This window comes from Acipenser ruthenus, chromosome 47, assembly GCF_902713425.1.
Source record: "Acipenser ruthenus chromosome 47, fAciRut3.2 maternal haplotype, whole genome shotgun sequence".
In the NCBI taxonomy this organism is placed as follows: domain Eukaryota; kingdom Metazoa; phylum Chordata; class Actinopteri; order Acipenseriformes; family Acipenseridae; genus Acipenser; species Acipenser ruthenus.
The window spans coordinates 5,508,476-5,563,527 of record NC_081235.1 but is presented as its reverse complement, the minus strand read 5'-3'; the positions used below and the strand labels follow the sequence as shown (position 1 = coordinate 5,563,527).

Below are 55,052 nucleotides of genomic sequence, written 5' to 3'. Positions count from 1 at the left end.
AACTTTTAAACAACTTGTGATGTGTGTTTTTGCAGCAAGGGGAGGTTATAAGTACACCGATTTCTAGAAGTGAAGGGCTTGGGTTCGAGTCTTGCAGAACTGTGCACAGTGGGCTGCTGTTTTCTGCAGGGTCTGTATCTGATATAGACGAATGGGGATGAACGGGCAATCTGTTTAAGGTACAACAGACTTTCTTACTGCTTACTTTGCCCTAATCTGAAATAGGCAGCGTTCGAATTTAGATTTGTTCACTTAAAACACAACGGGGCAGTGGTGGAGGAGCAATAAGCAAGCAGTTAGTCTCTCACTAAACTAAAGAGACCTGGAATTGGCTGTTCGTAGATGCTCTTCAGGATCCCGGCTCTGTACAATCCAATCCAATCCAATTCACATTTCTATAACACCTTTCATCACAAGGATCCCAAAACGCTTCACACACACACGCACGCACGCACGCACGCACGCACGCACGCACGCACGCAAAAACAGTCTAATACAAAATTGAATTAATCAGAACATTAAAAATGGACCCCCCCAAAAAAATGTTTAAAACAAAAATGTAATACAACTGAAATCTATTGCCTGTGCGCAGTAATGGGTGCGCCTCAGCCTCTTCTGTTTTGTTTTTTAGTTGTTATTTTTTTTACATGTTTGACATTTTGTTGGGATGAATTCTGTTTTTCCGCAGACAGACTGCAGAGCTCAGGGGATCCGGCGCTGCTGTTTAGACACTGCATGCCACCAGCTGCAGCTTTGCTCATTTCATTTACATTTTGATCCAAATCGATAGTGTTGGTTGTCTTATAAGTACTTGAAACAAACACTCAGAACTTTGGATAAGGGCGTCTGCTAATTAATAAATAAATAAATAAATAAATAAATAAATAAATATTATTAAAATAATAATAATAATAATAATAATAATAATAATAATAATAATAATAATAATAATAATACATATCTGATTGTTAACCAGCTAAATAACAGCTAACTATTCTCGGATTTGTATACTGCACATCACATGGTCCAGACACACAACATAACCTGAGTTCTGTAGTTTTGCAGAAGTGTGGAGTAGTGGTTAGGGCTCTGGACTCTTGACCAGAGGGTCGTGGGTTCAATCCCAGGTGGGGGACACTGCTGCTCTACTCTTGAGCTTTACCTAGATTGCTTTAGTAAAAACCCAACTGTATAAATGGGTAATTGTATGTAAAAATAATGTGATATCTTGTAACAAGTGTAAGTCGCTCTGGATAAGGGTGTCTGCTAAGACATAAATAATAATAATATGTTTTTTATAAGATACACCTAAAGCAAAATATAACATGACATAACCACATTTCACACACACACAACTCCTATAGTCTTTAATTGACTCCTATTTTGGAAAGGCAAAAAAAAATAGTATTATTCTAAAAAAACAAACTCGTAAGAGACCTTGACTTGTATAACTTGTGTAATTGTTGGGTTCTCAATTTTTTGTAAAAATATATATATTTTTTTTTCTGCAGTCAAGGACTGGAGCGAACATTCGCTATAGTTTTTATTCACCTTGACGCTTCATGTTGCGCATGCGTGTTTTGCTTTTCGTTTCAGATGCAGTTCTCTTGTCACAGGGCTGTGGTTTGGAATAGTTGTGCGTGATATGTCACTGACCAAAACCCTGATCCTCGGAGATGTCTGGAAGCTAAGCATCCATCAACGGTTTCCTCTGCCTGTGGACGGACTGCCGCGCTCTCTATCCCCGGGAATCAGTCTCCATCAGCACCTGGCAAGCCCCTCCGCGACCGCCAGCCAGGACATGTGCTTTCCATTAAAAACACTTGCAACAAATGAAGTGTGTTGTCTTTTGTGCTTCCTTTTAATTCCTTTAAATGCATTTTAATGGCTCAAAAAATAGAATTTTAAAAAACGCACAGAAACCCGCACGCACACCATGAGCTATCATGAAATACTGTATTCCAGTAAAGCAACCACAACATTTAATGAACGTTCGCGGAGTATTGTGTTTATATTAACAAGCGTAATCAGTAATGAGAACAAAGTATGTTCAAACCTAAATCAAACAACTTCATTCAAACTCTCTCTGCTGTCTCTGCTCAGGGCAATAGCACCATTTGGAACAATGCGATGCGGACAGTCATTCTGTCATTGGATTTGAACGAACGCAACATAGATTCCAAAATGGCATTGGTTGAAAACAATAATTCACTCAACACCTTTGAATATGAGCTCTTAATATCTCAGCATGTGTATAATAATCCTTTACAGACTTTGCATTGGCCAGCAATTTTCATTACCACACTCTTAATTGACTCTTTTAATAGCTGCAACTGGGTGATTAGATGGAACAAACGCACAGACTTTTGGAAAAAAAAAAAAGTTGAATTCATCAGACAGTAACTGCACTGTAGAAATGTACTGGATTATTTAAATAAAACTTTCAACACAATTTTAACCTCTTCTGAGAGCCCAATTAACTTTTAGCTGGAAGAAAGCCTTTTTGGGCAATGTAAAAAATATGCAATAAACAAAGTCAATGAGGATCAATATTTATTGTGATTCAATTTATACATAACACATATATATCAATAATGAATCACAATTAAAACAGTCCAATTCTGCTGTGTTTATTACATGGATTTGTATTTGTCCTAGCTAAAAGTTAATTGCATCAGGCCCTTAGTTGCTAACTGTAAATTCTGTATATACACTGACGCCCCCTGCTGGTTCATTCCTGTATTCCTTATCATGCTAATCCGGGCCGTGAGGGATTAAACCTGTGGAGTTTTCCTTTTTTCTGCTGACGGATTTGCAAGCTGACATAAAGCAGAGCAGTGTTACGTGATGGCTTGGCAGCACAGAGGCTCTGTCTGTCCGCCCCATTCCTTGGGCATGAAGAACAAACCGGGAAAAACTGCCCTAAAAAAAAACATAAGACCTTGACGTGGTTGGAAACCTTCTCCTGTCCGGGACACTCTGATCCAGTTTGTGAAAGCTGGCTTTGATGAGGAGAAAACAGTGGGTATTAAAGGGCATGGAGACAGTTTAACTTTAGTAAAAGCATAGCAATGTGTAATAAAGCTTAGGGAAAGCATAAGTAAAGCCCTGAAAGTTATGGCAAAGCATAATGAAAAATGGCAAACCATGGTAATCTATGTATAGATATCTGCAGCGCTGGCCTTTGTCCTCCAGGGGGCAGTACCGACATCCGTTCTCAAGCTCTTGTGTGCTAAGAGGTGCCTGGCTTGGCTGTGGGATCGGAGGACTCATGAGATGTTACGGGGAGGTGCCGTGGTGAGGGAGCACAATGGGACATTTTAAACTGGGCGGAAAACGGTTGTAAAACAAAGAGCAAAGAGCGAGTGCTTTTGGAATAAGAAGCAGCCTGCTGATGTTTTTAACCAGATTCGTCTTGTATCTCTTAAATGCACCCGCGCCACTCTCCAGTAAAAACACTTCTTGCTGTTGATCACCACATCTATTTATTCATTCCTCTTTGTCAATAGAAGATTTTCCCTGGATGAATAATTGTATGCAGCTGTTGGCCTGCCTCTGGGGTGTGGGTGAATGGAGGGAGTAAATCCATTGTGATGTTCAGTCCGGTCTGCATGCCAGCATTGCCTTATGCTTAAGAAATCAGCCTCACAGACTTTCCAGATTCATTAATAATGACATCCAGACACACACACACACACACACACACACACACACACACACACGTACGCACGCACGCACACACACACACACACACACACACACACACACACACACACACACACACACGTACGTACGCACGCACGCACACACACACACACACACACACACACACACACACACACACACACACACACAGGGCCGTGCTTGTTCATCTGAAGGTCTCTAATGGCTGACTGTCCCATTCCGACACATTTGGAGGTTCACACAGCTGTCAGTAAAGCTAACACACTAGCCCAAATTTTTTGGCTGCAAGAGCTGTATTGATGACCAAGGAGTTTTGAAAGAGTCATAAAAAATGAAACAGAATAATAAAAAAATCCATCAAAATGCAACACATGCACGTCTCAGTGATTTACAATCCTTGCCTTTTCTGTGCTGTATTATGCTGTGCTACACTCTGCAATGCTTTTACCATGGTATACCACATACAGGAATATTACGTTTGGAAGCCTGCGTTCATTATCAAGCTTTAACCCAGCAATCCAGTCACTGAAGAACAGTATCAAATAAGAAACAGCAATGAATAGTTTAATGAAAATTGAATAAGCGATATTTAAGACCCAGGCGTTTTACGGTGAGCAATTGAGGTGTTTGCATTAATGTGAAGTAAATTACATGTTGTTCTCGAGATTTATATAACAATTTAAGTGTGACATCCAGAAGAACACACGTACAGACAGACAGACACAGAGAAACACAGACAGATAGTCAGACAGACAGACAGACACAGACAGACAGACAGACAGACAGACACAGACACAGACACAGACAGACAGACAGACAGACTGATAGACAGACAGACTGACAGACAGACAGACAGACAGATAGAGAGACAGACAGAAAGACACACACACACAGACAGACAGACACACAGACAGACAGACAGACAGACAGACAGACAGACAGACAGACACCCCCATATAACCGCAGAAGCTAACACTCTAAATAACCCACGCTCAGTAATGTTAATACTGGAGTGTCGTCCTGATTGGAAAAGCTTGGATGGTTTTACTGATATATGGGAAGGTGTGCCGCAGTGCGGAGGAGATGTGTTCTCTGTGAAAGAGGAGATGAGCTGCGCGCTGGCACGGCGAGGAGGTGATGACAGATCAGGGCTCTGAGGCAGGCTGGATTAAAGGCAAGAGCTCTCCAGGTCTCTGGGAACCGCTGGGGTGTGCAAACTTTCCTGGCTAGCACCCCCCCTCAAATGTATAATAGATCACAGTGTTGGCATGGGCATTGGAAATGAATACACAATTAGAAACTAATGTGCTGTACGACAGAGCTGACATGAAGGTAGCAAGCAGGGATGGCAGTAAGACTCCCATCGCACAGCAGTTGAATCCATTCCTGGTTTTACTATGAGTTTAATAAACCACACCTGAGCTTGTTATACCTGTACACTGGGGCTAATCAAGCTCATAGTAAAATCTGCACTGGGTAAAACTGCTATGCAATAGGAGTCTTATTTCCATCCCTGGCAAGTGTAAAATCTGAAATACGACCAAAAAACACCATGCAAATGAATGGCCCCCCATTCCTTTGGCAGGTATTAGGGTTGTTTAGTGTGGTGCCAAATAGCATGCTTTAAAATGAAAATGCATGTCTGCACAGCAACTGAGATTCAGGGAGTTATTCTATTAGTTACAATTACTACCAAGAAGACTTTCAAATCTATGTTATTACCTCTTAGCAAAGTTAGCATTGATGCCTGTATCACTGTGAAGATTTTTCTTCCCCTAGTTTTTTGTTTTTTTAAAAGATGTTTCTTTCATTTCTTTAATTGCAATTACTCTGCATCTTTAAGCTGTTGGATCATGCATCTGTAAACTGTCCTAATCCCAAACCTTTATAAAGGTTTTCTATAGTAAAATCATAGCAAAGTGTAATAATGGGTTTAGACAACATGCAGTCTTAGGTAATAGCAAATGCAGCAAAACTGATGTCTCAACATTCAACGTTTAATGCAAACCACTGGAGCAGTTTCTGAGTGTAGTTGCTACCCTTATAAAAGTTCCCCACAGTAAAATCCTAGCAAAGTGTAATAAAGCACAGTGCAAGCATGGTAAAGCAGAGGTGAGCATTATAAAGAATAGTAAGGTATGGTAAAGCACATTAATAAACATGGCAAAGCAGGGTAGACTATGGTGAATGCACAGTATAACCATGGGAAAAGCATGGGGGAAAACTGCAAGATTACAGTGCAGAAATACTGTGGTAAACTTTAATAAGCCATCCTTCATCGCTGTACCCCAGCTCTCCACTGTCTCTTTTGAAATGCTCTCTTCTCAGCCAAAAGCTAGATTAACTTCCCTCTCTCAGATTGCTTGGGTTTGATTTTTGAATAAAAGCGTCATGCCTTTCCCAGGGTAATTGCTCCAGATGTTCTCTGTAGGAAAGGAGGTTGGAAGGAAGACCATGAAGAGTCACTTTTACGTTTATAACTTTGGACATTTTGGAGCAATTTGTTTAAAGGTTCTGCAAACAGTTATTCACAACAATAAAATATCAGGTTTCAGGCTTTTATTAAAACTCGTGATGATCCAGTCACCGTCTTTATATATTTCATTACAGACAGAGCATTTGTTTTATTGATCTTGGCTGTGATGAACAGTCCACACATGGAAAGAAGTATGAAAGACAAAACTTGGGACCTAGTCAATTCCCAGCTTCCAAACGCTCAATCAGAAGTCTAAGAAACTAGGTCAAGTAGTCAACGCTTTCACTTATAAATACTGCACTACCCCCCTGTGTTATATTGTCTCATTATCCAGAACAAGAAAACACTCACTAATGCTACATGTAGAAATACTAAAAGAAACGTAATAAATGCAATGAACTTTTTTGACGATGTCTTCAAACAGTCCAGCCCTTGCCTTTCCCTTCCTATCAATGGGCTGAGATGCCGATTCATCACAGTCTGCTGTTGTGTTTTTATCAATTGAATAGATCGTGTTGCCTTTCATTAGCCTATCTGGACCCGTAGAAGCGCTTTTACAAGTCCAAGGCATCTTTTTTTAACAAGCTTATAAAATAATCGATTCTTCACTCTTGCTCCAGACACACGTCCACACAGAAATTGACGCTTTTTTTTTTGTTTTTTTTTCAGTTGGAGAGCTGGTGTGATGAAGACGATGCATTGTGTGCATTCAGCTGCATGTTTCAATCCTCTTCACTGAGAGTAATACGAACACGTACGCCAGTAACACGCATCCACAGCCATGGCTGTGAATTCAAAATTAGCGCTACCAGTATCAGTATGGAGAAAATGTTGACCACCCACGCATATCAACAGTATGCACAGAATAAGTTTTGATGAAAATCGGATAAGTGGCATTCAATACCTATAGATTTCATTAGTTAAGCAAATGAGGTGTTAGTGTCATGGTAACATATTAAGATGTGTTCCCAGGATACATATAGGAATGTAAGTGTGGTGTAGAGGTGGACAGATCCAGACAGAGATACAGCTCTACTTCCAATGCTGCTATTATTATTATTATTATTATTATTATTATTATTATTTTATTTAGTAGACGCCTTTATCCAAGGTGACTTACAGAGACTAGGGTGTGTGAACTATGCATCAGCTGCAGAGTCACTTACAACTACGTCTCACCCGAAAGACGGCGCACAAGGAGGTGAAGTGACTTGCTCAGGGTCACACAATGAGTCAGTGGCTGAGGTGGGATTTGAACCGGGGACCTCCTGGTTACAAGCCCTTTTCTTTAACCACTGGACCACACAGCCTCCATCCTAAACACTGATAATACCAAGCTTCATCCTAATTGAATAAGCGGGTTTCCACATGTATTGAAACATGCAAAGTGGGACACACTTATAATGTCTCCGCTGCAGTGGACTCCCCAGTTGTTGGACTAAAGTCAAATATTTGAATGAGAAGGAGACCCTGAATGCTGGAGACAGACTGGAACGTGTGCTGTTTTGTAATTAGCACTGGAGTCATTTCTACAACATTCTGAGGAATAAAAATGAAGAAAAAGGTTCTGTTTTCTTAAGGTTCTGCCCCCCCCCCCCCCCCCCCCCCCGGCAAGGAAAAAAAGGAGAGAAAACGTCCAACTCGTAAACCCATCGATCACATTTCACGCACAAGGAAGGCGGCTGCCAGTGAGAATACATTTCTCCAGTAGTTATTGGGCTCGCGTCTAGAATAATGTTTACGAGTTCAGTTTCTGGCGCCTTTAAAGTGATTTTTTCTGCCGATTTTGACATTTTTAAACAGCCCGGACCAAACCCACAGCATGCCTGCAATGGGGAACAGCGGCCAAAGCAACCAAACCGCAAAACCTTCTTTTACATTTTATTATTATTATTATTATTTTTTAAAGCAATTTTTTATTTAACGAGCGGAACTTGCCAATCAAGAATAACACTCAAAATCAGGGTTCCATCCAGAGTTGAACCAAGCCAGTGAAATGAATCCTCTTCCTCTTCCTCTATTAGCACACGTCTACTCGACTGGATTTGGCATCGCTATGTATTATACTAATTGGGCTGATTATGGGATGTGACAGGTGAGCTCAGCTTTATAAGCTGCTGGCGCTGTTGAGAAGCTTCAGCTCTGGAGAAAAGCCTCCTATCTCCTAGAATTTTAGGATTGACACATCATTTATATATATATATATATATATATATATATATATATATATATATATATATATATATATATATATATATATATATATATATATATATATATATATATATATATCTTTTATATATATGACTTTTTGCCAGAGCTGTAGCTACATCAAATAAAGACGTCCTTGTTAAGATCGGCAACTCAACACTATGAAGGGGCAGCAGTGTGGAGTAGTGGTTAGGGGCTCTTGACCGGAGGGTCGTGGGTTCAATCCCAGGTGGGGGGACACTGCTGCTGTACCCTTGACCAAGGTATTATTATTATTATTATTATTATTATTATTATTATTATTATTATTATTATTATTATTATTTATTTATTTATTTATTTCTTAGCAGACGCCCTTATCCAGGGCGATTTACAATTGTTACAAGATTATACATTATATCACTTTATACAGATATCACATTATTTTTACATACAATTACCCATTTATACAGTTGGGTTTTTACAGGAGCAATCTAGGTAAAGTACCTTGCTCAAGGGTACAACAGCAGTGTCCCCCACTGGGGACTGAACCCACGACCCTCCGGTCAGGAGTCCAGAGCCCTAACCACTTTAGATTGCCCTAGTAAAAACCAAACTGTATAAATGGGGAATTGTATGTGAAATAATATATAATGTGTATAATGTAATGTATTGTAACAATTGTAAGTCGCCCTGGATAAGGGCATCTGCTAAGAAATTAATAATAAAGAATATGAGGATTCAAACCGGGGAGCTCCTGAGTGCATGAATCCCCCTGAACTCCATACTGCAATGTCTTTACTGAACATGCAGCTGCGGATCCTGTAAAATAGTTAACTTTGAGTGTCATCTAGAGCGAAAAGGGCCAGACTGAAAGAAAAGGGTGAATTGTGCCAGTATTTAGTATGGACACACCACTAACACAAACAAAATACACCGTTGTTTTTACTTTGTGCGCAAAATGTATTTCAAACTGGCACTGCTAGCTTGCTCTCGTAATGATTTCAGCGCCTGTATAACAGCCGCAGTTTATATCTGTGAGGTGAAATCCTTGATCCATATTGCTCCTTGCCTTCTGCGGTGCTTTTGGAAATGGACAGTTTCAGTTAAACCATCGCGTTTGAAAGGCCAGGGCTCTGACGCAGGCACACGAAGGGTAAACAGCACACTGTGTTCCTTGCGGCTGTGTCTGTGAAACGCCGCAGGTCTGTTTTCCTCATCGCTACTTATCCAGTAACGATAAAGGCACCCTGTCTGGATCTCTTCTGCCAATACAGACCAGCTAGAGACACTTTTTTTGTGTTGCTCAGATGTCTGGCAGGACCCCTAAGCTTACACTCCAGCCACAGCAACATACCTAGAATACCATCACCAGATACGATTGCAAAAGATAGGACAGCAAACGCACACTTTCCCACGAATGCTAGGTTCAAAAAGACTTGTATCTCAATCGCGACTTTTAAAGAGCTGCATCAAAGTGGCTTTTTAAGTGATCCAAGGTTAGGGTCCTGATGTCAACTTGCTGAATTTGAAAATGTTTTCTTGCAGCAGTTTCAGAATGAGCCAGAACAGAAGCACGTGGTCAACTGCAAAATATCTTAAAACAGAACTACAGCTGATTGAATAAACTGCAGAAGGCCTTATACAAGTTAACCAGGCAATGTGTACAGCAATGTGTGCCACTTTGCCATGCTTTACCCAGACTTGTACTAGTGCTGTTAGTTTACCATGCTTTAACATACATCTCCATACCACGTGCCTCTGCTTTGACATGATTAGCAAAGCAAGGTTTATACTGTGGGAAACTGGAACAGTCTGTAATGGTTCAGCTTTTTATACAGACCATTAGGAGACAGGAACCTTGCCTGCAGCAAAGCGCAGATAAGGCTCACAATCAGCAAGACTGATCTTCACACTTTGAAAAAGATCAAATCATTAAAGAAAACAAACTCAAAAGAAAAAAAACGTCCTGTAACTTAAAACCGCAGTGTGCAACAGTCATGTTCAATTGTATTAGAAAACGAGATTTCTGGGTAACTGGTGAATGATCGTTTACTAATTGATTTATAAGTAACGTTGATAGTCCTCTAGCGCCACCTTAATCAAAGAGTAACGCGGGTTAACTAGCTGACTAAATAATACAAGTACCTGGCTGTGTGACCTGTTATAGAATGCTAACTGTGGCACAAGGCTATGTATGGTCTGAATCATTTGACTCCTAAAACAGTAACATGCTTACAATGCTGTATGATGAAAAAAAAAATGAACGACCGTGATGTAACTCAACAGCATGTGCAGAAATAACTGTAGAAAAAGTTTCCAGATAGACGTAAAAATGTAAAGCGACACACGGCACAGACAGACATGTACTGACAGACCTGTCTGGAGCGTCTATACTGCTTCCTGGGGGTACACCAAACCAGCCAGCCCCTCGCTACCTCTCTATAGTTCCACAGTGTTTAGTTTCAGTCGTTTCTCGGAGTCTCGCTGAGGAATGTGGAGTATCTGTTTTTTATATTAAACCCACAAAGCGAGCTGGTTTAAAAATAGATGGTATTAAAGCTCTGCGTAGGGTTATTGTTCAGCTCCTGTGAGTGTAACGAGCAAGACAAAATAACTGATTTCATGGACTTAGTTCACAACACGAGAACACAAGAAATTCCAGAACGAGGAAAGGCCATTGGGCCCACCTCTGTTCGCTTGCTTTAGTGCCAGCGTGGTCCGAAAAACAAACAAAAAAAAATCGAACCAGGTTAGTAGGAGAAACGAAATCTCTGGGAATCCGTGGCAAGATGGGCCGCCCTTCCGCTAGGCGGGTCTGAGTTATTAATATCTGTTCTGGAACGTCAGTTAACTTTCTGATTAATTACAGAACACATGAGTCGTGTACACACAGGACTCAAAGCGTGTCTGGGCCGTTCGTTTTGGTGTTTCATGAAAGTCTTGGATTGTAACACCAGAGACTGAAGCCCTCGAGGGGGGGGAGAAGAGAGTGGAGAGACTCATACAGTATACAGAAGACTACAAATCGACATGACTCATAACTAATAACAAAATGTTCTCTGTACCACCCTTTCTCTTAGGAGGTGAGGTGAGGGAGGGAGCAGTTCAGTCTTATTCCAATCTCTCTCTCTCTCTCTCTCTCTCTCTCTCTCTCTCTCTCTCTCTCTCTCTCTCTCTCTCTCTCTCTCTCTCTCTCTCTCTCTCTCTCTCTCTCTCTCTCTCTCTCTCTCTCTCTCTCTCTCTCTCAGGTTATGTAACTGATCCTCTAACACATTCCCAACTGTCTGTCTGTCGCCCCTGGCAACGGCAGACGGTTAAACAAAACAAAACAAAAGGTGGACGGCAGGGGCCTCCGGCCTGGCTCTTTGGCACAGCGGTTACAACGCTAGCTCCCAGCCTCCACCCCTGTTACACCTGAAGATGAGACTTTTTATCTCGTTTAAACTGAATAAATAAATACAGAAATCAATCAATCCTGCTGCTGTCAGGCATGTCGACAGTATCTGGTGTTTATTTTACTATGTGACCTCCTGGGAGGGTAACCAAACAAAGAGCTGGGGCTGGGAAAGCAATCTCACCCATAAAAACCCCTCCTGATCAGCAGCTCTCAGCCCTGACGAGACAGGCAGTAAAGCCAGGGAGCCAGAGTCCAGCTAGCGGCTTGGTCCGTTGACAGGAGCTCAGGAGCAACACCACGTAACACAGCCACTCTTCATAGAGGCTGCATTTATCTTACCTGGCATGCACGTGCATTCACTGTTTATACATATATAGGTATCAAATGTATTAAAGCATAAAGCATGGTAAAGCATAGGTAAGGACTGTAAAGCACAGAGAGGTCTGGTAAATCATTTTAACAAAGAAACAACATGGCAAGCCAGGGTAAATGCAGTGAAAAAAAAAATACTGTGGTCAACTTTTATAAGAGGTGTCACGCGAGGTTGAAGAAACTTCTCAGTTTGCTTGCTTTGCCATCCAGGAAATCTGTGATATTTTGCACTTCCTGGGTAGCCTCAGCAGTGTCTCCGTGGGTCAAACACCATGCTGTCAGTCATTAGACGAAGCAGCAGGTGAAAGGCAGGCTTTCCAACATACTGTCGATTTCTGTCAGCTAGCTCTGGTAGAGGAAGGACAGTTAAAGTAAAGACAGTAAGATATGCACTGAGTGTCTGTGATCAAGCCCGGGGGAGAGCGTCAGGATGGCAACATGCTGTCTAGGTGTTAGAACGGACTTAAGAGGCATGAATGAGACTCAAATGCAGCAAAGCGTTCTGATACGTTGATTTTATTCAGGGTTAAGAAAAAAGAGTTTTTACCAGAGGAAAATAGAGCACTGTTTCCATCCTTCTTTGCATCAGACAGCCTCCACACTGGCGCTGGTATGAACTCTGGCTGGAGCCCAGCTGAAAGCACGGAGAGGCACCAGTAACGTGGCGCTGTGGGGAACGAGGTCTCCGTTGTGGAGTGAGTCAGTTCTGTAAGGCAGTCTGGCAGAACCTCTGTGCGTTCGCTAGCACTTTGCTTTCAATGGCAACAGACCGTGTTGTGATTGTGCACTGCTTATCCAGGACTTACAGTGTCTGAGCCACTTTAAAGGAGCCCAAATTGCTCAAATGAAAATCCAGATTTTCTATGAAGCACGTACTGAGAGGGAACAAAGCAGATATTCATTTATATTTATTATTTTTTTAAATGTGCCCAATTATTCTCTCCCCCATTTACTCGCCAATTTGGAATGTCCAATTATTTTTCCCTGAATGCAGCAATTCCCGTGACAGCTCAGAGGAACTGAAAGTGCTGCGGGCGTCCTCTGATCCCACGACCGAGCCAGCTTCCTCTTCTACACCCAGGAACTCGAGAGCGAATGTCAGCGAGCTACCGCCCTCTGGAGGACAAGCCCTGCAGGTGTCCGCTCTGAGCTCACTAGGAGCCTGGCCAGCAGGGTGCGCTGTAGCGCGATGAGGAGAAAACGACAGGAAGGGTTCTAATTAGTGATTTAACCCTTGTGAAAGCATACCACAGTAATTTTGCAGTTTTATCCCATATTTATACTAACTACTTTACCATAGTTTCCCAAGGTGTCCCTGTGTCTTTAAAGATGCTCTGGGCTTCACAATGCTTACCTATGCATTACCATGCCTTCACTATGCTTTTGTGACACTTTGCTATGCTTTTTCTATGGGAAGCTTTTGAAAGGGAAAGGGTTTAGATCAATTGGATTGACCACAGTATCAGGACCACTATACTGTTTAATGTCTAGCAGTGAATGCTGATGCTTCTGCCTGGGGTCCTTCAGAACAGGATGTCACTTAGATTGCTCTGTATAAGGGTAGCAATTTAACGAGAATGTATTGAAACAAACTCCCCACTGAGGGACTGATAGAAGACACAGCCGGGTGTCATTCTGCTATGACTGTGCAGGGACAAGGTTAGTTCCCCTGTGAAAATCAGGAAGCAGGAGCTCCATATGTTAAACATGTCCAATGAGTGTCTGGAACATTTCTTATATGTATGTGAATGAAACCTGGGAGATGATTGATGTGTGTTCATGCCGATCAGTATACTCTGTGGCCGTGCCTGTGATGTGAGATAGGAATAACAGGCATGGCTCCTTCCCTGAGCCAATAAACCTGACGATCTCGCAATATAAAGAGTCCTGCTGGGAGAACATCTCTGTCTAGTTGATTTTTTTTTTATTATTTTTTAAATAGCGTCTGCTGTTCTCATCACGCTGCTTTGCAAAACCTTATTTTCGCTCTTTTGCTACGATTATTATTTTTCTTTTTAAAACCGCCACTTTGTGTTTAATAAAAAAACAGGGGGCGAGCATGACCTAAAGTATTTTGTGGTCCAGGTACCAAAAAAAAAGGACATAGTTTAGTCTAGACCTGATTTAACAGACTTTGCCTGTGCCGCTGTTGACTTCATGTGTTACCCAGTGTGAGCCAAGAACAGTGTTTTGCTACCATATAATGATTTTCTTATTTATGTATTATTTATTGCGTGAGTCGCTGTTAGCTCACCTGGCTCTGGGGTAGCAACGCATCAAAGATCAGGGTTGAGAGCCGTGCTTTACCAAACCATTCCCTGTATACAGCAGAGGTGCTGAGGCTCTGCACTGGTCCTATACTTACTCACCTGTACTCTGGCTGCATCCTTCCCATGTCCTCACTGGCAATGCAAGAAGCAGCACTGCAATGGCACTGCAATGGTTCTGCTCTAAGTGGCAATGGAAGCACACGAGCAGCTAGGAGGATAGGACGTAATAGTAACATTGGACTGCCATTGCTGGCTATGCTGTTATTGATTCTGCTAGGGAGGTTTACACTGTAATATTATTATTATTATTATTATTATTATTATTATTATTATTATTATTATTATTATTATTATTATTATTATTTATTTCTTAGCAGACGCCCTTATCCAGGGCGACTTACAGTCGTGAACAAAAATACATTTCAAGAATCACAGTACAAGTAATAATACAATTAAGAGCAAGATAAATACACTGGGATTGTGATCTGTTCCCTTAGGATTTGTCATTCTTGCCTGTACGCACTGGCCCATTTTGTAATGGATCACCTCCTAGCGGTTAATAATACTGACTTGAACACAAGACCCGTACTTAGACTTCAGATCTTGCTCTTGATTTTGAATGGTAAGATGTTCATCTTTGGACCATACGGTTGACGGGTCACGTCCAGCCCTTGCTTTCCCATTCAGTTCAAGGGGCTGTGATGCCAATTCATTAGACATTGTATGCAATGGCACTCAGTGGGTATCTTAACCAAATGAGCTGGAATTGGAATCCCACTGCTGACACCATGTCATGTAGAGTCAGCTTGTTTTGCTGGCATTTTTAGCTACCGTAGCCCTGCAACTCAGTGAGTCTCGTGTGTCAAGGTATCAAGGTTGCAGTGTGTATGATGCATAGTCAAAACCGAACCCTGTAACTCTTAATGCAGTCATAATCCACCAGTTTTTTTTTTCTTAGTTTCTAAAAAGCGAGACCTGCAACACTGCCTTCAGTTCCCAGTATGCAATGTGGGGGGCTTTCCTAGAAGGCAGAATCTCTGTTTCTTGCTAATGTTGCTCTGACGTGTGGCAGAGTGATACAATAGTACCAGACTGTGTTCGAGATTCTCACCTGCTCACTTCAGAGGTGTTAACAAATAAATGCAACTCGAGCTGAATTTTAGCAACGCCAAAACAAACCACAAAACCACCAGTTTTGAGAAGAACGGCAGGTGCAAGAACATGCTGAAAAAAATACATAAAACCAAGATAGGAACAATACACTTTAATCCATGTGCCACGTGCCATAGCATTACCAGCAATGGCAGGGCATTGATACCAAGTGCCACGTGCCACGTGCCACGCATCTAAAAAGTCCCGAGCACAGGGAGACCGGGTCTGTTTGATTTCTTTATGTTTTGTTTTATTCACAGACCAATAACCAATTCATGATTTGTTTTTGCAGTGATTATAAAGAGAAATGCCATATGAAATACTACACATAAGAGGAGCCTAGAAATGTATCTCTGTTGATTCGAGAACAAAATGACAAGGGGGAAAAGTCTCTCTCTCTCTCTCTCTCTCTCTCTCTCTCTCTCTCTCTCTCTCTCTCTCTCTCTCTCTCTCTCTCTCTCTCTCTCTCTCTCTCTCTCTCTCTCTCTAACCCATGCAACTGCACAGCTTAACAAATGAGACACCGCAAAGGTCTCATATACACGAAAAGCAGATTCAGAAATTCTATTTCAAGGTCTCCCATTAAAAAAATGCCTCATCGTAAAGGAATTTATTGATTCATAGAGTTCATCTTACATGCACCCGCACTTCAAAGGAATGCCCTAATGGCATGAATACAAAAACATGTATGCATATTTTATATATGTTTCCTCCCCAGCCCTTTTTGGTGAACAAAGGGCTCCTTCTGTGTAACTTTCCAGTGCAAAACTCCTCAGTGCTGCCCTGTTAGTATGAAAAAGACATTAAGAGAGTAAATCTAGCCTTTATATATATTCCATAGTGTATCGAATGTGTAAAAGCTATGGAGAAGCCTTCTCCTCCTCTGAGAACGAGAAAGCACTGAAGATTTTCAGCTCAGATGTAGATTCTCAATCAGTGTTGCTACATATTCTGCAATTCAGTGTGTTATAGTTCTTGATGGGAAAGTAAAACTTCACAGAAAAATAAGGCACACCCGATGGGATTCTTACAATTCAGAATATGCCAGTAGAGGCTGACTGAACCACTGCTTCACCCCAGAACCATGGACAGGGTACAGCTCTGGCCAAAAGTTTAGCATCACCTACAATTTTAGGATTGAGACATCATTAAAAAAAAAAAAACTGTATGAACATAATTTAGATCTTTTATTTAAAGTGATGTAATCAAAGAAACTACAAAATGATATCGCAAAAGTCTACCAGAAGCTTCAATAGTAGTACAGTATTGTTAGATTTGGACATGTCACATTTTTCAATTTATGTCAGTTTTTCTGTTAAGTATGCAGAAAACTACAAAGCGGTATGCAAGTCAATACGGTGATGTAACATCATGCCGCAGGGTTCATTCAACTTTATGAAGCGTTAATTCTATATGTTGATGCAAAACTTATGGCCATAGCTGTATATGCCTGGATATGATCTGTGTGTTTTTTTTCATCACAGTCAGAGACTCCTGTGGGTTTTCATAGTAACTTTTTCACACTTTGCTGTGGCCAGGAAACACTCAAAACTGAGAAGTTCCTGTATTAGTGTCCCATATATAGCTTCAAGAGAAGCACACAGCGCTTTCCCCTCGAGTCTCCTGAAGACACCATGGCTCCTCTTCACCTTCTCTCCACTCTCCTGCTGTTGCCGACCCTGACCAGCGCTGGTAATGTTATGAAAAACTGTCAACAATTGAAAAATGGGACATTTCAAAATCTAACATGAAATACTACTGTACTACTATTGTGGCTTCCGGTAGACTTTTGCGATATCATTTTGTAGTTTCTTTGATTACATGATGTTAAATAAAAGATATCTTTTTTTTTTTTTAATTATGTCTCAATCCTAAACTTCTAGGTGATGCAAAACTTTTGTCCTCAGCTGCGCTGTAAATAGCAACGTTATCTTTGTGAAATGATCGCTGATTTAATGATGGTTTGAGGCTGATACTGTGGGTTGGCTGTGGAGCTAGTTTTGCATGCTATCTCTCAATGGTAGACAGATCATTGCATAGATTTTCTGTAGTTTGATTCACATGAAATGAATTGCAACTTACATTAAAAGGTTATCGATGTCGCAGTCTTGTCCAATGCAATGGTCTGCCTGCTTTCTTAATATAACTATCATAGCCTATGGCTCTTGCAGTTTTTCTCTTCCCCTTCTTTGTAACTGATGCGATACAGGAGGATATGAATCAGCTCTCACTTGAATTGCTCTGTCAAGCTCTTGCTATCTCATCTTGTGTTGCAGCCTCAGGCACAGAATTACAGCTTCATTCAGTTTTCTCAGGTTTCAGAAAGTCTTATCAAGTACTGACGGTTTCCTTTTAAGAGACCCCTTGGGTGCACGTTGAGATCTGTTCTTCGCACTGACGATTCAGTTTGAACGCATTGAAACTGTATTTTCCCAGCATGTTGCGATTTCGTTTTTTTGTTGGTTTTCTGGCGCAGGCGTGCTTCGGGATGGGATCATCGGAGGACATGATGCCAAGCCCCACAGCAGACCCTACATGGCTTACTTGATGTTCCACGGGGAAGCTGCCATGTCCTACTGCAGTGGCTTCCTGGTGCGAGAGGACTTTGTCATGACGGCTGCACACTGCCAAGCCCGGTAAGGGTCAGTCTGACAGTCGTTCGGATTGTTTAGCGCTGTGTTCAGTGATCAGTATTGATGCAACAGAACTAAGTCCTAATAGATAACCATAACTTGGCTAGACAACCCCCAATGGTAAATGCAATGCTAGTTATAATAAACTTGGCACTGCCCAGTATTTGCTCGTACAGTAGCTATCTGGTAGTATCTTTATAGAGCAGGAGGGTCCAATCACAGTCCTGGAGGGGCAATTGGTTCCATTAAAGAATTTGGACCTGGTTGGATCAAAGAGAGGAAGTGCCACCTCTGGTGCAGAGGGTAGTGGAGCTCCAGGCTTAGAGACCAGTGCTAACAGAAATGCCTCTTTGTTACTCTGCTTCTACAGGGGGTTCATTAAAGACTCAAGGTGGAGCTGCAGGGTTCAGGTTTAGAAAAGGAAATGTCTTCTTTCAAGGTGCTGTAATTGTGTCCTTTTGGTTTATTCATAGACAGCTCCATGTTTTACTTGGAGCCCACGACCTGACTCAAAACGAGCCGACACAGGAGCTGGTGGATGTGAAGGAGAGCTTCCCTCACCCAGATTATTTTTCTGACAACCTGGCCCATGACATCATGCTGCTGAAGGTGAACCTACACACCCAAGTTACTCTGTGCACGCTGTCTTGAGTAGAGTGACGTAGCACGTAAATTGCTTAGGAGGTAAATTTGCTTTCGCTCTCTTGTGCGTTACAGCTGAAAAGAAAGGTGAAGCTCAGTGACAGTATTGCAGTGCTTCCATTGCCAGACAGTGAGGCAGACCTGAAGGGCAAAACTGAGTGTCTCTTGAGTGGCTGGGGCAACACGGCTCGCAATGGCACAAACCACCCCAGCAAGCTGCAGGAGGTGAACGTCACCGTGCTGGACAGAGACAAGTGCAACCAAAACTGGGGGGACAAGATCACAAAGGAAATGATCTGCACCGCGTCTCGCAAGGGGGGCTGCAAGGTATGGCCACGCTATTCCCATTAAAGGTGGCACACCTTTTTTTTTGTTACCAATATTAAACACTGACCGGCGCTTTGTCCTTTCCCAGGGAGACTCTGGGAGCCCACTGGTGTGCGGAGGAGTCGCTCACGGCGTGGTGTCCTTCGGGGTGCAGCCCTGTGGACTCCACGGCTTCCCCCACGTCTACACCCGCATTGCAGAGTACCTGCCCTGGATCAGCAAAGTCCTGAACTCACCGTGCAGAATCCCTGGAGCTCACTAGATCTAGACCCGGAGCTTGGGTCCTGCAGACCCTGCTGCCTGCCCTGCTGACACCCTGATAAGGAGCATCATTTTACAGTCTGAAATGTATCTGTGATATGTGTTTCCCATTCCATATTGTTGTTTACCTAGCTTGCTGTTGCTTTACTATGCAGTATTCAAAGTTATAGACAGCTACTTTTAGTGAACCCCTCCTTGCCATATTCAATGCCTGTTTATTCAAATCCACGCATTGTAATTGATACTTAATAAAACCTTAAAAACTATCACGGTGTGTGTGTGTGTTCCCCCCCCCCCCCCCACCCCCCACCCCCCACCCCCCTTGGTTTTCTTCTTCAACATTTAACATGTTAATGTACATCTTAAACACTTTCTAGTTTTAAATTCCGGTCTACAAATAAAAATACATACCATTTTCAACGAAGGATATATAGCAATTGAAGAATAAATATACTGGGATAATAAACAGATAAACATGTATATAATGCAAATTCAGAGGATCTAACCTGTTTCTTTTAATTGACTTGTATCTAATAAGGACAGTAGGTCTGTCTGAAAACAGTAATAGTATGAACGGGTGTGTGGCTCACCTGGTTAAAGCACAGCCTTGTGGTGTGCAGGGGGAGTCACTGGTCTTGGGACCTTCTAAACTGGGGAGAAAATTGCAGGTAAAATTATTGGGCACTCTAAATTTAGAAGAAAAAAAAACAGTAATGCTATGAAAAGTAAAGTACAAAACAGTATTATTATTTATTTCTTAGCAGACGCCCTTATCCAGGGCGACTTACAATTGTTACAAGATATCAAATTATTTTTACATACAACTACATTGTTTTTACATACAATTACCCATTTATACAGCTGGGTTTTTACTGGAGCAATCTAAGTAAAGTACCTTGCTCAAGGGTACAGCAGCAGTGTCCCCCACCTGGGATTGAACCCACGACCCTCCGGTCAAGAGTCCAGAGCCCTAACAGTTCAGACACAGTTCTTAGTGTTGTAGTTATGATAGGGCTGTTACATGTGGTTGACTCATCTGTTACCTTATAAAACTGCCCTAGTAAAAGCATAGCAAAGTGTATCCTGAAATATACTCAAGAATAATGAAAGCATAGTTAAGCACTGTAAACCCCAGAGAGGTACAATAAAGCTTATTAAAAAGCATGAGGAAACGGCGTTTGCATTCTGTGTAACTTCACTATGGTACACTTTTATAAGGGGTTTGTGTGATCAGGTGCTCACTAGTTTGAATCCTGTTCACGCTGAGTAGTTTCCTTGGCTTGGGGAGTTCTGCAGGTTCACCATCATCAACCTCTGCTGACCAAACGCATGGCAGATTTCTTAGCCAGGAAGGGCTTTGCCTTCAGGGTTCGGTATCTTGGGAACATGTTAAATTCTGCTGGTGATGAGAAGCGATTGATTTAACAGCAGGAAGTGAGATCGTGGGCCGGCAGTGTGGTGGGGAGATGGGAGTTCTTATCTTGTTGAAAGAGTTTGGTTTTGATTCCGACACATTGAAGTCATCACAGATAAGGTCTCGTGAAAGAAGCAGCTCATTCTTTTGAATTATATTATACATAGATATATTTTTAACGTAACCCTTTTCTGCTACTTATTTCTCTCTATTTTGCAATGATGAAACAGGTCAGTTGCATCCGAATGAGTCTTTCACCAGTGTTGTAAAAAAATCTGAGCCCTATTTCATTAACTCAAAGAAAACATCAGTCCTTTCGTACCATTTCCACTCCTCGCTTTTATATGAAAAAATAATACTACATAATACTGCATTGTAATGCAATTTAACTGATTGCTCAGTCTTTCTTTCTAAATTGCCAACCACTATAGAAACAAGGCATGCTGGAGTGCAGCACAGAGATGGACTTAGCTTTTGCACAAAGTAAAATATTTTTAAACACTTAGATGCAGGCAAGATTCATTTGATCACGTTTGAAATTTAGGGCTGGGGCAGGGAGGTAAACCAGATTTCAATCCTTGTAAAAGTTGACCACAGTATTTTTGCAGTTTTCCACCCCATTCTTTTCCCATGGTTATAGTATGCGTTTACCATCGTTCACCCTGGTTTGCCAGGTTTTTTGAATATGCTTCACCACACCTCTCTGTGCTTTATTACACTTTGCCATGCTGTCTCTGTGCTTTGTTAGTTCTGCCATGCTTTGACTCAGCATTGTATAGAATAATCAGCACAGGTTCATACACTGTGTAGCTTCCAGGGAGCTCCAGTAGGAGCATGGCATGGCAGAAATCCTCACTCACTAGGGTCTTGGCTCAGCGTTCCCAGTTTGCATGTTGTTAATGACTCCTCTCTTGTTGTTTTCAGTTCTTCCCAGGTTTTTTATTTTTTGGTGTGTGTTCGCAGTCAGGTGCTCAGGATTGAGCATTTGTTAAATTTCCTTGACATAATGCCTCACTTTCTGTCTGAACTTTTCCACTTGCACTCTCCTACTCTCCTTGCACTACAGAATGCCAAACACACTTTTGCATTCATTACAGCAGAGCTCTGAAAAGGTTCGACTTGATATTTTTTTAACACAATTTGTATTTAAAATGAAGTCATTTAAAAAGCGGTTCGTCCTTAAATAAACAGATAATAAAGTAACTGCCACCTATATATTTTGAATATCGAGGTGATGCTGATTAAACAGAAATCAAGATGTAAGTTGCCTAATCGCGGTTACTGCTTGCTTGATTAATGAGACTTTGGCAGTAAACAGGAATTGCTATTAATCTCTCACAATCATCTCAAGAGCATTGAAATGAAAAAGCCTGAAAACAGAAGCAGGTTTGCAGCGACTTGCAAACCAGTCAGATCACAAAGAGATAACGGTGCTTGTTGAAATCATGACACAGAACATGATCACACTGTGCTGTTTGCCGTGACCTAGATGGTGCGTGTGCTGCGTCTCACAGTGCTTTACCGTACAGAAATATACATCATTTTTCCATGCCGTCACTTTGCTTTTGCACAGGGTGACCAGACGTCCCGGGAAAAGTGGGACAGTCCCAGTTTTCAGCCTTCGTTTTTTGTCCCGGTCAGACACAGTACGATTGGAATAAGCACATTATTGCGATTCTATTAACTTAGTGCTCCCTGCAGCCCAGGGCAGGTTTTAGGCATAGAGAATAAACTCCTCCCTGTTAATGGAATCTGCCCTTTTAATAATATTATTAAAACGTTGTCTATTAGATTTTTCAGCATTATTATTTTTTTTTTTTTTAGAAGTGTCACACCTGATTACTGGAGAAGGAAGTTAAGGAATGTCTCAGTATATTTAGCTGTAGCGTGGAAAGATAATTGATCATCTTCTAGTTCCTGGGTTGACCTGGGCAAATTTGCAGAATAATTTTTCAGCTTTAGCAAGTACAGTAATAACAAGAGCATGGTATTTTAGATAACTGACACTGAGACACACCGACTTCATTAAGCTGGAAACTTCCTTTGAAACCACCGAATCTAATTAGGTGCTTTGTTAAAAGATGGAAAGCGAGGCAAAGCATTATTGTATATTTAAGTAAAAAAAAAAAAAAAGATAAATTGCATTATGTTGTTGAATTCATTGGTGGGCGTTTGAACGAGGGTTCTTGAAATGTTTGTTACGCGATGTGTTTGTTGATGTATTTGTTATTTCAAAAGAAAATAAAATAGATAATAAAAAAATCAATAAAACAGCAAAATAAATAAACGAAATAAACGGCTAAGCCTCGATGGTTAGCCATCGTGCAGCATCACTCAGCTCATGACAAGTGATAACGAGAACTTGGGTTGGCATGGAAACAGGGGGGGGCATGGCAGTCCTGAGAAGAGAAACAGACTGGGAGAGGGGAGAGGACAGAAAGCGACCAGGAGCCAATTTGTGGATTTCTGTAAAAACTGCCCAAGCCGTCCAGCTCCATGAACAATCATCCTAAACGAGGCGCTCGCTGCTGTCTCATGACGAACGCCCGGGGAAGTGAAGTGTTCTGAGGGCGCGACCGAGGGCACGACACAGGGAAGTAAGGCTGAGGCGCGGGCAGCATTTAGATTGCCTCGCTGTCACAAAGAATTGACGGCTGCCTCAAGCAATACGGGGTTTTTTTGTTGGTTTTTTTTTGTGCATCTCTTGATCTACCCATCTTACTATTCACTGGACTTGCCTGACCTCAGCACCACGTCACTGGATTCTCAGCTAATGCACCATCCTTGCACTATTGCACAACTGCGTCATTACGTGCTGTAATCCTAACTTGTTGCATCCTAGTTCATATTGTACTTTAGTATAATTATTTGCACTTACTGTAAACTGCACTGTATTGAAATATTAAATATGAATATTGTATTGTAACCCTGCACTGCCCTGTAACACCTGTAAGTCGCTTGGATAAAGACGTCTCATTAATTAATTAATTAATTAATTAATAATCCCCACAGTCACTGTGTGCACATTGTACCATGTTCAATTTCCTATCTAAGTATCTATTTTATAATGTATGTATGTTTTTATTTTTCTTTTATTAAATTTATGGCAGGCCAACTTCTCGACTCCATAGAGTCACACAATCTGTTTTAAAATGTGAAATAAATAAATAAATAAATAAATAAATAAATAAATAAATAAAATCGTGACCGAAAGGGATATATCACTTCAACATGCTTCTCTGTGATTCAAGTCTTTCCTGTGTCTTGGCGCCCTCTAGTGGAAGAGGCTGGCATGCCGGGTACAGATTTAATAGTAATATTCCTATACTCAGGGGCGCCATGCATCCCACGCGTTTAAAACAAAAAAAAGAAAAAAGAAAGAAGTTTGCCTTTTTTTTACTCATATTTAAGAAGGTTGTTATTCACAGGATCAGTATCCAATATTGCTGAACTGCAGGAACTTGGGCTATACCGGGGAAATTTGCAGATTAAAAAACAGTAATAAAAAATCCAGAATGATTGTATACTATACAACAGTGACACCTAACGGTCGAAGGTAGTATTACATCCCATGGTCATTAAAAATAAATAACAGTACAACGATGCCTCTGGTCTGGCAAACCATTGCTGCAGGGAACAAAAACGACAACCCAGTGCTGGCCTTCACATTTTACACTTGAAATGTATTTCTGCAGCGTGATCACATCGGATCTGCGGGAAACACGGGGAGCTTCAATCAACAGCGATAACCACAGACCTTCCACATTTTTTTTTCCATTGTTAATGCTGCAGGTCAAGCACGGTTCATGTTTCATGGGGGTGCACTTGTGTCTCCATGGTTCATTACTGTCGTGGTTTTCAGATCCCCTGGCTGTATCACAAATTCACCGACATTTTTTTTTTTTCAGGGTAAGGTTCTGCTGCACTGCACTGCACTGCAGACGCTAGAGTTCTGTAGACTGAAGCGAGGTGCCCTTCTGTGGGAGTCTAGTAATATACTCGCTGTCAAAACACCGTTCATTTATTTGAAATATATAGTGAGAAATGTGCGCTGTGCGTTTATGACATGTATAAACTTGTTCTCTGAAACCATTTTCTTTTATTTGTTTTATTATATGGAAGTGTGGCTTTGTCATGCAAGTTGCTCTTGTCAGTTGTAATGTTGTTTCTCGGTTCTGTGCTGTTGTGAAGCCTGGACCCTGGAAAGGAAGGTGAACGGCGTGTATTATTTGGATATTATTGGGGTTGAACTGAACCAACTCACTTGGCCACTCACTTTTCTCAGAGCAGTGTTTTCACTGCTCAGGTGTATTTTTTTCAGCGCCATCATGTTCTAGGTTTTGAGAAGGCAGTGGTGAAGATTCTGAGTTCCACTGTAAGGAGAATGCTGGATTTGTGTCGAAGGCTTATTAAGGCACTCTATAAATTGATCAAATCCGACTCCCGAGAATTTGGTACTGGGATTATTTTTAGTTTGGTGCACAATGAAATCCATGAAGTGTATAAGGAGGCTGTGGGGTCCAGTGGTTAAAGAACAGGGCTTGTAACCAGGAGGTCCCCGGTTCAAATCCTACCTCAGCCACTGACTCAGTGTGACCCTGAGCAAGTCACTTAACCTCCTTGTGCTCCGTCTTTCAGGTGAGGCGTTGTTGTAAGTGACTCTGCAGCTGATGCATAGTTCACACACCCTAGTCTCTGTAAGTCGCCTTGGATAAAGGTGTCTGATAAATAAACTAATAATAAATAAACAAATAATAGTATAGCAGGATATGATTCTGCAATGTTTTTGTGGTCGATTCAAAGCTCAAGATTGGTATACTTATTTGTATTAAAAAAGACTATCCTGTAACCATGAAGCCAGAATACACATCCCATTAACAAAAGCAAACAAATGCTTCATTTTTTTACTTTTTTTTATTGTTGAAGAAGTTACATGCATCTGTACTGTTAGTCGAAGACAAATTATGTTAGACCTTTCAAATGAAAAGGCATCAGTGATGAGAATCAGTTTCACACCGTTAAACAGGTCAACTTTCATTTTTCTTTCAATGCTATTGATTACACAGCAGTGTCCAAAGTACAGACACCATTGTTATAGCCACCTTAAACTCAAAAAGGGTCCTCCCTCGCTCAAACAACGTTTCTCTAGATGCTGTTTAGACGGTTCATTATGAAAGTATTTTACAAGACTGATGTGCCCCCTCATTTGTAAGCAAGACTGAGCTTGAAGTCCACTCCCCTCCCCTCCCCTCCTGGGCAGATAAGAGCTCATCTGCACTTGCAGAAGAAGGGGGATCATCATCAAGGTTCATCCTCCACCTGTTTCAAAAAAAAAAAAAAGAAAAATGGTTTAGTCACTATACTTGAAAGACAGACACCGCCACTTTTTAGTACTGCAATTGGAAAATCGTGTTTGAAGACACACGACAGGATGTTCCCGAGTTGTTTGGACTGCCAAAAACCTCAACTTGCAGTTCTGCCAATAGGAAAAACGCGCCTCACGTAGCATTTTCTCTGTTGCATGTTTTAAAAGCCAGCTGCACCAAAACAGAATCCCTGCTCAGCACATTCTCCCATAGTTCAGCCTTCTGACCTTGATGTTTCTGTACAACCACAACCATCCTGACCACTGAAACAGGGTCCTGCAGCCAGCCCTGGGTGTTTGAAACTACCCTCAATTGTGTTGCATGATCAGGAGCTTGTTAAATGAATTGTTCACTCCCTACCGTTGCATGAACTAACAGCAACCCTACTCATGGAGGTCAGTTCAGTACAGCTTTAACAGCAGCTTCTGTGCTCAAATTCATGGCATCTGGGCATTTCAATAATACACCTTAGTTGTGACATGTGGGACTCAAACCTGAAAATTTCCATCTATCCTCTGAAATGACTGCATGCATGTATTATTCTACACATCCTTTCTATCCCTGGGACTATAGGTAGAACTGATGAACTAAACTGAGGAAGGCCAGTGTTTTTTTTCAGGGATAAGATTACACATTCCCAAATTACACAACTGACCAGTTTCACAGAACCTGACTGGAACTAATCTTGGATTACCTGATACTACTTAAAGGTACAAGATTAGTGATAACGGGGGTCTGTGAACTCAGCCAGGTGTCAGCCAGGTTAATCGCTGTGCAATTCATCGGGTTCTTGAGAGAAATACCTACCTTTCCAGCATGCCTGCAGCGCTGATGCCCGGCTTGTTTCTTCAAAAAACAACTCCAGTGCAAGAGCCAGCAGCTTCTCTCAGTAATCATCTGTTTGTAAAGGGAAAAAAAACAGGGTTACTTCCAAGCCAGCTCCACATGTTAATCTAAACAAGCAATGCACTTCAGCTGCTATTAAAACAGGTCTCAACACAATTTTATTTAGGTGGAAATATGAAGGAAGGCTTTCTAGAAGAAAAACAAAAAAAAAAATTAGAAGGAAACTAAGCATTGTGCATATTAAGCAATTGATTCACCATTGTGTATTGACACATTGATGTCTGGGGATAATGAACACATTCAAGTGTCTTTCTTTTTTTCCTTATCAAAGCACTTAGCCCTTACTCCTATAGGTGAAGATGTATCAGATTTAAATCTTTATGAATACCTATTACAGGTGGTTGGGGAATGCCTAGACAGACATTAACACAATTCTGCAGCAAGTAGGAAACTGATCATGCAGTTAAATGCTTACTAACTTACTAAAACATTTCTAAAGATGAATTTTAAATGTTCCACTTCTAAATTGCCCAAATGACAAATCTATATTGGCTTTTAATATAAATAAATCTTTTCACTAATGAGCCCTCAACTAAAAGGAAGGATGCTGGCATGAGAGCAAAAGGAGTTACCTCACAATTACAGTCCTATCTCCACATATGAACTAGCCAAGAGAGCAGCTTTCATCTGAGAGGATTCGCTTGCAGGTAGGACACAACACTTCTTTCTCCAAGGCCTTTGTTGACCCCCACCCACCAGCACAAGCAGAGAACTTTTAGATGATGTGAAGGGTTATAGAAACCTCAGCAGAAATTCTGAGATTTAATTTTTTTTTTAGATATATAAAACAAACTGGTGTGCAATATTAAAGATTATGCTCCTCCCCCCCCCCGACCCCCCCAACTTGTAAAGTCCACTGGCTTCTAAACTATATGCTCGAAGCCTTGAAGTCAAGCAATTCCCCTTGGCTCAAGCATTGGTCTAGCAGTTATGTTTAACTTGATATGCAAGGTCATCCCTACACTTGTAAAACACACATGGCTGTCTCTCTGCCCAAGTTACAATTCAGTGCTACTAAAATTGAGGACAAGCCCCAAATAATTAAACATACAATCTATTCAAAGTTACAAATAGTACTAGCTGTCCCATCCAGTTATTTAAACAACAATTGTTGCATGGACTGCATCATTAGAAAACTAACAGTTTATTTTGGTCTTTAAAAAAAAAAAAAAAAAAAAAAAAAAGCAAGCAGGGAATAATTGTTTAGTCTAGAAAGAGAAGGTAGGTAATCCTTCACTTAAACATGTGGCTTCCTAAGTTACTAGGAAACCCTGTTCCATGCACAATGCCATTGTATATACAGGTACATCTTTTGACACTGCTGGGCAGAAATTACTCCTCTTCATACCTTTGGTGTTGTGCAAATGACAAGTGATTGAATCATTTTACAGTCGAAACGGGCATAGTAAATTCAGACGATCTTTTAATAGGCTTCGTAAAGCAAAAATGTTTTCAATACAAAAAAAAGTTTTTCCGAACCACTTCAAAATACAATGCTTAGATTGGAATATGCATTTGTCTTCCAGTAAAAAGGACAGTATATAAAAGATACATTTGCAAGAAGAATTTCTTAACTTATCTTTTATTTTTTTTAAACTAGTAGATACTTGCTCAACTCCATATCGTTGACACTTCACGTTACAGAAAAATAACCTTGTTTGTTGACAGGACGTGCACATGGTAAATACACAAAGCAGAGTCGATTTCTTTTTACTGATCTTTAAATTCTCTCTTCCCCCCCCCCCCCTCCCCCACCTCTTTCAATCTTTAGCTGCATCAAGGTGGTCTGCATTCATCTCTGCAGCCTGGTTGCAGCCCACCTTTGACACACTAAAGGAATACATTACAAGAACCAGAATGGCATTGAGCCCTTTTATTCAATTTAACTTTAGGATACACCACAGCTTGTTCAGCTTCTTCAGAACATCAGTTTGCTCAAATTCCTTTTTAAACTCTCAAGAACAGAATGACTAAAAAGGAAAGTTGACACTTACTCCCTCTTGCTTTTTATGCTCTCCCCCCCCCCTCACCCCACCCAATCCAATGGACTACTTGAAAACAGGGGGGGGGGTCAAAGGGGAAAATTAAAAAACAAAAAGCCTTTGGAAATAAAGTGCTTTTCAAATAAACAATTCAGGTTGAGAAACCTAAAAATGGTGATTGGAGCTTTAAAACAAACCCTATAAAAAATGAAAAAGTGTAACACAGGGCGTGCATTCTCATGTCTGAAGCTGTCAGGCTGCGTTTAACAAGGACAGAACTGATACTACAAACCAAGAATATAAAACACATGTAGGTACTACAAGTATGGATTCTGCGAAGCTCCAAAAAATCTTTTAAATACAGCCATTGGAAGGTCGGTCTTGATGCAGGAAGGATTTTTACTCGTGTGAAGCTGAGGACAAGAAGCAGGCAGAAATGTAAAGGCACTGAAGCACATGGACAAAATACTCCCGCCCCCTTATCCCCCAGTAAGTGCATGAAATCACAAGAGCGCCTGGAAGGGCAAACTGAATACTGAAACTAGCAGTGTACCGAGACTAAACCTCGGCAACATTTAAGTTTAAATACTGCAGCTGCTGGCAGGGGAAACTCAAGCAACAGAACTAGTGGAGTAGTGGTTTAAAAACAGATTCTCCAGTTACATTAAATCGAAAGGTAGACTATTCGGATGGGTCTAGAGTGGCATTTACCAATCCTGTGGGGGGGGGGGGGGGGGTATCTGAGCAAAATCGAATGCCACAACGAAATACTGCAAGGCTTTCTTCAAAACTACGAAGCCCTGTTAGAATAATTTATGCCAAAAAATTTGCAACCTCTAGAATAGTGAAAATATAATAAAGTGCTTAAAAAAAGAACTCGCTACGACCTCACACTTCAGTTAAAGCTTTTGGAGCGCTTTGTTCGTCTTACCATAGCTGTCGTAGTCCCTGTAGGAGCCACCTGAACGATCACCATAACCTCCTTGTCCCCTAAAAGAGGCAGATTGGCCGTTAGCCCGGATCCGACGACTGAAAACGTGCTTTTGGAAGTCTGTTCGGGCCATGCTAACTAGTCGTAACTTACCGATCCCTCTGGTAATAGCCTCTGTCAGAGGAGGAGTATCCCCCACTTCTGTCAAAGCGTCCACCGCTGCTGTATCCTCTGTCACCACCACCACCACCCCCTACATAAGAGAACCCAGCGGAGTTGCTTTTAGAGAAAACGCAATCATCCTGCCACAGCACCGTCACTACACTAATATGAGTCGATGGTAAAAGTGCAACTGCAAGTTGCACCAAAAAAAATAAAACCTGCTCTGAAAAAGCTGCCTCAAGTAGGGCATTTAAATTTTATGAGCACCACGAGGCGCAAAAACTTGCAGCAGCACTTTCTGGCATAAAACGGCTGGATTAAAAAGTAGTTTGAGGTCTTTCAAGGGCGAGGGGTATGGATGATCGTTCGGGTAGCTCCTACGGAGGGAAGACAACTATCAAGTCTATTTCACAACAAAAGGGTTCAAAGAAGGAAGCTACCCTCGGAGAAGGGGGGGAGGGAGGAGGAGGAGGAGAAGAAGAAGAAAAGCTTACCTCTTGAGAAGCCACGGCCACCCCTTCCTCCACCACCTCTGGGGCCGCCACGGTAGAATCCACCGCCACCGCCACCACCACGTGGGCCCCCTCTGTATCCTCCTCCACCACCACCGGACTTTCCTGCCTGGTCAACACGGATCTGTCTGCCATCAACAGACTGGAGTCGGGGGAAAAAAAGGGGGAAGGTCATGGATCAAAATACCTTTTCTAGATCATGTATTCGAGTTAAGCGCACAAGGTGGAGGGGGTAGTAATTGTGTGTGCACTACTCAAGCAAATCAAATACAAACCTGTACGAACATTGTTCTTTAAAAAAGGTGAAGCACGCTTTATTCTAAACAGGAAACTGCCCTCAAAAGAATAACCTAAACCTCGCCCACCTTTCCATTCATAGCCATCATTGCGTCTTTAGCGTCATCTGGGTTCTCAAAGGTAACAAAACCGAAGCCTCTCGATCTCTGCGTGTCTCTGTCCTTGATGACAACAACTAGAAACAGAACACACATGTCAGCAAATTAATGCAATGCAAAATCGTGGTCAAAGTCAAACAAATGCACATGAATTTGTAAAACACCACAGATTAATGTTACACGATAGTGTGGTAAGCCACTTGGTCTCCAGGTGCTATGACTGGGTTAAGTGATTAATTAAAAAAAGTTCCAATATAAGCGTGGCAATTGTATTACTTTGCCTAAAAAAAGTATAGTGCATGGTCCATTGAGGTTTGACGTTACTGAAATATAATGTTTAATTCTCACTCACCCTCAGAGATCTGTCCATACTTGGCGAACACGTCCTCCAAACCTTGCTCGTTGGTATCAAAGCTCAGGCCTCCAACAAAAAGTTTTCCTTCGTCTGACATTTTGGAGTAGAGCTACTAAAAAAAAAAAAAAAAAAAAAAAAAATGTTTAGTTTATAACAATATATCTAGGCCGGTTTTATCGTCTCCTCGTGTGAAAGAATTCAGTGTTCGCTGCTTGTCGCAATAAAACATTAAAATTAAATTGTAAATGAATTGCAGTCGATTATGTTAAACCCTCAAATAAATACACGCACATTCCCGCCCCCCCCTCGGTAAGAGACTCCTGAAGCGAGAAGACGTCAGCTCCATCAGCGGCCATTTTCTGAAGGCACGACCCGCCTCATCTCCTTCAACTAGAACAATCCAAAATGCCCGCCCCACCACGTGGTGGCACATTCAATTTACATTAAAAAAACTATAAAATATGCAATGCCACTACAATTAGTTACCAAAAAAAAAAACACAAATTAATTTAATTAAAGAGCCAAGCTCCGCCCCGTTACAATAAGATAAACACATTTCAGCGCCACAGCCCGCCTCTCTCCTCGCATCCAACACTGAAAAGTTTGTTAGTACAATAGAAGATACTGTAATTCCCGCAAGTTACAATTAGGCAGAAAACATACAAATTAAATGTTAACTCTAGCCCGATCCACGGTATAAAATTGCAGTCCGTGAATCGCCAGCTCGACCCTCCTCGAACCCGCCATCTTGCTGTTGCAAAGGTGGAAACACGTTTCAGATTCAGATTCCAGTTCCGCACTTTTTCACAACAGCCGGATAAACCCCCAGAGAAAGTGTAGCCGTCGTTAATTCGATTTATTTCTTGTAATTAAGACAAGCCACCCTCTCCGGTAAAACACGTCCCAGCTCTCGCCCCCTTCATCCCTCTCTGTGAATCCCCTCTTCTTCTTTGTCTATTGTTCCGTCTCAACCAAACGGCGCCATTTCGCTCCCTTACACAGAACGGCTGCGTCACGCCGTTATTATTAACGACATTTGTAGCTTCTTTCTCTAATTTATACCAATATACTTTAACCAATCAACGTATTTTTATTTCAGATAAAGACACATTCTTAAAATGGATCGAGAAAAACAAACCAACCACCCATATACGTAAGCCAATAATAAATATATCATTATTTATATAAAAAAATAATACTAAAAAAATACCCAATGTGTTACTTTACATTAATTCAGTGTATATTCAACGACGGTATTTAAAAGATGCTTATAACTAGCCTTACCGTGTATTTTATATTGACCTGTAGAAATCAGTTCTTGCTGCAGAGGAGATGGGACTGACTGAGACGCGCGAGAGAGTTTTTATAGCGCAAATCTGATGCCACGCCTACCTAATTAACATAAATATGACATGCCATTTTAAAAAAAAATTAACCAATCGCCATTCAGAGATTTACATAAAAGGCGGGTTCTAAAGGAGCGGCGGCAGATGCCCACCCTCCCCCAATCGCTTAACTTTACACCGGGGTCGTATTTCGGGAAACTGCCCCACATGCTCTGTTCTCGAACAAAGAAAGCGCCTTTCACAATCAAATATGAAAAGACCGATAAAACACAATAATATAACACGCTAACTTTAAATTATACAGAACGTCCCCGCAATTAAAAAAAAAATTATATATTATTATTATCCTGGGACACTATCACCCTTCATGTAAATGTGCTTTATTTTGCTCTTATCAGCCCCTATTTTACTGCATTTAATCCTGTACTTCAGAATACTGTAATCTGCCAAGTGTTTAACCTGTAGTACTTTGTATTTAATCACATCCTGATGTAACTATCACCATTTAATCATATCCTGATGTAACTATCACAATTACCTGCTGTATTATTGAATTGTGGTTTGTCAAACTTGTACTTTACTTGAACAAGAGTTATTGTATTTCTTGCTCTTATTGTATTACTTGTATTGTAACGCTTGAAATGTTTTTGCTTACGATTGTAAGTCGCCCTGGATAAGGGCGTCTGCTAAGAAATAAATAATAATAATAATAATTATTACATATGCGGCGTGTGTATATTCACGGTCGCTTTACGAAATCAATGTGTGGATGTTTTTGCGGTCCTTACTTTTAAAGAAGTTGCATTTCTATTGTAACCTATTAATACATTTCCTTACATTTCTTAACACAATAGGCCTACACTGGCATTTATTTTATTGAGAGAGAAAAAGACATTTTAGCTACAATTTGTAAGGGTGGATATAGTCTGCTGCAAAACGGATTTAAAAAAAAACAAGCGTGCTAATGTTAAAATTCGTAGCTAACCTTGTAGTGTGTGTTTATTAGGCTCATTGGTATTTTACGATGCTTATTGGATGCTACTCGCATTTTCCGCGCTTACCTGCGTGATTTTCACGACAAAAGCGTATTATTTTTAGTTGTGAGGGGGTTTCATAGTCCGTTTAAATAAAAACAGTAGTCTCATACGGAGCTTAATGAATATACCAGTTTTATTTTTCCTTAGAAAAAGAAAAGAAAACGACTTTTCCTGCAATTTCTTTCTGTTTGGGCCATACAGGAAATGAATGACGCTGTTGCAAGCGTAATGCGGCAGAGACAGGAACGCAGCGTTTTCTGTAATAATAATCTCTGAATCTCTTTGTTTCACTTTAATGTTCTCTGTTATTTGATACGTGCAAGTTTTTTTTTAAGATTATAAATATCCTACTGTTAAAATCCACGAGAAAAAAAATATATTAGCTTTGTTTACCCGGAAGCACTTTCAGTTTCAGCATGCCATGGTTCATATATACAAACAAAACAGCGTGCCTCAGTCGTGTTACTGGACCAATCTCGTTTTTATTACAGCTAGTGCATTCTTGTTTGCACGTATTAATAGAAGGGTAAACAGTCACAATATATAAATAAATACTGCACACATATCTGCTTTAATAGCGGATTGATTTAATCCTCCATCTGCAGTTTTTTTTCTATTGTGTGTCTACCGCTTTGCTTTCCTTGTCAGCAATGTGCTTATGTTATAATTATACTTAGATTCATTTGTTCATATGCCAACAGCCCCTTTATGGTCGGGACAGTCCCGATTTCCTAGCAAATGCCCCGTGTCCCGATGCAAAGGAAGAAAGTCTCGGTATTTACCCATAGAAAAATAAAAATCATTTATTCTGCACAGCAGAGTTTGTGAAAACTAACTTATACAAAGGGAAGAACGCTTCATCATGTCTATTTTTAGTGTCATGGTGGTCGGGTCGTGTTGACTTGGGAGGGATACGTCTATTATATGATAATAAGTGTTGTTTTGCGTGTGACTCCTCCCATGTGTTTGATGCATATGACCCGCTGAACAGTTTCCAAATGTTGGCAAGTATCTTTGTTCATCCGAGCACTGAGAAGTGATTTCAAATTAGGGACACGATATCGTGCACGCATATTACCGATCGTTTATGTCCCTGTGGTATACGATACGTTGGAACAACTATTATTAGATAATTGCAAATTCGACTTGGGGAACACGAGACTGCTATCCGGAGAAAAGATGGAACTTCTTCACCAGTTACGAAGCATTTCATAGAACATAATGACAATATACATGCATTCTAATAATAATAATAATATTATTAATAATAATAATAATAATACACTGTATTTATAAAGCGCCTTTCCAATCCCACAGCGCTTAACAGAACTGATATAAATAAATTACAGTAATAAAAATTCATTCAACAAAGTAAGAGACAGCATTAACACAGCTCCTTAAAAGCTAGTTTTAAAAGATGCGTTTTGAGAGTGCGAGTTTTACGAATCTCCACAGTCTCTGAGTCTCTTATGGAGCTGGGTAGCGCATTCCAGAGATAAGGCGCTGCTCTACAGAAAGCTCCGTCTCCCATGGACCGTAGCTTGGTAATACTAGGCGGTCGAAGATGACCGGAGAGTGCGGACAGGAGAGTAGTCATGAAGAATGTCTCGCAGGTATCCGGACTAGTGCCATGGAGCGACTAATACGCGAGGAGCATATTAAAGTCCACCCTGAATCGTACTGGGAGCCAGTGTAGTTTTAAAAGCACAGGTGTACTATGTTCCCGAGATGCTATGGGTTAAACACCGGCGGCAGAATTCTGCACATATTGCAACTTGTTTATAACTCCAGACCCCAGATAAAAACCGCATTACAATAATCAAGCCTAGAAGTAATGAAAGCGTGAATCAGTTTTTCAGCATCAGAGAAAGATACAAGGGGCCTTATCGGTACAATATTGCAGAGATAAAAAAAGGACACCCTAGTGACATTTTTAATATGGGCTTCAAACGTCAAAGAATAAAAAAATAGCGCCCAGGTTACGTACAACAGTGGAAGCAGATACATTTACATTGCCAATATCCAAATTAAAATGAGCAACTCTATGAACAAGAGGCTGGGAACCGATTAAAATCATGTCTGCTTTGTCACAGTTTAGTTTAAGAAAACTGTGGCATTCAAATTTTTATATCACAAAGGCAGCTGACTGGTACAGAGGTAGCAGCGCTTGTATCAAGTTTCGTGCACACATCTAACTGTGTATCATCAGCACAAAAATGATACCTGAGGCCAAAGCGTCTAATAATCTGTCCAAGTGATAACATGTAAATACAGAAGAGTAAGGGACCCAGAACAGAGCCCTGTGGGACACCCTGAGTAACTGGAGACGAGACTACTCTCTCAAGGATCTTAGATAATAAAAAAAAGGTAGATTGGAAATAGGCCAGTAGTTATTTAGAATGTCAGGCTTTTTAAAACTGGCGTGATAGCAGCAATCTTTAACACTGGTGGGACAATACCAGATACCAAGGAGTCATTGATTGATGTGGTAACAAAAGGACCTGAGGCTGAAGAGCAGGCCTTCACTAGAACTGTGAGGATCCAGGAGGCAAGTCGTGGGTCTCATTCTACTGACAAGTTTAGAAACGTAGGCAACATCAACAGTAGAGAAGTGAGATAACCTAGACACCAGTGAAACAGGACTTGACAGGACAGTATAGTCAGGACAGGGAGAAGGGAGTAGCTGATTACTGATATTATCAACCTTATTTTGAAAGAAACTGTAAATATATATATATTGCATTGGTCGGTAGATGCTGAGGAAGCAGTATTATGGAGAGGTTGTAACAGCTTCTTAAAGTTGGTAAGAAGAGCTTTAGGGTTTCTGCTCCCTCTCTCAATGACAGAGGGATAGTATGGTGATCTGGTGGGATTAGGGGCAGCTCTATAGACAACCTGGTGTTGTTCATAAATCTGCTGCTGGACAGTCAAACCAGATTTCTTCCACTGTCGTTCTAAACGAAGACCGGCGGCCTTCAAGGAGCGTCGTTCTTTAGTGTACCAAGCGCAAGCGTAAGTGAAGGAGACCGTACGGGTTTTAAGAGGGGCTAGATCATCAAGAATAGATGTTAATGCATTATCATAGTGAGCAACACATTCCTCAATTGAATAGAACTGTGGTTGGTGAAGAGGCCAGTTTATCAATGCCTCAGACAGACTATCGGGGTCAACTGACTTAATGTTACGAAAAGTGATGGCGGAAGAGGAATAGCTATATTCAAGGGGGTAGCCTTGTGATCAGAACGCCCCAGATCAATCCCATCAAGCCTAGAAATTACAACACCACTAGAACCAATTATACCAGTACTTGCATCAGCTTGTACTTGCACGGAGCTGCCTCACACCTTACCGGATTCTACTACTGCTCTTAATTATAACTGCTTCCTGTATCTGGTATTTGATTTTACTCTTATAGGTATCAGTATTAAAAAAATGTATATATATATATATATTGTAGCGATCTTGGTTCCCGCAGGCAGGCGCATCACAGGGCAAGGCAATCCACACACAGGCAGAGGGCGGGCGCGAACCCAGGACCTCTTGCACTGCAGCATAGCGCCGATACCGCTGTACAAGAGCCGGCTCCTTTGCATGGAGCGTATATCGGGCTTATGTCTCTGTGTGATTATGTCACCTACCAGCCCTACTGCTGCCTTCCCCCGTGCACGCTACTATATATATATATATATATATATATATAGATAGATAGATAGATATGTATATGGCAGCTATTCTGAGTCTTAACCAGTAAAAACCTTCAGCTGTTCAAATGAGTGAAGGTTAAAAAACATGCTACACAATTTTAAATTTGGGTTTGGTAGTTGGTGCAAGTACAATTATTTAATTAAAAAAAGATATACATATTCTGAAGCAACATCTGGATGTATTGATGGATTATATTTGTTAAAATGCTCATTGGGAACTGCTGATCAATTACGATGCTCTCTGTATAGTTAAATGGGGGGAAATTCAGTTTATAGTCCATTGAGGTAAATTGAGGAATGTTGCAAAACCTGTTAAGGTTTACTTTGGTGGGAAATGTATCAATTATAATTACTTTTATGTAATTTATCAGTAATCGAATGCATTGTCTCATAGGCTAATAATGTTTAATCATTGTATTGTTTGGGTATAAATATCACTGGGAATGTGCAATATGTTAAACACTGAGGACGGCCGCTTGAGGTCCTCCATAATCAATGAATAAAGAATACAAATAAAGAGATGAAGAAATTCTGACATCATTTTTTAGTTTTTTACGAGTGCGGACAGCCGAAACACAGCTTTAATATAGGAAAATAAAGGACTTGGTTCAATACATTATCATTTAACAAAGAATTGGCACATGTGGTGCAATTTAAAATGTTACAAGAAATAAAATATTGTGTTTTATTTTATTTTTCTTCAAACTTTGCATTGCCAGTGGCGCAAAAGCATAGTAAAGCCTTTTAAAGTTTAACCCCCCCCCCAACTTTTGAATAAAAAAAATCTCACAGCTCTATGTGAGATAGGGTGTTACTAACAGGAACAAAGACCACTGTGAAATCTGACCCTGTGCCAATCTGTGGGCTTTGTGGAGTTAACAATATTCAATTCAGACACCCTCTATGCTTCATTTTACCTCCAATTGCGTGAGGAATCTTTTTTTAGCAAACAAAGAGATGTAGATTTATGTAAATACCATCCAGGATATCCCACTCATGTGGGAACTGCTTTAGATGTAAATATTATCACCTTGTTGAGTTAAGAATTTACACATACTCCCTCCCGCAGAGTTAACCTTGTTATGCGAGTTGTTTGGTCCGAGGAAACTGGAGTTTTAATTTCAAAAGGACTAAAACATGAACGTTGTTAAATTCACCAAACATATCCATAAATACTACTTTAAATGTGCAACGTTTCCTCAAATTGCACTGGAGTAGAAATCTTTGACTGTGGGCCTGTGAAATAGAGATCAGTTTATTCGACAGCATACTGCTGTTGTCAACTTTACCTGAAACAGAGGTAACATTACTGCAGCATTTTCAGAGACACAAAGCTCCAAGTAGAAGGCACCCCCACTCAGAATTGTTAACATTTTGCTTCATAAAGTCGAGTCAAACTTGCCGAAAAAGCTTACGGTAACATTATATTATATACCGCATTGTAGTTTTCCCCATATACTTGGCAAATTGAAAAATGTGACATTTCAAAAATCAATATGAAATACTGTACTACTATCATGGCTTCCGGTAGACTTTTGCAATATTTTGTAGTTTCTTTATTTACAAGATTTTAAATAGAGATATAAATTATGTTAATATATATATTAAAATTGTCTCAATCCAAAGATTCTAGGCGAGACAAAACTTTTGGCCATATCCTTGCATTTCCTTGGACACAGTGGGATGATCTACTTGGTATGAATTTGTAATTCAAACCCATCAATGACTTTATAGCTTACTCAGTGGTTGCAGTAGGATTCCAATATGTTGCATACATTTTAGTAGATTCTTGAATACAAGAAAAGTGAGGGAACTGTGCTCTAAATTTGAGAGATCACTGGTGGTCCTAAATTCTGCACTTACTACTAGCTACTGCAGTGCTAGTCCAAGGATCATCTCCTTAGTTCCAACTAACTAGCCTACTACCAAATACAATGATCCAAATACAATTGATCCAACACTATTACAGGCCTGATGGCTAAACTGAACCTTTTTTTTTGTTGGGGGAATGGCAGTGGGGGAGGCAAGCAAGAGAAGCGATGCATTTGCATTTAACTAGTTTTAATAAATGTCCTTACATGTTTCTTTAAACCTGGTGAATACACTTCCTGAGGTAAAACAGTTGTGAATCATTCAGCTTATTTGCAGAGTATACTCCCATTTAAGGTATTATGACTGCATTTAAAAGAAAAAAAAAACAAAAAAAACAAAAACACCCACACAACTTTAAAACGTAATCATTCTTTATTGATGAACAGAAGACTTAAACATTTTACATGTCTCAAAAGACATGCTTCACCAAGAGGCATTGAAGTACAAGCAATATCTTCCCTTACCAGAAGGCCTCTGGGTGGATCTGGATGCAGTTAAGAGAACGGCACCAAGGAAAATCAAAGGTGTCACTCAAAAGCGAATCCCAGACGATTTATTCAGTTAAATCCTATAATTGCCACGTAGAGTCTATTCCACGCCTTTTACCCTGCATAAAAGCCACCACATCACACTGAAGATTAGCCCTCAAAAGTGCAGTTCATCCATCCCCAGTGCATGCAGTGCCAGAAGCCTTAGGGTCTCTGGCGATAGTGACTGGAGGGCCATTCCTCTACCAAACTTCACCCTGAAATAAAAAGCTTTTTAATATGCCACCTTCATGCCAATTATCATTCACAAACTACACACTAGGCAAAGAGCAGTTGAAAAACCAAATCACAAAACACATTTGTTTATTAAAATACTTGTGTTGATCCTTTGCACATTGCTATTTGTACAGAATTTTAAAATCCAACATTGTTAAACTTACTCAAGGGGACACTTTAAAACTATACAAATACAAACTATATGTAGGGCCCTATGAAATCCGCATTTGAGAACATGGACGGAATTGCAGAATTCAGAGAAAAAAAAAATAAACTGAATTAAGCACCTGAGGACATTACCACAAAATCAGTTTAAACAAACTATACATGTATAGATTTTAATTACATTGAAAAATAGCACTGTTTGTATGACAAGAGGCTTCAAGAAACACACGTCATGGGAATGCATGAAAACTATTTTTGTACCACTCCGCCACCAAACACAACCGTGATTTTAACTGTAAAAAAGCGCTGCCTCCCGTGCCACTTCACTTACTAGCTAGCTACCGTTAATCGCTCGGGGGCAGAAAACGACTACTTACAAGTCATTCTGAGCAGATAGTACTGTAATGACTACTGCAGAGTGTAGGGTCTAGTTGCTGCATTTTTTTCTTCAAAGTTCTCAGGGAGATATCCCAAGTGTCTAATAAATTAGAATAAATCTAAATATTTAGGTTTATTTACATTTGTCAATTAAGGAAAACAAATCTATTTTGAAATGTTATAGTTCAGCTCATGTTAAAGAAAACTACTAAACAATCCAATTTGTACCCTTTTTTCTGAAAGCACTTTGATTAAGACCAGTTAGAAAGGGTTGTCATGTTTTCATGCATTTCTAGCTTAATCATTGCTGTCAATGCATTAAAACACTTGTGGTTATAAAATACAAAACAAATTACAGATTTTTAAAACCAAAAAAATCCATTAAAAAAACAAAACAAACACACCAGGAAATAAATCAGAAACATCTAAATGAAACAGGACAGAGGGCCCTACATATGTCCAAGTCTTCATACCCGAGAAAAACAAAGAATCAGTGCGACTATGGGACGACGAAGGAACCTACTCAGATTGAAGTTAGTTCCCTAAAAATACACACGTTTCAGCAGAACCAGGCAAACACACTGATTTTAAACTTATGGACAATATACATACTAACCTGGTTGGCAACAGTACCAGCTCACAGGAAAACTCCTACATTGCAGCAAATCTTTGCTCAGGACATCACTAGCAATCCATTGGCAATACAATGATCAACCTAGTTAAAAAGAAACAGACATTAAAACTTCACATCCAATCCATGAAGACTACTTTAAGTCATGTACTTTAACTTCACTACAGAACCCAAGGTTGACAAATGCTGCTAAACATTTGTATACCTCGAGTTTCTTCTTGTATTAAACAAATTACTCAAATATGTAAAAGGGGCATCAATGCAATTTAAATACACATGTATTCATTTTTAGACCACCAAGTATACATTTTACAGGTACTTGGTTTCTGGTGGCAGTTTTGCATTGTTAGTCATCTGGACATTTGTGAACACCAACTCAATTTCACTAAACTATGGTTGGGATATACGGAATCCATGAATATGATGGTGGTCAGAGCAATGGATTAAGACCCAGGTGAACCTAGTTTTTAACCCCCAGCTCCAGGACCAACCACACTGGAGAAACTCTGCTCCAAGTTAATAAATTGGTATTGCCAAATAAGAAAATAAAATTAAGTGGCTATACCTTTTGGGGTGGATCTAGTATAGTTTCTATAAAACATAGGATAGAATTTCTGTACTTAAAGAAAAAGAAAAAAAAACCAAACAAACCCAATTTGACTGACTGAATATTACTTTAACAAATGTTTTATCCAGAACAAAAGCCTTAGTGGCCATGTACAAAGGTGAATACAAAAACAAGCGTGGGCTTCTATAGGCAAGTACTTGCATTTAAAATTTAAAAGTATATATTCAAATGATAGACCCAAAAGGAATAGTCACTTAAAAGCTCTACCCCAACCCCAAAATAAAAATGTAATTAAATGTGAGCTGTTGAGAGCATATGTTCAAAGTTAAACTTGCTTTCAATTGTCAAAAATGCAGGCTTTTATCTGCTAGTCACTGGGAGACTGTACACCAGAAAATAAATAGGCTTGTACATAAAATGTAGGCCTATGCAAGAGGGATAACTTTTCTGGGAAAAACATAAATAAAAAGATCCTCTAAAGGCAGGCTACAACAGGACACGTGGCTGATGCGACACAGGAGGGTGGACTGAAAGTCAAGAGAATCATCCTTACGTTTGCTAGTGCACATGAATTTGGTTATCAATTTCCAGGTTACATTGAGGCTCACTGTCCCAAGGTTTAGGCACCACCAGCAGATAAGACACCGGGGTGCTGGTTTGGAGTTGTTTCAGATTATGGCCAACTACACAGCTGAACAGAAGAAACTATTTGCAGTTTGTATCATGCAGTCAAAGTGGCTTGGTAAATGCTTAAGAACAAAATGGATCTAAAGTGCAGGACTTCAGTTTTGACATCTTGGAAGAGGGATTCTCATGAACAGTATTTTTTTTTTCAAAATGAGAACTTAGTTGGAAGGATGCGAACAGGAGAGCAAAAGGAGTTACCTCAAATTACAGGCCTATCTCCACATATGAACTAGCCAAGAGAGCAGCTTTCATCTGAGAGGATTCGCTTGTAGGTAGGCACAACACTTCTTTCTCCAAGGACTTTGTTGATTTTCCAAAGGCTAGCAAAGAACTCTTGGATGTCATTAGGCATTATAACACCCCAGTTCCAGTTGTGTGAAGTTAGTATGGACAGTCAATTCTAGACTTTGAAAATAAAGTTGTCTTCCCTATACTCCCCTAACAGTAATTTTAAACTACTGAAGTGCCCATTTCTACAACTTTCAAATTCAAGACAAAAATATATAAAACACTCTTCCTACAGATTCTACATGCAGTACATACGCAAAATAATTCTAGAGACCCCCTAGTCTTCAGACTTGCATTTACATACATTATATAAAGAAATCCAGGATTTATTATCTACCACCCCCCTCCCTTTACCTTACACCACTCACACTTCCCCCTTCAGCTATTCTCATTAATATTCTGGCAACACCCATCTTGGCGAGTGTGTCATCACCCCCTCCCTCCGCTGGTGTAAAACAGAAATGTGAACAGTTCTTTTGAGGCACAAGGAAGCAAGGCAGATTCAACCAGTTGTTTAATGGGCTTCATGAAGCCAAAAATTACAAAATAAGTTTCTTCAATGTTTGATACAGAGAACGCAAAAGCACAATTTTCTTTTCCAGTGAAAAAAAAGGGACAGTTTGGTAGGTACATATTGAAGATCAGGAACTTCTGTCAAGTTTATTACAGAGATCGGATTCAGAACGTACATGTTGCAAAGAGTGATATATCTGTAAAGCCTGTAGCAGACTGCCTCTGAAATTTGGGCCACTGCAAATTTAAGTAGCCAGCCAATTCATTACCCAACGACAAAGTTGCCCAAAAGTAATCCACTCTAACACTGTAAATACACAATGTCTTTAGCTAGATCAAGGTGGTTTGCTGGAAATGGCTGTACCCAGGTTGCATTCCTACCTTGCTACACTAAAGGAATGCATTACAGTAATCTGAAGGTGCATAAAACCTTACTTTATTAAACATAAATTTCACAGCTTGTCAAGCTTCTATTGAGAGAAATGTGCTCAAATGCTTTAAACAAAATAACTCTAGAAAGTAAAAATCTCCCCTCACTTAAAATAAACAAAAAAAAGTCTTAGTTGAGGGAAGACTTAACACTCAATTTTAAATGAGAAATATTTAACCAAGATAAACTGCTAATAAAGCTGTTAGAAATACAGGAGCTAAAACAAGGTAAAAGTTGGGTTTTTGTTTCATTATCAGAAGCGGTCAGGCTGCGTGTGACAAGGTCACAACCAGAAACTACAGATTAAACACAAGACACTAGAAAAAACAGATTCTTCGAAGATTATATCTTTATAAACACAGCCACCGAAGAGAGGATCTTGAACCAGGAAGGATTTTTTATTCGTGTGTAGCTGAGGACAAGAAGCAGGTACAGATGTAAAGGCACTGAAGCATACGGATAAATACTGACTTATTACTTTTACTTCCTCCCCATATCAATCCCCTAGACAGTTAAACACAGGTCATTCTGTTGGAGATGAATAAGTTTCCTCTATGTGCGATTACACTTGTGCAAGATGCAGGCCATTGCGATTTGGATTACTCGAGATTGTAATGAGCTTAGAAATTGACCACACTTTGCATTGAATTAGGCTACGATGTAGGACATCCTTAACGGCTAGCAAATCGTCAAATGCAGACCCCTTTGTTCAAGATCAAATACAGTAGTTTGGCAGACTTGAATTCTGTTTCTTCCTTAACATGGTTTAACCAAGAATGGTGCAAATTGTGGTGGAATTAGGATAGTGCCTTTAGCTGGATTCACATGGACTGTCAGAATTAAAGGACTCGAGTGCAGGTCTGAGATTGGATATGCTGCCTTGCAGTCAACATTGGAAATCAATAGATTTAAAACTGATCAAACGCTGCTTCAGAATACAAAGAATATACACCCTCCCCATTCGCTACCCCCCACCCACCCTTCACTGTTATTCAAACTTACCATAGCTGTCATAGCCATCTCTGTAGTTGTTGCCTCTGTCATAACTTCCCTGCCCCCTGAGGAATGGAACAAAAAGGAATCAGAAACCATTTACAAGACAGGGGGGTGGTTTGTTGTGGTTGACACACAAACCATTTCTGAAAGTGCAGTTAAATTGTGGTTTACCTGTTGTAATAACTTCTATCAGAAGAGTATCCACCGCTTCGCTGGCTATCAAAACGGCCGCCACCACCACCACCATAGCTTCTGTCTCCACCTCCTGAAAATTAAAAGGGGAGGGTAAATTATAACGGATCCTTTAACAAGCAATTCTACTTCTAAAAGTAAATAAAAAGTAGGGCGTGACCTAAAGCAAAAAGGAGACTAGCACTTTTGCATCTTTGCCACCCCTTACCTCTCCCACCTCTGCCACCTCTGAAGTACTGTCCTCCACCGCCACGTCCGCCCCCAGAGCCGCCTCTGTATCCACCACCTCTGTTTCCTGAAGACTTGCCAGCCTGGTCAACCCGGATCTGTCGGCCATCAACAGACTGGAAGAAAAACAGGCAGTTAATAGAGCAATGGGGGAGTGTGCTGCATTTAAACAGAATGAGAACCTAAATTACTGGGGAAAAAAAATAAATAAAAAAATATATAAATTAAATCTCACCTTTCCATTCATTGCCATCATAGCATCCTTAGCATCTTCTGTGTTTTCATACGTGACAAAACCAAACCCCCTAGATCTACCGGTTTCTCTGTCCTTGATCACCACAACTGTAACAAGAGAAAGGCAATTCAAAATGGTCGTCTAAAAACAGCCTGCAGGGGGCGAAGGAGACCACTCACTTACATTTATATAAAAAAATGTAAGTAATACGTATTTAGAATGCTATGTGCTACCAACATACTCTAAACAATATCATATTTGGCCAAACATTAATTTACAAAACAGGACTAAAAACATACCTTCCGAGACATGTCCATATTTGGAGAAGACGTCTTCCAGGGACTGCTCGTTTGTGTCGAAGCTAAGTCCACCAACAAAAAGCTTTCCTTCGTCAGACATTTTGGAATTTTGTTACTGGAAGAGGAAAAAACAATTACGTTAGCAATATAGAACACAATCTATTGTAAATAAATAATTCCGTTTCGCGGCAAATTAATCCGACCTACTTCGCTGCTCGTGGCGGGTAACCCATCCCCCACCACGCACGCATGGCGGTCGGCCTTTCTTCCTTAGTTAAACCACCTTTTAATTAATTGCAAAATAAATACGTAAATAAAATAAACTAGCGCTAAATTTGCATTTAAAAAGTGTACCGAAGTAAACACTCCAATCGGGAAATTCAAACTGCGTCACGATCAAGAAATGGACATTTCAGCGACGCAACTAAAACCGACATTCAGGAATTAAGCGCCACCCTTTATTTACTTATTTATTCAGGTTCCACAATATCTGGCTATTTTTCGAAGCACTAAATATTACAAGTTACATCTTATCGTCGAGGGAACCCTTAGCAGTGCCAACAAAAAAGGGCGTGTTTCTTTGTTCAAGCATTGCCCGAACTGTCCGCCATTTTAGGTGCTTCCCCCACCCTCACACCACACTAGCTTGTTCGGAGAAGAAGAACCGTCGCGTCTCTTTCAAACTCCTTCCCCAACACTTACTTCACCGTTACATTGCAATTAGTTACGATCATTTGTATCTATTAGCTGTGCAATAAGTAATACATTACACGACATTACGTTCGATTTTCTTGCTATTCAATACTATATATATAAAAAAATACATCTGGATATTTTAACAATATATAATACATCTGGATATTTTAACCAACATTGACAAAACTATTGAGTACAAGCACTTAATTATTTTTTTTCTTTTCACTCACCTTCTTCTAATCACAAGCAACCCCTTCTTCGTTGTGGCCGTTTGATAACCACTGCGTCAAAATGGAAGGATTATATAGCAGACTAACCACGCCCATTCACTGAATAATTCATAAGAAGGTGGCTTCTTTTCATTCGTCGTTGAGGCTTGGGTGTATGAATAATTATGCAAAATAGACGCAAACCCCCTGTAACCGGTTTGAGTAACACGAGGACGCGGTGAAACATGCGAATGTTTTAAAAAGGCCTACAGATAGAATACAATAAAATAATAAACAAACACAAATCTGGCATGCAGGACATGTTGAAAACAACTGAAACGTGTAGTTTTGAACACTTAATAAATATATTTTACAATTATTCATTTTTCATTGCTTTATATGGGGAAATAATGGCATCCTCACATGAGACTCATGCATTTGCGTCTTCCATAGTCCCCATGTAAACACTAGGAGAGTTGTTGCGTCTGTCCCCATATGTGGTGGCCGTGCATGAGTGTTAAATAGTTATACGTCTTTTAATATTGTAATAAAATAGCGAAATGTATTACATATGTCGCTGTATTTTTTTAAATGCTTTATGTAGTACCACATTATTTTTTAAATTGGTTATATTTTTCATAGGCCTATACTTAGTAATAAATAATATAGTAACCTATTTATTTGGAGTCTAACCAGTGTTTCTGGTTTCTATGGTTCAAACAAATGTTGGACTTGAATGTGCTCAGGCCCTCAGACTGCGTGACTCCCAGCACCCCTCCCCCACTACAAACAAGACGCGGCATCTGCTCTCAGTTGTGCTTTATAAACTACTACCAAATACATTGCCAAGAAGACAAAGGGACATATAACATGCTAATGATTTTATAAACAGAACCAGCAACTCACTATATCTATAACTGGGGCTATGGTTCCAGTCAGGGACTTAATCTGAACAATTATAATTCTGCATTCTTATAATTATTAGTATTTATTTATTTGGCACAGACCTTTATCCAAGGCGACTCACAGGTGTTGCAGGGCAGTACAGGGTTACAATGCAAGATTCATATTTAAATACAGTGTAATTTACAGTAAGAACAACTTATACTACTGTAATACAATACAAAATAAGATGTATCAAGTTAGAATTACAACAAGTTATATCTACAATGACAAACAGTAGTGCAATAGTGCAGCTGAGGATCCAGTAAAGTGGTGCTTAGTAAGCCAAAAATATACACAATAGCCTGAAGGACACTTCATATAGTTCATGAAAATCGTTTGGCTGGCCGCCCTGCATTTTATTTCTTTGTTGTGATTCAAATCCAAACAGCAGTGGCACACAGTCACATCCAAGCTCTACAGTACTTCAACCCTAAACTGATCAGTGCTCATGTAGCGCATTCCCCCGTGTAGGGAAGCAGACTTTGTACGTTGTGCACGTTGTTCACAGGTTGTTTTCATCTTAAGGAACATGTCCCCCTAACCTCTACCTGGAATCTACCAGTTACAGCTAGCACAATGCTCCCACTTGGCACACACAGATTACACTTATTCTAGGGGAGAAACCTGTTGTTGTTTATACAATATATCGACCCTCAAAAGTATCTAGCACCTATCATTTTGTATTTATTTTTTGGTTGGGTGTCATCAATGAAGAGGTGGGTACGAGATTAGTAAGTGAGCTAAACAACCACTTTCACTGGGTAAAAACAATGATGCACTAGTTCTGGAAGCCCTTACAAAATGTAGTTATGTTTCGAATGTCTTTTAAGGCTACCCCAAAAAAACATATATATTTTTTTATTTTACTTAAATTCGGAACGCTGTCATTTGAAGACCAGTGACAACTTCAACAGCCTTTAGTTAAAAAAAGATCTATATATTTTAAAGCTGGGATGGAAATAAGACTCCCATTGCATAGCAGTTTGATCCATTCCTGGTTTTACTAAGAGTTCAATAAGACAAACAGGAGCTTGTTACCTATACACTTGGCTAATCAAGCTCATAATAAAAAAGGTTACAAAAAAACTGGGACCCCAGCATGACCACACTGATAATAGTTGTATTTTAAATAAGCTATCTTGGATGAATAATTCAAACAAAAGCCGTGTGAAACTGCTCTAGCAGCAATCAGAACTATAGGCAGATGGGGGTCTAGCTGCAAGCATTTGCATTTTGCAGCCCTTTTTAAAACAATAGCCAAGATTCCTACTGTGCTACATCGGAATGACTTACAGAGGTGTTAATTCGATTAACAGTTTGCTGAACAGCTTTTCCAATGTTGCAGGAAATGCAAGAATAGGAGAAGGGCTCTTTGTAAAGACAAGAGTAACTATATTAAATACCGTTCAGGCTATCTAGAATGTTTTTGGCTTACTAAAGCACAATTGTAATTGTTCAAAAGTCACTGACTGGAACCATACCCTCAATTATAATTGAGAGTCGACAGTTCCCTTTATAAAAGCGTGAGCATCTTCTATGCTTGTTTCATACAAATTGCTAATTTTCTGAGTTTTGAAAATAAAACAGGGTTGCTGCCTTTTACTTTGCACTTACAAATGACATTTTATTCTGAACTGATAGAAAATCTCTTTCAATAACTTGCATGCTGTGGATTACTCAGTTATGGCAGTGACATAATGAATATTTATATAATACAAATTTGTGGAGTGTACTGTTGCACTGACTGATTCATACACAAATCAAAATGTCAACATTCATTACAAATCTAGTATCATCCATTCAGTTGATTTTTTTTGTACCAGTATTTGTTTATTCTTTGTTTTTTAACAGAAGCTATACAGTTTCCCCTTGTCTTCTTGCCAATGTATTTGGTACAAGTTTACAAGTAAGCACAAATGAGTCTTGTTTGTAGTGGGGGAGGTGCTGGAGGTCAAAAAGAGAGGGGTTGAGCAGAGATTCAAATCCAACAATGGCTCTAACCTTAGAAACTACAAAAGATGGTTATACCAGTGGCGGTGTAAACACATATTTGTTCCCACCAGCTAACATGTGTTCCCCCTGCATGCATGTTTGTTATTTATCCTATGTTGATGTAGATGATGCATGTATAATGCTAGTAATGGGAGCAACGTTTGCAGGCTGTTATCATGTATTATTGTAAGTGAGACTATTATTATTATTTATTTCTTAGCAGACGCCCTTATCCAGGGCGACTTACAATCGAAGGCAAATACAGGCCTGTCAGAGGGGACTGGATGGTACAAGTTTGGGGTTAGGGAATGTGGTTTTAAAATTAAGGGTTTAGTTGAAAGTACATGGATATAGAATTATATGTAATTATATGTTACAAAAAATAAGGGGGTACAAATATTCAGAAGGGGAACCAATATTCCTGAATATTGGTTCAGAGGGGGGGACAAATATTTGAGGGGAACATATATTCTCTGACACCAGTACTCAAAAGAAAAGTTTTTTTTTTTTCACCTTTTCAATGATAAATGCAAAGTGCCAAATATACTTTTTTTCCTTTGACCTGGTTTAAAAAATGTATATTCTAGAATAGTTCATATACTACTACTCTGTTCTTCAAATAAATCAAAATATTATTTAGCACGTTACCAAAATATAAAAACAACAACTATGGAGCAATTTGGCCACATTTATCCAACAAATGGAAAAATATGACTATGTTTGCATCTTGGAAATTAGGCTGGGGTTTTGCTGAGGAAGCATTAGCACTTCAGTCCACACTAAATCTTTCTACTCTCTTTTGCAGCTACTGTGCCACACTGCAATGCACGGGAGACCTCTGGTGGTCAAAACATGAACTGTAGTTTATTCACAGGCCGTGCGATTATTACAGCGGACATCACTTTTAATTCTAGAAATAATTCTGCGATATATTTTTTTTAATTTAATGTATTTTAAATCCGGTATCTTCGATGAATAATTCCAACAAAGGACGTGTGAAAAAATGATAAACATGATATAAAAAGAAATCTTGCAGTACCGGAATTGTTAAATACATAAATACATTAATAATAATAATAATAATAATAATAATAATAATAATAATAATAATAATAATAATAATAATAATAATAATAAATAGTAGGCCTACCCGCCAACGTACTTTCAGTCGTGAGAAGTAATAAATAAAGAGATTCCTGGCTATAAATTATAATAATATATAATACACTGACTTGTATTCAGAAGTAGGGTCACAATAACTGACAAAACTGGCAATGGAATCTTCAGAAATTCAAAACAGGTAACATTCTACAGCGAGCACGCGAGCACGAGTTTCTGGTAAGACAACCCCACTCCGGTAATTAAAATATCGTATAAATGTTTTATTTATGCTGTTTTTTTTATTTGCGTCAGATGTAAAATAACATGCTTTTTAATATTCGTTTTTCTTAAGAGGCTTTTTATTTAAAATATCAACACTGTTATATGAATAGCAGCTCGTGTCATAAAATTATATAAAAAAATCATGATACTGTAGTAAATGGCCGTCTTCTTTACTAAAGAAAACAAACCGTTTTAAAATGCACCCGGCTCGTATGGATCTATTCACTGTAATATACAAACATCGCCGTCTCTGAAGACTGTACTGGACCGCACACCCCCGCTTCCACGTCAGTAGCCTGATAAAGATATGAAACCAAAACAAAAGATCTGCCGGATGGAGATTAAACCTGTAGCGTCTCACTGCCCTGTTCAAAGCTTAGCCTTCTGTGCACCGTTTGTTTTGTGTGAAGACAGGCGTTGTCGGCTCGCCAGTTCGTTTACATTTCCTAAAGTGTTTTTTTTTCTCATTGTCTATATTTTGCATGAGTATAAGAGAGAGAGAGAGAGAGAGAGAGAGAGAGAGAGAGAGAGAGAGAGAGAGAGAGAGAGAGAGAGAGAGATTTCAAAAGCATTCCAAAGTGTATTATATTCAGGCTACCACACAGAAAGACTGTTTGTTAAAATCCCTTGCATATTTTTAAAGACAATTTTTCTATTCAGGGATATCAAGATGTTTAGTGAGCAAGTAGTCAGAAGTTATCCGGCAACAAACTCCCCATCCGCAGCTGTGCTGCTTTCCTAGAAAAAGGAGAACATTTCAGGGCACCATTCTACTTGTGAGAGGTCTTGCTTATTAAAATATTTAACATATTTTTAAAGAGGCGACGTTTATCTCTTCAGAGATACCAGGGTATTTAGAAAGAAAGGGTATGAGTGAGGAAACATGGGCTATAAATCATTTGTTGTTTTCAAACTTTTGAACACTACTGTCTGTATTATAAGTTACGTCAAGCGTCTTTGACCTAAGGCCTGGGGCCTCCTGAGTCATCGCTGGCTTGTTTTTCTCGATGCTGGAATCAAAAAACGAGTGCAGAACATAAAAAGAAAATAAAATAGAAAAAAGCTCATGAGCAGCGTGTCTCGTTAACAGGAAGGGCAGAGGAATGGTACGTGGGTGGCTGTTGACAGGAGGACAGAGCTTGCACAACAGTGAGAGCGGGAGCTATACTTAGCCCTGGCTGCAGCGCTCAGATGTGATTTGTCTCTGCTGTGATAATACAGGTCTCTATGACTGGAACTCTCTCTGGAACATTCTGAAATTATAGGGTCAATAGGTAAAGGTGTTGGGCCGTGTTCACTAAGCATGCACCCCACTAAAACTACATATTTTATTATTATTATTATTATTATTATTATTATTATTATTATTATTATTATTATTATTATTATTATTATTATTATTATTTCGTTTTCAGAATCGTTATACATTTAAAACCATTGGAAGCCTGCATTGGAACCATAAAGCGCTGTCGCATGCTGTTTCTCACTCAGTTTGAAACACAGTTTTGCAGAAATTGAGGACACCTTTATATAACCTTCTATTGCTCCTAAAACTCCTAATGTGAGCAGTGAGCTGAGTGCAGACCCCTTCCCTAGGGTTTCTATGAATCTATGCAAGGTTTCAGTGAAAGCAAAGCTGCCACAGTCGCAGTACCCCTGGGAGACAGCAGAGGGCAGTGCTGCCCTGCTCTCTCCACTCCCAGGGCATGTCTATATGCTGTGAGTAAACTGACACAGGCCTCCCTGTAAAAATGCAGAAAGGTTAAACTCCTACAGTGCTCGCCCGACACCCTAGAATTACAGCACTTACTGGAAGTGTGTTCACAGAAGTTGCTGACTGAGAGTTAGTTGCTCCGATGCAGGGGCTGTGTCAGCTATGATGGGGCTGCAAGCCTGAATCACTCGCTAATCCCTCGATATTAATGACCTCAGCACTGAGCTAGTAGGAGGGCCGCCCTTGTGACTTACTTTATAAACCTGTTTCTTCACGGAAATCTTGCACAGATTCAATCAGAAACATCAGGGAAGGGGTCTGCTGTGATCGTCACACTGACGATATGTTACCAATGCTAGACTAATGGCAGCTGAAGGACCAAGGATTGCATGGAGACTGAGCTGCTCCCTCCCTCACCCCCTAAGAGAAAGGGTGCTCCCTTCAGTCCAGGGCAGGGTAGGCTTGAGGCATGGAGATTGAGCTAGCCAATTTGAGATGCATGCATCATATTGCTTTCAGTATGTGTGCATGACTAATAACATTACGCAAACATTGACAAATACAAAAGGCTCTTACACATAAGTGGTCATTAATGTTCAGCAAAATGTATAGAGAGAAATAGAATGCTAGGCAGCTTGGTTCTTAGCTGACAGATCCCAGATTACAACAGCATGGAACTCAGAACCGTAGGGTTCCTTAACCTGGCGTTTCAGAAAAAGCAGTTCTGCCCCTTTAAGATCTAAAAGAGAGGGTTGTTATTCTGGGCTTGTTGACATAACGACTGCTTGGGGGGGTGAGGCGTAGGTGTTCTGTGTGGGTCTCTTAATATATGCACCAAAACAAACCCCACCAGTCATGCATTTATTTAGATTTATAAATACATCTATATCTATCGCAATCGCTAAAAAAAAACAAAAAAACATTTTGAAATCAGAATGTGCACACGTTTTCTTTACTGAAAAGACAAAAAAAAATTAAAAAGTTACAAAACCCTTAAGACAAACTTCGGTGCTTGTGCATCACCCTTCTGCACAGTGTGAGCATATTATTTACTGTACATTTGCAGCTTTTCCATTAGCATGTTTCCCCATAGTTCTCATTCACCACGCTTGCCTGTGCTTTTCCATGCTTTGCTTTGCTATACCACACTTAACTGAACTTTTCCAGTGGTGTTACTCTGGGTTCCTGTAAGCCTGCGGATGTGCGTCCCTGGGCATTGATTCACATGAGTGGGAGTTCCGGACGGGAGGGCGTCACATTCCATGAGGTTTTGCACCTTTTGCTTTTCAATGGAAACCCTCACATGCTGCTGAGGTTATGAACACACAGTAGAGACTGGAAGACCACACGGACAGCGCTGGCATTGCACAGTATTGAAAAGAACTGATTCACGTAATGCAAAAGCAATGCTGCCTATAATACAGCACAGTTGCATGGTAGTAGCATGGGAAACGCATGGAGGGAAATCTGCAAAATGACCAGGCACATTTCCTGTGGTAAACATTTAAACAGTGTGCTCCATACTGTAGGTGCTCCCGATGATTTCCCAGCCCCAGTCTCTGCAATGCTCAGCGCCATGTGTGCTGTGTCATGCATTGAAAACACATGACGGCTCCGCGTGGCAGGCTCTGTGGCAGGGCGTGGTTCCTGTGCTGGGTTTCAGTGGGTGGCCCTGTTGCACTCTTATTCTCTTGCATTTATTATTAAACTCTGTACAGCGCGGCCCCCGAGGGAGACACATATCTTTTTGCGTTTCACGGTGAGATCTGGACCCTGAGTTCACTTGGACTGGGGGGGGGGTCCCTTCAAGAAACGCATCACTGCAAACCTGCCACGCGTCACCCACTGGGACGTATTCTTGAAACAAATAGACAAACGTTTCAGCCAATGCCTCCTTCAGTGTGCTGTGAGAAAAGAGGAGGGAGGGAACAGTGTACTGGAGAAGGCATTAGCTGAAGGCATTGTCTGTTTGTCTTAGTTTCTTGTAGTTTGACGTGAAACACACGCGCACACACAGAATGCATTTGCAGTGAGTGGTGGACATTTGCATGACTGTGCATTTTTTTTTTTTTTTTACACATTTAACAGTAATAACGTGTTTCCGAGGTGATGAGAAACAATCCAAACCATGAGAGCATTCATTATGAGCCCAAGAGTGCTGGCACACAACATAATGCCTCTGGGCCTTCAGAGACAGTACGGATATTAGTTGCATATATATATATATAATTACAGTGACATGCTTTTTGTGTGTTTCTTCCAAAGCTGTGTGTGTGTTATTGAAGGTGTTTGTATGAGCTTGTTGCCAGGACCCACCCTGCTCTCACAGTCTGTAATGATCCCTGGTAAT

General features: G+C 40.2%; 3 protein-coding genes across 7 annotated transcripts; 1 reads left to right on the top strand and 2 right to left on the bottom strand.

The window, feature by feature from the left end:
- The first annotated feature begins 17,080 nt into the window (after positions 1–17,080).
- LOC117966147 (duodenase-1-like) lies at positions 17,081–19,673 on the top strand. Its single transcript, XM_059014156.1, has 5 exons — positions 17,081–17,236; positions 18,021–18,180; positions 18,651–18,786; positions 18,895–19,146; positions 19,235–19,673. The coding sequence occupies exons 1-5, from the start codon at positions 17,179–17,181 to the stop codon at positions 19,406–19,408; spliced, it is 780 nt and encodes a 259-aa protein (XP_058870139.1). The 5' UTR covers positions 17,081–17,178; the 3' UTR covers positions 19,409–19,673.
- Positions 19,674–25,716: 6,043 nt separating this feature from the next.
- Positions 25,717–32,843, bottom strand: LOC117966354 (cold-inducible RNA-binding protein B-like). Of its 3 annotated transcripts, XM_059014007.1 has the most exons (8): positions 32,715–32,843; positions 31,428–31,542; positions 31,046–31,152; positions 30,663–30,822; positions 30,160–30,259; positions 30,007–30,065; positions 26,995–27,084; positions 25,717–26,140 (listed from the first exon to the last, which is right to left on the bottom strand). In XM_059014007.1, the coding sequence occupies exons 2-7, from the start codon at positions 31,525–31,527 to the stop codon at positions 27,074–27,076; spliced, it is 537 nt and encodes a 178-aa protein (XP_058869990.1). In that variant the 5' UTR covers positions 31,528–31,542; positions 32,715–32,843; the 3' UTR covers positions 25,717–26,140; positions 26,995–27,073. The 3 variants fall into 3 exon arrangements, with proteins under 3 accessions (XP_058869990.1, XP_034768160.1, XP_033903848.3); XM_034912269.2 differs by lacking the exons at positions 25,717–26,140; positions 26,995–27,084 and adding an exon at positions 28,500–29,488; XM_034047957.3 differs by lacking the exons at positions 25,717–26,140; positions 26,995–27,084 and adding an exon at positions 28,500–29,488 and having other exon boundaries at positions 31,428–31,539; positions 32,715–32,815.
- A 6,899-nt stretch (positions 32,844–39,742) lies between these two features.
- LOC117966214 (cold-inducible RNA-binding protein B-like) lies at positions 39,743–46,830 on the bottom strand. 3 transcript variants are annotated; one of them, XM_059013940.1, is made up of 8 exons: positions 46,690–46,830; positions 45,764–45,878; positions 45,465–45,571; positions 45,210–45,345; positions 44,981–45,074; positions 44,816–44,871; positions 41,313–41,411; positions 39,743–40,134 (listed from the first exon to the last, which is right to left on the bottom strand). In XM_059013940.1, the coding sequence occupies exons 2-7, from the start codon at positions 45,861–45,863 to the stop codon at positions 41,407–41,409; spliced, it is 498 nt and encodes a 165-aa protein (XP_058869923.1). In that variant the 5' UTR covers positions 45,864–45,878; positions 46,690–46,830; the 3' UTR covers positions 39,743–40,134; positions 41,313–41,406. The 3 variants fall into 3 exon arrangements, with proteins under 3 accessions (XP_058869923.1, XP_034767773.1, XP_034767774.1); XM_034911882.2 differs by lacking the exons at positions 39,743–40,134; positions 41,313–41,411 and adding an exon at positions 43,368–44,225; XM_034911883.2 differs by lacking the exons at positions 39,743–40,134; positions 41,313–41,411 and adding an exon at positions 43,368–44,225 and having other exon boundaries at positions 45,219–45,345.
- Positions 46,831–55,052: the final 8,222 nt, after the last annotated feature.

Bases quoted from the DNA above. Each gene is read 5' to 3' on its own strand.
- LOC117966354 (XM_034912269.2), bottom strand. From the start codon at position 31,527: ATGTCAGACGAAGGAAAACTTTTTGTTGGAGGCCTGAGCTTTGATACC. The intron at 31,153-31,427 runs GTGAGTGAGAAT...TTCTGTTTCTAG, and splicing joins GTATGGACAGATCTCTGAGG to TTGTTGTCATCAAGGACAGA. The intron at 30,823-31,045 runs GTGGGCGAGGTT...CCCCGACTCCAG, and splicing joins TGATGGCTATGAATGGAAAG to TCTGTTGATGGCAGACAGAT.
- LOC117966214 (XM_034911882.2), bottom strand. From the start codon at position 45,863: ATGTCTGACGAAGGAAAGCTTTTTGTTGGTGGACTTAGCTTCGACACA. The intron at 45,075-45,209 runs GTAAGGGGTGGC...TTTAATTTTCAG, and splicing joins AGGTGGCAGAGGTGGGAGAG to GAGGTGGAGACAGAAGCTAT. The intron at 44,872-44,980 runs GTAAACCACAAT...TCCATTCCTCAG, and splicing joins GATAGAAGTTATTACAACAG to GGGGCAGGGAAGTTATGACA.
- LOC117966147 (XM_059014156.1), top strand. From the start codon at position 17,179: ATGGCTCCTCTTCACCTTCTCTCCACTCTCCTGCTGTTGCCGACCCTG. The intron at 17,237-18,020 runs GTAATGTTATGA...TTTCTGGCGCAG, and splicing joins GCCGACCCTGACCAGCGCTG to GCGTGCTTCGGGATGGGATC. The intron at 18,181-18,650 runs GTAAGGGTCAGT...GTTTATTCATAG, and splicing joins GCTGCACACTGCCAAGCCCG to ACAGCTCCATGTTTTACTTG.